A 72,089-nucleotide genomic window follows, 5' to 3' on the forward strand; every position below is an offset into this window, starting at 1 on the left:
ACACTCGGAATCACACTTGCTGTGTTTGCAGACACATGCTCACCAACTTATTGTTTGTTACCTCTTTAATGAAGCATTGAAAATGCGACGAGATGGTGATTGTTTTGGCCATCAAGCCAAACATGTAGCATGGTGGCTTTTACCTTCAAAATTATCTTGAAAAGAGGGAAAATCCATTTCCAACTACGTTGAAATTTGCCTAAGAGTAGTGAAAACTATTCTTAAAGCTATACATTCAAATCACGAAGAGTCTTATTTCATTGCTCTTCTTTTTTCTATTTCCTTGACCAATTAATGACAACTCACTCCCCCCCTCTCTCCTCTCCTCTCTCTCTCTCTCTCTCTCTCTCTCTCTCTCTCTCTCTCTCTCTCTCTCGTGTGCATGAGTAGGAAAGTATCTTTGTTGTTGGGACGTTGGGTGGATTGTAAATAGATAGAGGGGACCTCAAACAATTGCATGCATGTGTGTGTGTGTGTGCAGCCCATGGAATCTCTTTCTCCTTCTCTTGATCTCTATCTCTCTAGCCTAGGCAAGGAAGCAAAATTGAGGCTTTTGTTGATGCTCTCTCTAGCATAGGTAGGGGGTATTAAGATAATAAATTGCATGTGTGTGTGTGTGTGTGTGAAGCTCACGCAAGGGGGAGCCTTTTGCTTAGTACAACACACCACCACAACTATGTAACCTTGTTGTCGGTGCTCGAAGGGGGATGAAGAGGAGGGGGAATGTGGGACCCCATAAATTTTGATTCTTTTTTGGATACCTTTTTATATTTATGAGTTGCCTAGATTTTAGAGGCACCTTAGGTGATACTTTTGCATTTATGCAGAGGAGGAGGTTTGGAACTATAAATAACCTACATGGCCAGGTGAGAGGGAGAAAAGAGGCTAGAGAAAAACAGGATTTTTGGAATTTTGGAATTTGAAATGAAGGTTTAATTTTTTACGCTTGGGAAATTATTTTTTGTTGTATGAGGGGGCATATGGGACCCCATAAATTTTGATGCTTTTTTTGGTACCTTTTCATATTTATGAGATGCCTAAACCTTAGAGGCACTTAGGTGATACTTTTGCATTCATCATTGCAGGAGGAGGTGTGAAATTATAATAATCTATCTACTCTTTATTAACACAACTTATTCCCTCTCCACGTGGCCAAATGAAAGGGATAAAAAAGGCAAGGGAAAAAGGAGCAGGATTTTTGAAATTTTGGAATTTGAAATGAAGGTTTATTTTTTCACGTTCGGGAAAGTATTTTTTGTTGTATGGCCTCGCCTTGTAGCAGTGATCGACAGGGGATTCACCTACTTGTGATCTTTAAGGACTCGCCCCGCAGCGATCGAGAGGGAAGTCACCAACTTGTGACCTTGAAGGAATGCATTTACTTTGTGTGTTGGGGGAAAAACTTTTTCAGCGAGACGGTGAAAAGGATTGAGTAACTAAAAAATAGAGGGGCTAGTGAGCTTGATAGAGATAATCCAAATGGTCCCAACCTCCTTGAGATTGATGAAGACTTAGTACCAGTGTCTATTAGAAAGGAAATGGGTTGAAGCCCTCACTCTCCAAAGCAGATGCAAGCAGAGGCACACATGGGTGTGTATGTTGAGTTCTACTTTCTAATCCAGGCTAATTCAAAAAAAAAAAAAAGAACGGAAATGGGATAAGGCTATTTAGTATTCTCTTTTCTTTTTCACCTTAGTATGTATGTATATGGATTGGCTCAATATATATTTATGCTTTTTTACTTTATTGCTGGGGTCTGCATTTTCATTATATGCTTTAATGTGCGCTTTTCTCAATGTTCCTTGAGGTTGTCTCGGACACACTCTCTCTCTCTCTCTCTCTGTGTGTGTGTGTGTCTCCCCCTCTCCCCCCCGGTGTAGTCAGCTTTTCTAGGGCTTTCTTCTTGAATCTCTACGCTACCTTCTCCTGCCAATAGTAGAAATCACACAGATTCTCATTGCTGTAAGAGTCCTGCAACACAGCTTATCACACTAAGGCCAATTGCATCGCTCTGGTGTGTAAGCTTTCCCCTCTAGCAAAAACGCCAGTTTGGTACTGCACAGAAGCGTAAACATCTTTCTCATCACTGCCCACAAGTAGAAAAATATCTCATTGCACTGTCCGCAAGCGAAAAGATGTCTCTTTGCACTGCCCACAAGCAAAAACATCCGTTTTGAAACTGCCCAGAAGGAACAAGGAGGGGTGGGAGAAAGCCCACATAGCACAAATGCTGCACCCTCCGTAACCCCCCCTTCTCGCCCCTTCCTTTCTCTCGAAACAAAAAAATCCCTTCTGTCTGTTTGTGTGGGGGTTGTGCTTGCGTTTCACTACAACCCTAGCAGCACAGCCTGACTCCCACCTTCTAGAAGCTTCCCTGCAGCTCATGGAGCTTCTCTCTAGCAGGATCTGGTCCCAACCGAGCTAGCACAATCAGATTTGGCAGCAAATTCCATCCCTTCTCAGGTAAGTGCAAAATGATCATGCATGTAATCTTTCAGTTCTCTAAATAATTTGACTTTTAAAACTTAATGACAGCATGAATCTTATAATGATTAGGTCTTACAAGTTTGAGTCTATTGCAACAATCTTTGGTTTCAAATCTAATTACATGATTAGCTTTTTTACTTTTTTTGGGGGCATCTAAAGTGAGCAGCCCCTCCTTATTGCATTTCTTTTCATTGCTTGCCATTTCGGCCAGAGGCCATGGGCTAGGGGTATTTCTATCCCATCAAAGTCAACTAAGACAGCCCCGTCTATCCTGCATATGGTTTGGTCTCAGGCGTGAGGAATTTTGCAGCCCATCTTTCTCATAGGAAAGGAGTGTTTCCTTTCTTGCTAGGCTGCTGCACTTGCCAAGCTGTGGTGTGGGTGTGGCTAGCTAGCCACACCCGTGGGTGAGGACTAATAAGCTAGCCACACCCGTGGGTGAGAATATTAGTCCTCCTCACTGAAATGGATATGGTTTGGTTGCAGCCATGAGAACTATGTAGCCCATCCTTCCTACATGCAAGAAGTCTTTCCTTTCTTGCTAGGCCTGCCGCGCTTGACAAGTAATGGTGTGACCATGGCTAGCCACACCCATGGGGGAGAGTATGAGTCTCTCACTAGACAATGTCCTTTCCAGTGGTGGGATTTAAACTTGTGCCCTGGGGTAGCAAGCAGGAGCAGCTTGCCTCTCGACCAACCAAGGCATGAACTAATCTGGTGATTAGAAAAAATCCAAAATTTCATTAGGTGGCCTCGGATGGGGAGTTTTGGCACAGGAATCGCTGTTTCAACCCAGCAGTTTTCACTTTTGTGGTTCATTTGCATTCATTAACGACCTCCTCTTCACATCACCGTATTTTAGTAGATACAATGAGGATGCATCGGATGCTTCAAACTGAGAGATTCACATACCCACCACCTGAGTTGGGTTTTAATTCTAATACTGTGGTTCGGCCAAGGTTGCATTCACGTCCTTCTAGACGTGAGATTATGGCTTAAACCTACACTTGTTTTACTTCATCGTAAGTTTGCTTTTTATGTAATAACTATTCTATTACAGTGGTAAGGACCTAACAGGCACACTGAAAATGCATTTGGCATTTCAGTCAAGGGATGTTTGTTTAATTCATCAGTTTTATCTGCCCAAGCAGTGCTTTCATTCAAGCACTTAAATAATAATGTAACTGGTGAAAAGATACTTTCCTGTTGCACCTGATTGATGGTCTAGAGTAAGGATTATTGGGCATGTATTAGGGTAATTGTTCTTATACTTCGGTTCAAGCTGTGATTTCATCCAGTCATGTCACTAGTTTTGTGATTAAAGCTTAGTATGCACATTTGGTTGCAAGATAAGCTTAGGGATTATTGTTTTACCCACCTCTGTAGTCACTCTTCTGCCTCGTTTGCAGGTTGATTAGTTTGTTTGTTTAGGGGAGTTGGCAAAGATGGAGGGTTCAAGGGGCCTTGAGAGTGGTCCATCCAAGCGTCTTTCCCGGACGATCACAACAGGGAATTTCTCTGATGTTATGGACCCTGAAGTTGTCCCCTCTTCTCTTGCAGTAATCGCGCCCATCCTGCGTGTTGCCAATGAGATTGAAGACAAGGCTCCTCGTGTTGCATATCTTTGTAAGATTTCCTGCATGTTTCCAGAGGAAATGATTCTCACTTTCAAATGCTTTGAGAACAATGGTTGATTCTGAGTTGTTTTGCAGGCCGTTTTTATGCTTTTGATAAAGCACATAAAATAGATCCTTCCTCTGCTGGCCGAGGAGTGAGACAGTTTAAGACAGCTCTGCTTCACAAGCTAGAAAAGGTAGATTTTCCGAAGCCTTCTCTTGGGTGTGTGATGATGAGAAATTGCAGGAATGGACCTGAACAATTTTTTGTATGAGCATATTGTCTAATGAATGTGATCTATGCCTTGGTAACCTACAGGATGATCAACCTACTCTCAGTCAAAGGCGTGCCAAAAGTGATGCCAGGGAAATGCAAAATTACTATCAGGAGTTTTATGATAGATATGTGAAGTCATTGGAGAGTCCTGCTGGAGATAACATGGATCGGTAAAGCCTACAAGTATTCTTTAGAATCGATCCAATTTAATGAACTGAGTGGAACTATGTAGGTTCATATTGTTACCACCTTGCGTAACCGTCTGTGATCAACACCCATCCAGAGCACCAAACAACACACATACACATGAAGAAATGGAAGACAGTTGAATCCTCCGGACCATAGATCACGGATGACTATTGGGGATGTGTCTCATGTCACACAAGGCATCCACCAAGCGTTCTCTGTCTGCCTCTATGGCTGGACTTGATATAATCCCAACCATTGGCTTAACACTCAGTTATGTGCACACCCACTCACTTGTATAGGTCCCAGGTGCTATTATTGTCTCGGATTTTTAACTAGCTCCTCAAGGCTCATATAGAACAGCTGCTAACCCATGCTACAGCTTGCATGATTCATAGAGCAAGCACCTTACCTAAAGTGAATCTATGCCAAGAATGCAACACATGAGGAGTATCTTTTTTGACAATGGTAAGCTACATTGAATCCTCCGGACCATAGATCACGGATGACTATTGGGGATGCGTCTCATGTCACACAAGGCATCCACCAAGCGTTCTCTGTCTGCCTCTATGGCTGGACTTGATATAATCCCAACCATTGGCTTAACACTCAGTTATGTGCACACCCACTCACTTGTATAGGTCCCAGGTGCTATTATTGTCTCGGATTTTTAACTAACTCCTCATATAGAACAGCTGCTAACCCATGCTACAGCGTGCATGATTCATAGAGCAAGCACCTTACCTAAGGTGAATCTATGCCAAGAATGCAACACATGAGGAGTATCTTTTTTGACCATGGTAAGCTCACAATGCTCAGTTGTGGTGTGCAGAGCACAACTGGCAAGGACATATCAGACAGCTGCGGTTCTTTTTGATGTTTTGAAAGCAGTAAATCAGCAGCAAGATGATGCTGAGCCAGTCCCATTGGATCCTGAGGTGAGCTTGGAAGGCGACATCGTGACAAATTAACCTAATTAATATTTTTTTTTTTCATTTTGTCACTCATGTGCTAAACATTCTGCACAGGTTGTGGAAAAAGCAAAGCAGGTAGAGTCTAAAAAGGAAATCTATGTTCCATTCAACATATTGCCCCTTGACCCAGGAAGTTCAAACCAAGCAATCATGATGTTACCAGAGGTAAGCAAAACATACAGAACTGGAAGGTGCTCTCTCTGGTTTAGAAACAGTATTTTGCTTGGAATGTGTCGTGGGTACTATTAAGACCCATATGTCTTTGGGCTTGCAAGATCCTTATTAAGGTCTTAGTTTGCTTTCTCATGACAATACCAAGCATGCTTTAGGATGGATTTTCTTCGCTCTTGTTTGTTCTCTATAAACTTGTGTGCCAACTTGCCTGGCGTTAGCTTTAGCTGCTGAATGTTAGGCATTGTAGCATGCAGGGCTTCGAGTTCAGCTCTTGAACGCCAACCTTGTTGGGATGCATTTTGATTAGCATCTTTTGCATGACCAATCAATTTGGTAAACTGTAAGGCGTTTCATCATTTGCACTAATTGTAAATCTTGGTGTTAGGATGAATCACATGGTTTCTAAATCCAAAATTTCAAGCTCATACAAAGCCGATGCCAGCCCTAGTCTCCTCCTCGGAGATCATTGCTAGAGTGATTGTGTCAAAAGCCCTTTAAAAATGTGTGGATTGACAATAGAGTCTCTTAGATAAAGAGTATAGCCTCCAAATCAATTTCTTTCAAGGTAAGGATATGATAACGTGTTTAGTAGATGTGTGTAAAACCAGCTTGTCCTTTACCTCATGCCTCCGTCTCTTTGCACGAATGTGCACGCCATCATGACCAACCAACATGCCAAAATCAAATGCATGCTTTGCCTGTCTTCAACATAGCATTGCCAAATAAATGTTTGAACTGCCTTCAAAGATAATCAAATATGCAAGAACCAGACATACCTTAATAGCAACCTCTCTCCCTGAGCTGCGAAGAGTGGGCCTGTAAACTTGCCCTAAGCTTGCAACAGCCACAGTTTCTGCTGATATTTTGCTGTGAACAACTGCTCAAGCGGAGCACCTAGCTGCTCCTCTATGATCTCAAAGGCAACCTGCATGCATACACAGGTTGTATTATAGAATGCATGAAGCACTTAACAAATGGTCACTCACGACAACTCATCCAAACAAAAAGCAAGTTGAATATACATACGAACTTGGCCAAATTGATCACACCTGATTAGGGAATGCTGGCACATCATCCTGCAGAACGAAAAGCTCATTCATGTAGTCTTCACGAATGATGTCTGGCCTATTTGCGAGCACCTGCAAGAAAACAATGTTGATTTTAACCAACTTTTAATTCCCATAGTGTGATGGATTGTGATGCTCTAAAGTCTTAACTTGTCCCCCCGGCTATCCTTGCTAGCCCTAGCCTCTCCAAAGGTCCTATCAAACCATCCTCAAACCCTATGCTCGGATTAGTTTTAACCCTATTCCATATTTGCAAGGCATTTCATGAAACAAGTTTCCTAACCCTATTCCATATTTGCAAGGCATTTCATGAAACAAGTTTCCTAACCATTTTTGAAACGATTGAAAAACATTTCAAACAAGGATAGAGTACATATTGTGAAAAGACCCAATATTTGCTCCCAAGGCATGTAGCAAACCTTGTAGAATGATGGAACATACAAAAAATGCATCATCTCCTTTTTACTTCAATTTTAAAAAGGAAAATTTGGAGATTTAGGGAAAAGTGAAATTGAGGGATTTGTGGAACTTGAAGAATTAGAAAAATTGAGGGATTTGGAGAAATCAATGAGATCAGGAAATATAGAGGATTGGGGACTTTGGGGAAATTAGGGAAATTGGGGGATTTGGGATACCATTATCTAATGTCCATACTGTCACAAGTAAGGAAGGATGGGGACACCCGGAACGATAATACAGACCAACACTTCAAATACGAGACAGAGCATGATAACATAGCGGAAGAACCATATTGAGCTGGAACGGCCGGTCCCTTGTAGGAACTTCTTTATTCAAATAGAAGCTTTTACAATAAACCAAGGTGCGGGTGCATACAACACTGGATTTTCCACAAAGCATCAGCACAAATCTCTTGCCCAGATCTCAGTCTAGAGCCAAGATATAAACATAGCTGCAAAAAAGCCATCCGATAAGTTGTCTCAAAACAGTCCCATAATCAGCTCATAAGCAGCCCATAGACTGCCCATAAAACAGCCCATAAACTGTCCATGAAACAGCCCGGTGCGGAGCCCAAAACAGCCCCGAATTCCATGCCAAATCAGCCCCAAAACTGAGCCATTAATCAGCCCCCGAGGAGCCTCAAATCGCCCCCCAAAACAGTCCATAAGTCAGCCCATAAACAAATCGACCAGCCTCATCAAGCTCTGGGAGAAGGCGGCCAGCCATGTGGCTGCTCTGGAAGTGGTCAACCAGCTTTGAGACTGCACTGGAACAAATTGGCCACCTCTATAGGAGGCAAGGAACAAATCAGCCAGCCCTATAGGGGGTAAGGAGCAAGTCGGCCAGCCCTGTAGGAGGTAGGGAGCAAGTCGGCCAGCAGAGGAGAGAGAGAGCTCTAGAGAGATGCGCCTGCCTCAAAACTGTCCCGAAGTTTGCCTTTTATAAAGTGGAGTTGTTATATTTATAGCACTTTTCCCTTTTTGCCCAAAATAGCCAAGTTTGCCTAAAAATATGAACTTTTTAGCTTTTCTTGGCTTGTACTCAAAGTTTTAGCCCAAAAATATTAATTTTATGCTTTCCTTGGCTTGTATTCCAAGTTTTAGTCCGAAAATATCAACTTTATGCTTTTCTTGGGATGCCCAAGTTTCATCTAGGCGCCTCCTTTTGTCCACCTGTCCATGGCCAAAATAATAATATGTCCAGCGCGTCATTAATGATATGTGACTTATAAATATTATAAGTCACTTTGATGAATAAAGTCCCATGCTGCTCATGTTGTATGGCCATCTTTCAGGCCAAACCATGCCAGTAAAATGCTGTAGCTTTCTTATGTGGAAAATCCCGGTTCACACCTTGGTTTCGCTTAGTTTGTGAAACACTGGTCAAGACTGGTGAAGGGACCAAATGATGACACATACCATAACCATAATTGGAGATGGCCATTGCGAGCCAACTTCCAACACTCCCCCTTGGTTCCTACAACTTGGCAGTGAACTATGTGATTGTTATGCATATTCTTTCTTGAGATATGGTATCGGAATTTACCGACAACACACTTAAATTGTCCTTTTCTTGCAATTGTCTCCCATAACTGCCTTTTTTTGCATTCGCAACATCCATCAGTACGATACTCGAGTTGTTCCTTATGACACAATTTGCCACCAACAGAGAGCAATGTTGTAGCTTGTAGTGCTTGCGAATTCCCTAGATGAAGCTTACTGTCGATAGATTTATTCCATGGGTTGGTTACATGGTTGTAGACTCTTAACTTGCAACCATTTATATAGTTGAGGCTCGAGGGCATACAGTCGATCATCGAGTGACACACAAGGATTACGCTAGCCAGCAACCATCTCGTCAAAAAGTGGAGACCAATGATTGGCTGCATGAGAATAAACCTCATTCATGACTTGTCTGTGGGCTGTTGAGGAGGTCGCCGCTAAGGAGGGAGTCTTAAATGCTTTTTCTTATGGACCTTCTACAAGCTCTCCCTCGTGCTGCCTCGAAGAGAGACATTGTTTGTTGCATCTCTCTCTCTCTCTCTCTCTCAAATGTGCTGATGGCCGAGTGCTACTGGTACAAGAGGGCCATTACCACTTAACTTATTCGGCCTATTGTTTGCATGCAATCTTGTAGGGTATACTGAATCTTCCTTCACCACTTCTTTCTGACCCTATTGTGTTCGATCTTGAAGATGAAAAGTTGACTCTGGCTACGGTTTATTAGATCAAGAAAGACTGAACGAAATGTTGTCTTGATGCAATGCCTAGTTGACATGCTGAGTGTTTTTGAAACTAGAATTTGTGGTAGTTATCTTCATCATGGGCAGCTCACAAAGATTTTATCTCTATATATTGGCTTCACCATCTCTTTTTTTACAAGTAACCCTGTGATTTTTGGTGATGGGGTAAAGCATGTATGGTTACATGCTATCTAAATCAGGTACGATCAATTGTTTTGCTGATGCACGCCCTATGCGTTGGAACAACAAGTACTTATCTTTTGTAAGACGATGTTGGAACATATAAAGTGGACTTACCTTGAGCTTAATGTCAAATAGGGAAAGCATAGTTGCATGAAACGGAAATGGCAACGGTTAGCATCTGAGAAACGGCAACGACTCAAAACTAGGAAACGAAAATGGCTAGGAAATGGTGGATGTATGATACATGATATAAAAATAATGAGAAAATTAATATCTAGGAAAAAGTTTGAGGAGTACACCATCATAATTTGAAATAAACAATGAGCAAAATTTCTAGAAAATCACTAAGCAAGCACTAGATGAGACAAATCAATGGGTGATTTTTTATTGGAGATTAGAAACAAAAATGGAAACAGAAACGGCGACTCTGGGGAAGCGGCATTTTCGCGTTTCCGAGCTAGAAAATGGCTTGTTACTATGAGGGAAAGTCTAAGGACTTAGTGCATATACTTGATTAAGACTAGTTATAGAGGTCGGGCCATTTTAAATTTTGGTCGGCCTAGTGTGAAAACTAGTCACTTGTATATGACAATGTCATTTGACAAAAAGCAATAGACAATCATTCCTTTGCAATAGAATACTTGTGAGCTCTCTCTTCTCTACTCTTGTTCGCTTTTATGCTATTGAATTCATGCATGCTAGATGGATGCTTGCTTGAAATTTAGACCTACTTCAAGAAGCACTAGAGACCGTTTTACCAAAGTGAAAACTTTGATGCAAACCCGATCGCCCCAATCTCTGAATGAATAATGTCATGTGGTACTGAAGGCTTATTCCTAATCATGCATGACAACAGCATCCTTGTAGTCTCTTTAACTTCCTCCTTCCCTAGACTGGGCTCCATAAGGTTGCACCATATATAGCAACTGGTCATATAGGGCTCATGGAAATATGCCTTAAAACACTCTCTCTAGAAAGGCTAGAAAGGCATGCCCCCTTGCTAGTCAGTTAGTTGCAGTTGCAGTCATGCAAAACTTGGGACCCATAAAAGTGACTTCAAGGTATATGTGTCAAAGTCACACATCAGCAGCACGCACACCACCCAAGTCTCTGAGTAGTGTCGGTGGCTGGGCTTCCATCTCTCGGCCGTTGCTTCCCCCAAAAACTCGGTCGAAGGAGATATCTATGACAAGGTTCCACCACATCCTATATATGGCTCTTTGACTTCCCATGCTCTCGCACATGGCATAATCCACTACAATTTCTAGTCATGCAACAACATGAGACTAGCTACCTCTAACACCCTCCTTCAATTCGAGAACCTCGAACAACAGAGGCTAGGATTGCTCAGGACCACACGGGTTGAGCTTTGATATCATGTCATAGTCACGCAGCAGCAACACTACACACCACCCCAGGGCATTGAGCAAGGTCGGTGGCTAGGCTTCCATCTCCTAGCCGTTGCTCTCCCCAAAACTCGGTCAGAGGAGATATCTCTGACAAGGTGTCACCACACCCTATATATGGCTCTTTGACTTGCCATGCTCTCGCAAATGGGATAATCCACCACAACTATCAAACAGGATCGGGAGACGAAGTCAAAGGCTTCGCAGAAATACACAAAGCAAAAATAAATACGTCTCTTCTGTGACCTTGCCTCTACTATGATAGTCCATTAAGTAAAGATATGGTCCAACACGGGGAAGTTTCTCTTGAAGCCTTTCCTGTTGGAAGGTTGGCGATTTCGAGTGTGTGATCTATGGCTAGAAGGTGCCTTGGATTATCCCATAAGTGGAAGCATGGGAAGTTGAAGAGCCATATATAGGCCAGAGTGGCACCTTGTCATAGTCATCTCCTCTGGTTGGTGTTTTGGGAGGCAGCTCATCGGGAGATGGGAGCCCGGTGGAGGGATGTTGCAGCGCCCGTTGGGGGTGTTCGTGGTGCAGTGATGCGTCTCCTACGTGCGTTAGTCTTCCGCTCCGCATTCTGACATGGTATCAGAGCTCGGGCGCGTGTGGTCCTGGGCGGCTCAGGCGTGTGTGGTCTTGGGTGCCCTCTCGCGCCTCGGTGGCTTGCGAAGCTCGAATCGAGGGAGGGTGTTCGAAGGTTGGCGATTTCGAGCGTGTGATCTATGGCTAGAAGGTGCCTTGGATTATCCCATAAGTGGAAGCATGGGAAGTTGAAGAGCCATATATAGGCTAGAGTGGCACCTTGTCATAGTCATCTCCTCCGGCCGGTGTTTTGGGAGGCAGCTCACCGGGAGATGGGAGCCCGGTGGAGGGATGCTGCAGTGCCCGTTGGGGGTGTTTGTGGTGCTCGATGGTGATGCATCTCCTACGTGCGTTAGTCTTCCCTGAAATTTCCAGCTTGATGCTTCATGACCCTTCCTCTCTACCATAGAGCTCATCATGTCCTAGTTTTGCTCCATAGATTGGAGAGAGAGAGAGAGAGAGAGAGAGAGAGACAGAGAGAGAGAGAGAGAATCACCATCGCATTTTCAGGTAAAGGCGGCAGTAGCAGCTCTTCGAAACACTCGTGGGCTTGAATTTGGGCCCTCCAAACAGAAAACCCCCGAGTCTGATACCCTTGATTGGCTACAACTTATGTTTGGGTTTCAGGTGGTGCTCATGAAACTTTTGTTGAGCATTTCTTTTGATTTCAACCTTATTGCTCTAAAGGGGCTCACCTTGTGAAAAATGCCTTTTTTTGCAGAAAGATAATGTAGCAAATCAGAGAGAGCATTTGATTTTACTTCTTGCAAATGTACATATCCGACAGATACCAAAGCCAGACCCAATATTCAAGGTGACTTGCTTTGCACGACTTGGTTGAAAGTTGTTGATAAATGTAGAGATTATTTTTTCTAATGGTTGCTGACACGCACAATGTTGAGCTCTCCAGTTGAGCGATGCAGCTCTAAACAGTGTTATGCAAAGATTATTCAAGAATTACAGAAGCTGGTGCAGGTTTTTGGGTCGAAAAAGTAACTTGGAGTAAGTTTTTTTTTTTGTGTGGAGAAGAAATTTTGTGTCTTCTTTTAAACCATGCTGAAGTTTTGAAACCCAACTAGTGGTGGTGGCCTCGTGCTTTGCATGGCGTCTCTCTCTCTCTCTCCCCCTCCCCTTCTTATGCTGCGCTGCACCACTCTACAGCACAGCAGCACCCCTCTCTCTCCTTTCTCTCTTCCTCCTTTGCTCCCCCTCACCCCCCCCCAAAAAAAGACTCCTTCACCTTGGTATTGAACAGCCATACTTCTCTCTCTCTCTCTCTCTCTCTCTCTCTCTCTCTCTTTATATATATATATATATATATATATATATATATATATATCAAATAGACATGTACTTGCATGAGTGGGTCTCATAGGCTGATTTCGGCCTCAGAAGACAATAATGTAATCTCTCTCTGTCTCTCTTCCAGAGAATGACTACCCGCCCTCTCTCTCTCTCTTTCCAGATGGACACAAACACTTGAATGTGGGAGAATAGGGGACCTGCCTAGATTGTTTTATAGTAGATGATATGCATTTGCTTTAAGAAGACTTGAATTGAGTCGATGATTGTAATATGTTTTGTTTCTTTGTGAAAGTTTATATTGATTCTTCACAATGTTAAGTTTATATTGATTCTTCACAATGTTATCAAGATTTCAATTTGAGCTTTCGCCTTCAATGTAACAGGCTTCCGAGTATACAGCAAGAAATACAGCAACGGAAGATTTTATACATGGGTTTGTTTCTATTGATTTGGGGGGAGGCTGCAAATCTAAGATTTATGCCTGAGAGCCTCTGCTACATTTTCCACCATGTAAATGAATTCTGACCAACCAAAATTGAGGAGTGCTATGCATGATTTTCCATTCCGACATCATGTTCTTTTCTTTTCAACACTTTCAAAAGCTTTTGTTTTTTTTCCTTGGCTTCTTATGGAAAAAACCCTCTTCAGATGGCGGGAGAACTTCATGGTATGGTGGCGGGGAATGTGAGTTCTGTTACGGGGGAGAATGTAAAGCCAGCCTATGGAGGGGAGCCGGATTCATTTCTTACAAAAGTAGTGACGCCCATCTATAACGTTATAGCTGAGGTAAGAGCCTTTTTTGAGTTTTCATCGGTGTATTTTTTGAACTACCTTGCATGGACATGAAACGACAGACACTAAACATCTTTCCTGCCCATCGGATGAGCAGAGATTGGACAGGGGAGATCCCTGCCCATGAAGGATGGGTGGGTGAGATGTCCCCTTTTCATGGGTCTGTAAAGCTCCTAAAAGTACTATGAATATTTTCTGGTTAGAGGTATATTAATTCACTTTAGTATGGTTTTCTGATTAGGGCAATATTTAATTCAATTTATGATTAGGGGTATATTAATTCACGTTAGTGTAGTTTACCATCATCATGTTCATGTGTGGAGGATTATGTCTGTAAGGATTCTTGTTATACCACAAACCTAGGCTCGATTTGATGATTTTCAGACAATTTTTTTTTAAAATTCACTGCTCATAAGCATGTGGATTTCAGGAAGTCACTGCTAACAAGAATGGGACAGCTCGACACTCGGCATGGCGGAATTATGACGATTTAAATGAATATTTTTGGTCAGTTTAAACAAACAAACTTAAAGCTTTGTGACACTTCTTTTGTTTTGGAAAATCTTAGTTAAACGGCTCAGTCTCTTCGACAGGTCTGTTGACTGCTTCCGTCTAGGTTGGCCCATGAGGAATGATGCTGACTTTTTCAAAACACGAGAGGAGAAAATGTTTCTCAGAGCGGTCGGTACAAGATAGCGAACAGTTTTGTAAGGTTTAGGGTTTGAAGTTCTATAATTTTAGGGTTGAGCCTTAAGCAAGTAGTTTTATAGGGTGTGGTGTTAATAGGTCCATGGTCTGCAATACTGGGTTTATGAGTCTACATACATGTGCAGAGCAATCTTGTCGGGAAGCGGAAACCTTCATGGATTGGCAAGACCAATTTTGTCGAAGTGCGCTCATTTTGGCATGTATTCAGAAGCTTCGACAGGATGTGGTCGTTTTTCATTTTGGCCCTTCAGGTGAAGAACAACTTTTTCAATGCCTTTACAAATGTCATTCCTTTGCATCCACTCATGTATTCTTATGATATTGATATCGATAAGTCTCCTTCCAGGCCATGGTCATAGTTGCATGGAATGGGTCTGGTTCTTTGGGTGACATCTTCGTTGGGGCTGTTTTCAAGAAGGTTTTAAGCATATTTATCACGGCTGCAATTCTGAGGTTGATCCAAGGTACTGTAAAAGCTACCACTGAGCTTCAACCCATGTGTGCCATTGTTCTAGATCTTCCATTTACAGTGTTATTTTCTCATGTCAAGCTTGTTTCACAGCCGTTGTTTATGGTAAGGATCATGGAAACAAGGCTTGAGTCATCATGAAGGCTCAAGGGGCAAGTGGCTGTGATACCAAGGGTTACAGCCTTGATACCCAATGTTTTATGGCAAGTATCACGAAATCCTTTCCCTTAACATTTGGTGTGAAGGTGGTTACATTTGGTATCAGATCCACTTGCCCTTTGAACCTTTATTATACAAAGCTCGTGCTGCACACGAGCTTACTCCTATGATTAAATTTTGATTCATTTTCAAAGTGCTAAGGCTATGCTAGCATCTTTCCCCTTTCAAATAACTTAGAGACCTAAGTCTTTGTTTTACGTTGTGATCAGCAATTGTGGATATCGGATTGAGTTTCAAGGCATGGCGAAGCATGAAATACACTGACATGCTTCGATACATCTTGAAAGTGGTTGTTGCTGTAGCATGGGTAATTGTGCTTCCTGTGTGCTATGCCCAGACATGGGGAAGTACCAGTGGGTTGGTAAGCACCTTCAAGAACTGGTTTGGGAAGTCCAAAAGCCCATCACTCTACATAACAGCCATCTTAGTATACTTGGCACCTGATGCACTCGGGGCGGTAATGTTCTTGCTTCCTTTATTGAGACGGCACATTGAACAGGCTGATAATGCAGTCGTGAAACTGCTTCTTTGGTGGGCCCAGGTAAAAGAGTTCCATGCATTTGCGAGTTCTCATGGTGTAGCTCCTTTTCTCCATTTTGATCAGAATTTGATAATTTAGAAATTATATAAAAAAATAGGAAATATTTGTGCATGTGATATGTTTGTCATAAAATGAGGAACACAGTAAAGATATTGAATAGCCCAAAACATTACTGGTGCAGCCACCACTGTATATTGGACGTGGAATGCATGAAAGCTCACTCACCCTCTTGAAGTGAGTTTCTATCCAGTGCTAACATATTTTTTTTGGGTTTCCACGTGTGGCTGTATTGAGTATCTTGCTCACTTAGTGTTCTGTGATAGGTACACTCTCTTCTGGGTTTTGTTGCTTCTCAGCAAGCTTCTGTTCAGCTACTATATTGAGGTGAGAACAATTTTCTCTGCCATTCTTGGTCAAGACTGCATGTATCACCAAGGCCCGCTCGTGAGACAGGTTGCCTGTCCATCACTGATAAGCGGGTGGCCTGGATGGCCCTGTGGTTGTGTATCCAGCCTGAATTTTTGAAGCTTAGTACTTTTGAACAATCATGTTGCTTGTGTAATCTTGTTCCACCATCCGGATGCAACTGATACTGTGAAAAACATATGGTCTGTTTCAGGTCAGGCCGTTGGTCCAACCTACAAAACAAATAATGCAAGCCCCTACAGCAGGGCAATACCAATGGCATGAGCTGTTCCCAAAGGGTGTGTTCTCCCATGAAGTGTATTTTGCTCATGTTGCACTCCAGTATCATGGTTTGCATAAATCTTTAACGTAATGACAAGGATTGTGGTCTCCTTAACTACTAATCATCTTTAAATGTTGCAGCAAGGTACAACTTGGGTGTCGTGGTTGCACTGTGGTCCCCAATTATAATGGTAAGAGAAAAGAAGAAAATTCTGATTCCATGGCTGGTTGTGAACACAGTTATTGGTTCTCTTTTAGCTGTCAAATGTTATGCTTATCTGAAGAGACATTTGATGCAGGTCTATTTCATGGATGCCCAAATTTGGTATGCAGTCTGGTCGACTATTTTTGGTGGTATAAATGGTGCCTTTTCACGGCTTGGTGAGGTTTGTGTTATTTCAGAGCCTTCCAGAAATTTTGAATGTATTAACAAGCTCATTTGGGAGGTAATGCAGGAAGCTTGTTTTAGCTATTGGGCATTGTCGATTGCTTTTGGCATAAACCTTCAATTTGTTAGTAACTAGATACCCTTACTAGTACTTTATTGGATAAACTAGTGGTGTCCCTGGGTCTCTCTCTCTCTCTCTCTCTCTCTCTCTCTCTCTCTCTCTCTGCCAAGGGCTGAGAAGCAATGGTGAGTGAACGACCTTCATGACTGCTGTGGGGGAGGGCAAGAATAGAGGCCCACCCCTGAGGGCTGAAAAGCAAGATTGGGAGAACCTTATGGCCCTCTTATGGAGGAGGGCATAAGTGGTGGTCCTCACTTCAATGAAGGATATTTGCATGCAGAAAGGCAGGTCTCTACTAATGAAGGGCAAATTCGTGTGTAGGGGATTTAAAGCTTAAGGAGGGGGGGGGGGGGCATGTGTAGGATGCAGGAAATAGTGGGCCTCCTTGCTTGTTATATAATTGATTTCACACACCATCAGTTCTTTCAGTTATTTTTGCTTTTCAGAAGATGTATGTTATAGTTAAGTTTTTGATTGTAAGCCAACTTACGTGCGATTTGTTTTATAATGTTGAACCTTGGAAATCAACGTTCTTGTTTTTTTTTTTGGGGATGATTGTTTGTACTCATTTTGTGCAATTCCATGGCAGATTCGAACCCTAGCAATGCTCAGGTCTCGCTTCCTGTCATTACCTGGAGCTTTCAATGCAAATCTAGTGCCTTCGCCCTCGGAGGAGAAGGCCCGTCGTAAACCATTTTCTCTTCGGAAAACTTATAGACCTCTCGATGAGCTCTTCAAACCTGCTGATGAGAAGTTGGACACCCACTCTGATGGGGCTGAAAGAACCACCGATGAAAAGGTGTGAGCATTGTTTGATAAAAAGCAATGTGCTTTCATCATCACCATCAACCGTGTGCTTAAAGTATTTCATGGATTTTTTTTTCAGGACCCTTCTAAGAAGACAAATCTTCAAGCGGAAACTGCAAAATTTTCTCAGCTTTGGAATGAGGTTATTGAGAGCTTCCGGGAAGAAGACTATATAAGTGATGGTGAGAAGGAGCTTCTTCTCATACCATATTCCACAGATCCCTCGATGAAGTATATGCAATGGCCCCCATTTTTACTAGCAAACAAGGTAAATTTGCTTTACTTATACTATTCTACCTGAACTTATAGGTTTTACAGAGACCACACCCCACCCCCTGAAACTCCTCCCTCCCCCCCCCTTACTGGTCACATATGAACATGGAGATCTCAGCAGGCAGTTCCTTTCGTCCCCTGCCCATCCAATGGGTGGGGTTGCTGTCTGTAAAGACGCTTACATCCTTGGACAAAAAGTTAACCTTAGTGTGGCTTCAACAACCCTTGTAATCATAGGCTTCTTCTTTTTTGTTTTGTGGGGGGTGGGGGTTGGTTGTTTCTTTGCAGATAGCTTTGGCACTAGACACAGCTAAAGACTTCACGGAGCCTGCTGAAAATGATGATGAATTGAACAAAAGATTCGATAATGATGAGTTCATGAAATGTACCATAGTAGAATGCTATGATTTGTTTACAGTCATACTACGTGTTATTGTGAAGGGTGAACGCGAGCGTGGGTAAGTGTTCAGCAAAACCATTTTATACTATTTGTTTGGTTACATTGGCCTGGTCTTCATGTCTTATCAATAACTTTGAAAGAAGATATTTATGTGATCACTTCTAAATGTGTGGACATGTTGTGTAGAGTTGTAGAATCTCTTATCCAGGATGTACAGAACAACATTACCAGCAAGAAGCTTCTCAAAAATTTCAAAATGAGTGCACTGCCTTTGCTTTGTGAAAAAATTATCGAGCTCGTGGAGATTCTGGTAAATTGTTCTTTTCTATGTGTGTGTGTGTGTGGGGGGGGGGTGGGCGGGGGGCAGAGGGGGTATATTGTAGCTGTTACTTTTGAACCATCAGAAATAATGCTTGTTTTTTTATGCCTTGCTAGAAAGACTCTGATCCAGGCAGAAACGAGCGGGTGACATATCTCCTGCAGGATATACTTGAAGTGTACACGAGAGATGTAAAGAGAGGGGATGAACTGTGAGTGTTTGTGTCTTTTGCAGAGTAAAATTTTTGCATGTACTACATGATTTCCAAATCAGTTGTGTTGAAATGTGTAGGACTTAACTTTAGTGTGTTGGGGTCTCCAGTATTTTGCATTTTATGTCTGTGCATGCGTATGTGCATGGCCATGTGTGCGCACGGCACGTGCTTGCATTTGTTCATGTATGCCTGCCAGCATGGGTGCGTGCATGTGTGCTAATTCATGAGATGGACTGAGTATCAGTGTCAATTGCAAAGTAAAATTTTTGCATCTAGAGCATAAACTCGAAACCTTTGTTTTTTGTTTTTTGAGAGATTGTATTTCTATGATATCAGAAATATAGCAGATCGCATCTAGCTCTCGCCTTCACCTCCAACTACCTGATCAAATCTTAGAGGCTAGCCTACGATGGAGGCACAAAGAGGCTTCCTAGAGCACCCCAAACTCATCTCGCAAGTTTCCCTTGCATAGAATCTTGTACGTTGATAATTGAAACCCATCAAGGAGCGATGTGAAGGATCCTTTGCAACAGAATGGTTATTGTTTTAGATGTCCAACCATGCTAGGTATTGGCTGTTGTCAAGTATGTAACCTCTTTGCTATATCCAGTCTTGGGATCTAGCATCTTCATAGGCGAAGGTATTTCTAGAGATCCAAACCTCTTATAAGCAAGTAAACCTGATGAAGGAGAATAGACAGTTACTTTCGTCAGTTGGATCAAGACTTTTATCCAATAGCTGGTGTGACTAAGACTCCCGCATACATTTTTCTCCCATCAAGATATTGGGTCCAAAAGGTCCTTATTGTAGGACGCCCATGGAATCCTTGCGAGAAACCTTCTGTGGTGGACTTCACCTTAAGCATTTTTTACCATAAGGTCCAGAAGGTTCTTATTGTAGGATATCCCTAGAAACCTAGCCAGAAAGATTAAGTCAAGTGTGCTACCACCTGTAAGGTGGTCCCAGGTGGAGCAAACTCATGTCACGGGCATGAAATCATGAAAAATAGTTGATGTGAAAAACAAGGTAATACTCATGATCGTGAGTAACTTCAGTTTTTTACGCCCAAAAAAGTCCTTGTACTGAGCGAGAAAGGCACACCCAATAAGTCAATAGAGTCCCAGGATTTATTTCATCATCTTAATTCAAATTGAATAAATATTAATGATTTTCAATTTAATTACGACATAGACTAAAATAAATAAACAAATAAATTAATAAATTATATATATATATATATATATATATATATATATAGAGAGAGAGAGAGAGAGAGAGAGAGAGAGAGAGAGAGAGAGAGCAATTGTTGACAAGATCACCTTTTGATTAGCAAGAGGCTTACAATGGCAATAGCCAACAAATGGGGTTATTCTTTGTGCTTGGGATTGGATACAACAAGTGTGATGAGAGAGACTCTTTATATAGAAAGGTCTTATAGTTGACCGATTGCTCATGAAGTGGTCGACAACAGCCCACGACCTATAAACATGATAAAATACAAGTGTGTTTAATAAAAAAGGCCATGTTCTCACAGAGAGGTGCTAACACCTCCTCTGCAGCTCAGTGTGTGAAAAAGTTTGAAGAAGATAAGTTGATGATGTAGCATTATATGGTAGTGATGTGTGTGAACACACTTAGGACCGTCCGGGTACTTTTTTCCTCACTATGAGGTTTTTTTTCCCGTGCGTATGTACATCTTCTTATCTACTCATTTTGGGGTGTGTACTTATCTTTTGTATTTGGCACACATTTGTTCATTCTAATCTAGTGAGTTTGTGTGCTCTCAAGCTTCTCTATCTTGTGTGTGTGCATTGTTGCAATCCTAATCCTAATTCCAACAATTCGTATTAGGGCTAGCTTCCTTGACACTTGATCTAGTAGTTTGCCTTCCTCCTCACGACTCTTTTTTTTTTTTAGGTGTCTCCGATTGAGATACCCTCTTAGGAGAAGGTGTATACCGTATTGTGTTCGCGGCGCGATTCAGGCGCCTTTGGGACACCGCAAGGTTACTGCAGACGTTCTGGAGAGGTGTACTAGAGCCTTTCATAGACGTTGCATTTCAATACAAGAGATGACATGGGCATCAAACAATGCATAAGACAGAGATAAATTAATCACCATGAGAGGCCTTGAGGAGGTCACCATGAGAGGCCTTGAGGAGGTATTTTTTTTGGAATTTAGGTATACTATAGCTTTAGACTAGATTTAGTTATTAACACAAATAAAAATAGGAGAATTCTCAGGGCCATGAGTAGCTAAATCAATAGAGGCGTCAAAGGCAGGTAGCAGTCAGTCATTATTAATGGCATAAATTTTATCCAAATCCGACCAAGATCTCATATGGGAACAAAAATGGTAAGTATATCTAGGGGAATCAAGATGGTCCTTTCCCAAAGGTCTGTAATTGAAATCTCTAAGCAACTTAATGTCTATTTTCCAACTTAAAAATCCAATGTCATACACTTTACAGGTGATTCAGTCAGTGGGCAGTCATCCAAGGTTGCATTCAGTGAATACTGAGTACTTACAGTGTGTTGAAAGATTTTGCATTTGGTAGAAAGTCATAGCTGGTAGTAGTGTCTACAGATTCAGTCAGTAGGCAACCATCCAATGTTCTGGGTACTTGCAGTGTGTTGAAAGATTTTGCATTTGGTAGAAAGTCATGGTTGGCAGTAGTGATGTATTCAACATGTTGTCTGTTGAGGACAAACTTGATGGGACTAACCGTCCATTGTGGTTCTATATGATGAGGCATGTATTGGTTGCTAAAGGCTTTTGGAATGTGGTCAGTGGTAGTGAAACTCGTCCTGTTTCACAACTACTAGTGCAATCACGTACTGTAGAATCTGATATAGATGTGGATTCTCCACATGCACTACTAGTACCTTTCACTGTTGCTTAAACGAGATGGGATGGAAGAGATGCAAAGGCACACGCATTGCTTGCACTTTTTGTGAAGCGAAGCATTATTTCTCATATTCGGTCATGTAAGACTTTAAAACATGCATGGGATGCACTTGTTGCATTATACCAGGTGCGCAATGAAGTACGTGTTGCATATCTGCGCAAACAGTTGGAGTCTGAGCACATGAATGAGAGAGACTCAATGGACAGCTTCTTGACCAAGATCAAAGATTTTAAGGAGCAGCTTACTAGTGTGGATGAGATATATCCTAATAGTACATTGGCGTCCACAGTTCTCAATGCATTGCCGGATTCTTATCAGAGTTTTGCCTCTACTCTTAGAGTCATGATGAAGGGAAATCCAAATGCTCTTACATTTGATGAGCTGGTTTCAGTACTCTTGCAAGAAGAGCAGTCTAGGCAAAATAGATCTAATATGTGAGTTGGTGACCAAGCTTTTATTGCATAGCTTTTTCGCATGGCGGCTATAAGTCAAAATCAAAATTCTCAAGTAAGGATGCTGAGAAAGAAGGTGATAAGCCTAAAAAGAAGGACAAGTGTTAGGGCACTATATACATGATTGCAAGAAAAGGCTAGAGAAGGAGAAAAAGAAAGAATTGGGCATGGCTGTGGTTTATGCATTTACACGAAGTACAGAGAAGAAGAAATCTATAAGTTTTACTCAAGATAATTGGGCATGGACTGTACATTGCAGTTATGATCCTTCTATTCATGATGTATGCATGTCAGTGGTAGAATCGGATGCTTGGTACTTTGACAGTGGTGCTAGTAAGCACATTACTTCACAAAAAGGTTTGTTCTCATCTTTGGAATCTGTCCCAAGTGTAAGAACCGTCACAAGTGCAAATGGTTCTTCATATCGTGTCAAAGGAGTTGGTAGAGTTTGTTCACTAATGCAAATGGCGGTGCATTTACTCTTTCAAAAGTTTTATATGTGCCAGGCATTGAGAAGGACTTGTTGTCAGTTTCAGCCTTAGTCTTGTCAAGCTTGACGGTGAAATTTGTGGATGACAGATATACAGTTCAGGATAGAAATGATGGTTATTCTATCATTGTCTTAGGTACCTTGTTTGATGGCCTATAGAAGATGGATGTATTTGAGAAGTTGCAGCATGATGCTTGCTCAATCTCTACGACTCGTGCTATGAGTGATGTAGAATTATGACATGCACGATTTGGCTATCTGAATTATGGCAGTTTGTTATGTCTTCAAAGGCATGATATGGTGTCTGAGTTGCCAACTCTTGAGACTCCTACTAGACATGTATGTGGGGTGTATTCTTGGTAAAATGCATCGGACATGCCGCATCATTTTCAAAGGATGGATCTGTGAGAGTTGTTAAGAAATTGCAGCTTATACGTAGTGATGTATGTGGTCCTATGAGGACACCATCTATTGGGGGATATCTCTACTTCGTCACTTTTATTGATGATATCCATTAAAGCAGAGGTCAGAGGTTTTTATGTGCTTTAGGCACTTCGTATCCATGGCTGAAAATGCATGTGAATGTAAAGTTGGCACTCTTCGTTCAGATCGAGGGAGGGAGTATATGTCCAAGGAATTTCATGCATATATGGTTGAAAAAGGCATAAGACGTCAATGTACAAGGTCATACACACCTCAACAAAATGATGTGGCTGAGAGGAAGAACATGTTTCTCATGGAGATGGCACATGTATGGTGAAAGTTCAAGATTTACCTCATGGTTTTTGGTTAGAGGCAACTATGTGCGCAAACTATGTGTTGAACAAATGTCTTGACTCCTACCAAGGATTTGCAGTCTAAAACTCCTTATGAAGCTTGGCGTGGTAGGAAGGTCTTATGAAGTTGTGTAAAACTTGTTTAAGGTCCTTGTTTTGGGTACTATACTCCCCTTCCCCTCGGCGGTTATGAAACCTTTTTTATACTCTTGGGCTTGGCAATGAAACGTTTCGAAACGCGTTTCAAAAATATTTTTTATGAAACTCTTGGCTACTATGAGTGCATGTAACATTGGTATCAGAGCATCACGTTGGTGACTTGACTCGACTACCTAGAGAAGTGAGCATTTGGTGGATGGTAATACTGCGGTTCGGAAAAACACCCAGGTCTCTACCATGTCGAGAGGGACATCGCATTAAGAAGAAAGCCAATTGGAGGTGATGGAGCCACAAAGTTTCCAACGTGACCAGATGAATAGACACGGTATAGGGCAAAGAACTGTTGTTTCTTTTGTCATATTGTGGGACACAAGAGGAAAGATTGCACTAAGTTTTAGGCTGAAAAGTATGCCAAGGCATCCACTTCTACAGAAGAGACCGTAGCATTTCCATCCACACCTCCGCCATCAGTCTCTAATGTTGTTTAGCCATTACTCACTTTGAATTCAATACCAGTAGTGGAATTTGATGATAAGTAGGAGGGTGAGGTTGAGGAACATGAGAAGGCTCTCATCTATGCCCATGGCACTGCAAGGGGACATCACTTCATTGTTCTCTTTTACATGGGTAGTTTAGAGGATGCCATTTGTCTGCAATTGGCAACCAAAATAAGCTGTATCTTGGTTCCTTACCATTTAGACGTGGATGGGTTTATCCCTGGTCTACGTACACACATTTCTCATAAAGCTCAACAATTTGAGTTTTTGGTTTAGAGGGCAACATTCCAGTGGGATTTCATGGTCTCTCCTCTTTTAGGGTTGACATGATGCTCGGGATTCAGTGGTTGAGACAGTATGTCCCCATTCTTGATTGGAGTCGGGACACTTTCACTATCGTTGAAGGTTTTCTTGAGTCCATCATTTTTTGCGGGGATTGGAGCATTCTTGGAATTTCACTCATTTTCCACATTCAAGCTCAACAACCCATAAGAAAAGAAGCAGAGTGTGTGTTGCCATGTGTCTGCTCTCAGTCTAATGCAGTTCAGATAGCACTCGTAATGGAGCAACGGATGGTTAGTAGTTGTCTAATTACAATAACATTATGATGCGAGATAACCTCCCACCCAATATCCCACCTAAGAGACCTGAGGACCATTGCATAGAGTTGGTTCTTGGTATAGAGCCTTCCATTTCCCTACCTCCTTTCTAAGGCATTGGAGAGTGAGCTGGAGCATCAATTATCCTAGTTACTCTGGTCTGGATTTGTTTGACCTTTCTTCTCTCCCACCCAATCTCCCATCTAAGAGACCTGAGGACCATCGCATAGAGTTGGTTCTTGGTATAGAGCCTTCCAACAAGTTCCCCTACCGCCTTTCTAAGGCATTGGAGAGTGAGCTGGAGCATCAATTATCCTAGTTACTTTGGTCTCGATTTATCTGACCTTTCTCCTCTCCTTTTGTTGCTCCCATTTTGTTTGTCCAAAAGAAGGATAAGACCGCACGCATATCTGTGGATTATAGGGCACTAAATACGCTAACAATTATGAATAGATTTTCCATGCCTAGAATAGAGTACATCCTAGAACGACTCAATGGTGCAAATTTTTTCTCTAAGATAGATCTTAAGAGTGGCTACCATCAAGTTCGGATCTTTGAGGTTGACATTCTAAAAACCGCCTTCAGGACACCGAGCGCAGCCACTATGAATTTGTGGTGATGCCCTTTGGACTCACCAAAGCACGAGCGACGTTCAACAAGATGATGTCTCGGGTTTTTCGGGATCTCATTGGCAAATGTGTCTTCCTCTTTCTAGATGACATCCTTATCTTCTCAGGGATTGGAGAGCAACATGAGCGAGATGTGGCACAAGTTTTGCAACTCTTGCAAGACAATGAGTTGTTCATTAATGCAAAGAAGATTGAGTTTGGAGTACAGGAAATCCATTACCTTGGATACATCATTAGTTCATAAGGTATTAGCCTCGATCTTGAAAAGGTACAGGCCATTCATATTCCCATGAAATCCGCTCATTTGTGGGTCTTTGTTAGGCCTACAACACACACATGGACAAGTTTCTTGATCTTGCAACATCTCTTCTGAGTCACCAGTTTTGAAGTTGGCATTATGGGATGTTTCTTTTGAGGTAATTACTAATGCAAGTAACCTTGCCATTGGAGCTATTTTACAGCAAGATAGTAGGCTAGTGACTTATTATAGCCGCAAGTTGAATAATGTCAAAGAATTAATTGGTGTATAACAAAGAGCTTTTGGATGTGATGATAATGCTTAAACATTGGAAGCGCTTCCTTTATAGGAGGAACTTTAGAGTTGAGACAGATTACCAAGCACTTAAGTGGTTGCAAACCATGCCCAGTGTCCAATGGAGTGACTTGCATTCATTCCAGTTGGAGTTAATTGTTTCAGGGGAATTCAGACATTGGGAGTCCATTGTGTTGGAAATTGAAGTCAAAGACTTGGATAGCATGAAGGCATAGTATCCGGATTTAGAAGAATTCGAGACTCAATATTAGTTGGTCCTCAATTCAGAACCTCTACAGTAGACGAGAAGGTTGGTTGTTTTTCAAGAATCATCTTTTTGTGCTAAAGGAAAAGCGTCAAGTCCTTCTCCACGATGCCCATGATTCGCTTGTCCGAGGCCATAGGGGTATCGAGAGTATCTTGGAGAAGTTAGAAGGGTCATTCTATTGGCCTAAAATGCGATGGGATGTCTACTAACAGGTCCAATCATGTCAGATATATCAAAAGGTGAAAGTTCCTCATACATAATAGGTAGGGTTACTTCAGTCTTTGTCTATTACTAAGGGTCCTTTTCACGACATGAGTATGGACTTCGTAGCTCTCTTCCCACCTCAGTTGGATCTAGAAACACACAAAGTATGACAGTTGTGGATAGATTCAGTAAGCTTTGCATTCTCACTCCTTGCAATAAGACAACCATGGTCGAAGACATAGGTTAGTTCACTTGTTCATTCGGTTTTGGTATCCCATTGATGTTTTGCCACTAACAATCACATTAGACAAAGATTCTAAATTCACGTCCCATTTTTGGTAAGCATTGTCTGACAATTTTGGGACTAAGTTACATTTGTCGAGTGCATTCTATCCACAAACAGATGGCCAAACAGAAATCTATAATCAATTGGCCTTTCACTTTGTGTGGTGGTTGAGTGCGGCCTTTATACACCATCAATAGGTACACAAGAAGAAGACACAGTGGGATCAGAACTGGGGGATACTAGAATCCGAGCTTTAAGGACACCAATCAGACCTGCAACTGTCCCTAGTCCTCAAGCTGACTCAAAGGACACCTCAAAACTGATCTTTCACCTAGAGGCCTCTCCTGACCACAGTTGACATCCAACTGACCAAAAGCTCTCCCAGTTGACACAGAACTGCCTCCTAATGGCTTCACTTGTCCCCAGACAGAAAATTGTCCTTTAGGACCCTTCTGTTGTCCTCTAGTGTTAGCTTACTTGAAAGCCACAACATCAAGACCTCCTTGGATCCTATGCCCACTCTCTTTTGATCCAGCAGATTGAGATTCCCGACAGACTTAGAATCCTCCACTGAAATTGAAACCTCTCCAAATGTCCTAAGACATTCGCAGGCCCTCAAGCACCTCCAAACTTGAAGGGATCTCACATTGGAGACACCTTGTTGACATTGCAGACACCGAGCTGTCTTTGAAATGTCTATCCTCTCAAGGACGACCAAACTGACTCAACTGATGGAGATCATTTCTCCTCTGTGTCAGCTGGCACTTGTAAACCCTCAGAACACTCAAACCAAACCAAGATCCAACCTTATAACCACACAGTTGACAACAGATAGCGCATGGCTACCATAGAAATACTCTGAGCCCACAACCCTTCTTACTCTTGATTGTCGACAGTCCCAAGACTGCCAGACTGGACTCACAAGCACTTCACACCAACTCAAACAAACCATAGCGAGGTCCCCACACCATCAACTGACAGATCCGAAGCTCAGCTGACACAGAATAGACTCTGTACGCTATCTCATTTGATTCTGACATAGAATCAATTACACAATCATCAGATTGGCACACACAGATGCTTTATCTCCTCAAACTCAATGAAAATAATTCTCACTCCACAACAAAAACATCAAAGCAAAGGACTATGCATCCAAACTCACTATTTGCTTCAGATATACAAGAACACTGTAATTTCTCAACAACCTCGAGTCTTGGGCACCAAGAAAAGAAGGATAACACAAAAGAACTCAAGGATCCCCTCAGGAGGGTCACAACAACACAGTTCTAGACTCTAAATTTGCTGTTGTGCACTTCAGGCCCTCCTCACACAAACAACGCTCTGTCGACAAGAAGCAGCTATTGTCGAAGAAGAATAGATCTGGACCAAGTCTCTAACGATGGTGCTGCACAGAAGCTCTAGGAAACACGCATCCAAGCAGACTCTGGTCTTCAGCCCTTTCCCTGCTCTGACCCAAATAGTTCTCCCACACTGCACCTAACTCTTCTTTGTAAACTTGGAAATATATGCAGGAACTCTATCTTGCAACAAACAGATTTGCAAGAGCCCAGTCAACCGCAGATGGCTTCTTTTCTCTTTCTTGTGGTAACACGAACCATTTTCGTTGGGATAGTCCGTTCAAATGATCTCAATTTTCCTTCTTGAACCCTGTTGCCGCTTCAATTCCCTCTAGAACCTATGTTGCCTGTTGCCTTCGTTCGTCCACACTCTTTCTATTTTCATTTGCGCACATGCTCTGATCCATTTGGATGCGATGGGGCTTTTGGCGTCTTGAGATCCATTTCACACCCTATTATATACATAGCATCTATCCATACATCATGTTTAGGAGGGGCTATGGATTCATCTCATAACGTTCTCAAGTCCTACTGCCATGGCCAACAGTCGAAATGGGAACAATATTTTCCATTGGTTCACGCAATCCTAAATGACACTCACGCATCGAGTATAGGCTGGACGTCGTATGAGACGACATTTGGTCTTCAGTTCTAATCTCTTTTTACTAGACATGCATTACCATTTCCAAAGGCCAATAAGACAACCGAGACATTCTCGGAACTCATTGAGTCTGTTAAGGTGCGCCTAACCCAACCCCTTCCTTTCTCTTTCTTCCCCTCCCTCTTATTGAGACCATTGTTTAGCCTATCTTTAGCCCAATGAATGTGTTCTTTGGTTGATGCATCTTTGTTACTCTTCTCTCTTGCCATTAGTGGCTACCACCAATACATCCCATCCTTCATTACACTTCTCTCGGATGTGTTACTTCATGATGGACTCAAACTGCAAAGAGGACTTCTTACATATAACTTTTTTACCCCTTGGTAGGATGCAAGGTGCTCTCACAAACAATAACTCGTCAAACATAAAAAAACCACTTGTTTTTAATTTTGTAAACTTGAGGGCCTTAAAGATTATGCATTCTATGTGTGCATGCATGTTTGTGTATTATTGCATCAGATGAGCTTGAGACAATTTTCACCTAGAAACCGCAAGAGAGGTTGAATCATTGCAAAGCCTCACTCTAGAGTCTAAGATCAATGAAAGACTCTCATCAGAAGTCCATGAAACTAAACAAGTCCTAATGAAGAACTCATCTCACACTAATCACACAAAGGATTTAAACTCATTGAGAACAAGGCTGAGGGAGTGTCTGTGGCTTGTACACAAGTGGAGTTTTCAAAGCTATCACATAATTATCTGTTAATCAAGAGAGGTTACATGCTTAGATAGGTTTAGAGAAGCTTCTTCATGTGACACCTACATGCCACCTAGATCACATGTGACACCTTAAGTCTACCAAAAGGTAGATCTACAACTCCTAGTAACTCTCACTTCACAAAGAATTGTAACCTTAGAAGAATTGTAACTCTCATGTGACACCTACATGTCACCTAGAAAAACATATGGACGAAGATCATCCATAAATTTTAACAGATTTGTGAGTATTAATACCTTTTGCAGATTTTTTCTTGTATTGCAAGATCTCTTTTTGATTGTGTAGGACTTAAGTTTTGTGTGTAGCATTTAAGTAATTTCTATTTGCATGTCGTTTTAAAAAAATGCTGGAATTTGTTACTGTTTTGGTGTTTAGAGCGATTCTAGACCCGAGCCAAGGGGCCCATCTCAGGAGATTCGAAGGACGAGTGGACAATCTTTCAATCGAAAACACCCAGCTGTTTGAAAAGAAATCAATTGAGTATCCTCCACCTGAGTCATTGATTGAAAAGGTAAACTTGTAGTTAAACTCCCAAGCAACATTTCTAACAAATGTCACGCTCTAAATGCAGTCACCTGATACCTTTCTATACTACCAAGTGTATAGCATGTTAATTTGCTTTGCAGATCAAGAGGCTTCACCTGCTGCTGACCATAACAGAGTCTGCCATGGACATTCCCACCAACCTTGAAGCAAGGCGCCGCATTGCATTTTTCACAAACTCACTTTTCATGGACATGCCTCCCCCTCCTAAGATTCGCAACATGCTTTCCTTCAGGTTTCTTTTTGAGTTAATGAGTGCACATCAAGTGGCACTACATTTGGCCTTATCTCTTGTTTTTTGGTCTTCTTTCAGCGTCCTTACACCTTACTATGGTGAAGAGATACTGTACACACGGAAAGGGTTGGAAGAAGAAAACGAGGATGGTGTCTCGATTCTTTACTATCTCCAGAAGATTTATCCAGGTGCGTTTATTCCGATACTCTACGTACAGCACTTAATGGTCGGTTCTGTACCTGTACAGCACCTTACCTGCTGTTCCGTACAGCACGTACAGTACCTAATACTATGTTCCATATGTGCTATTCTGTATGCGTATTTTAGAAGTCCCAACTCCGAATCATTTGTTTCATGGATTCATTTGATTGCACATTGGGCATATGATATGAACATGTAACAATGCACCAAAGTTTTGTATATCGTGCAATAACCTGAATGTGTTCATGTATGTATGTGCTTGTGGATTTGTATTCATTTAAGTATGTATGTTTGTATAATGTGATGGGATTTCCGAAACCAGAGGAGGAAGAGTCTATTGCCGTCTATTCCGTTCAGTCTGGATGGCAGATGGAGATGGGATGTACAGGTGATCACACCTGGCTATGTGATCTGTCCAGTGAGAGTAGTGGGTCGCTCTGGGAAGCGTTGTTATACTGACCCTTCCCTGATGATGGTTACTCATGCTTCGTTTTGCGTATGGCTAGATGGTGGATGCCCTATCACATATTTACATTGGGCCTGTGGTGAGTGGGAATGATGCAACTATAACCCCATGAGGAGCATACCTTTCTGCAGCTACACTGTGTGTAATGCCGCTCATGCTTAGACAGACCTAGAGAGTTCCCACTCTTGGGCCTCATTGGGAGGTGTAAGACATTACACCCCCCATTCAAAGAAGATTTTGGTTGAGACTCTGGCACTTGTACAAGATGTGTGATGTATCTTATTTCTGGCTGTTTCTACACGGTGGGTTGCCCACCAACTAGTTGAGATCTATTTTTGGCATGGTCCCCTCTTACATTACGTGCCCAGCTTCCGAGACATTGTATCATTGTTTATCGGAGTGCAAAGAAGCATAGAGGATAGGGGTATCTATAATCCAGTTCATGGGCAGATTGTGGAGTGATCCTATCTTTATTACATGGGGTGCTATTGCATGGTTGACTCAGTCTGTCCCACAACTTCTTTTTGAAGGCAGGGGAGCAAAGCCTGTTGTACTCATTTGTAGGACATAGCTCAGAGATGTCTGCTTCAAGGTCACCGCGAAACGTTTCACTATTGAAACGAAACGATGCTGAAACGATTTATTTTGGAACAAAACGTTTCAACACCAGGTAGGTGGACAATGAAATGTTGGACCGAAACGATCATATACATAAAATGTGAAGGTGCTGGCCAATAGTTATAAGGTGATATTAGCATATTTATCATCAATAAACGAAGAAGACATACAAAAAGAGAAGAGAAAAGAACAAATAGGATGAAAGAAGGAAAGAGAGAATTATAAAAGCTAAAAAGCGCACAAAATCACAACCTTTTTCCCCACATGAAATGATATGGTTTCAATCTGCACATGAAACGTTTCACCACCGAAACATGAAACGAGTTTCAAAGACATCGAAACGAGTTTCATGGTGACCATGGTCTAATCCATGAGTCATGATACACAACCTTCATTGAGTATTGACACAACCTGTAACATGCGGAAGCTTGATGGGTAGAATCAGTAACTTCAATGGACAGAATTTAACAGTCTTTTGCGACGAAGATAACGCCCAAGATAGAGAGATAAGTGCATAAATATATATACATATATAGAGAGGGATTCGGACATAGTATTGGGTCCCGAATACCCTCTGTAGAGCTGCCACCACAAATGCTGTATTTGCTTCATTAGAATGATGCAAAATCTGTAAAAATCTTTTGGTTCTTGAACTTGCATGGCTGGACAGGATGCACAGGCTGAAACCGGCCTCTGATAGAAAACCAGAGTGCGGTAAGAGCTAACACCCGTCCACTTGTAGTCTAGATGATAAACAAAACACAGATTGGAGCTAGAGTGCCCAAATCTGAAAACACAACGACACCTGTTGGCCCCAAAGCTTGGCGCCCCTTGCGGTATTTCTTTATTCCATTAAAATAATATGTATGGCTGAGTACAATACAAAAACCAGCCAAGAGTTTACACCTGTAGTCCAATCTGACTGCCCACAAATCCTTCTCAGCACAGAGGATCAATGCACACAGATCTGTGTCCTCAAGCAACACACTGTGCCTCCCTCTGATCAGCCAAGTTCACAAAGCAGGCCAGCCATGGGCATACATCTGGCATAACTCATAAGCATGATACATCTTCTCAGCTCAACATACATATGCTGTTCAATCCCTGTCTTAATCTCTTGTCAATCTGCCAAACTCCTCCTCTCACAAGGAGCCAGATAACACATACCTGTAGCAGACATCAAGCAATAGAAAGAGAGATAGATGAACAGAGTCAAGGCTTACCAAGTTCAGCTCGTGAAACAACTCTGGAGGAAGCAACAGCACTAATCTGTGCCTGCAGGCACTTGAACCCACAATCCTGCTTCACACGTGTGCTTGCACTTGCCTGTATCTTCCTCCTGATGCTCACTCCTATGCTGTCCTTGAAAGTACAGATCTGAAAATCAGCACTGTACTTGATTGTACCGCCTCGGGATGCGTGCCAGGCGTTGTACTTGCATAAAACAGCCTGCTGTCCACTTCTGTACCAGCCTGAATCAGCCTGCACAGGTCTGTCCAGCACCCAGAGAAGCACCGCCTGCACCTGTACCTGCTGTACTTGACTGCCCGTACACTGTACGGCAGTCGTACAGTAGGGTTTGGGCTGGAAAACAGGCTGTACAGCCTGTTTAGAGCTTCTGCGCAGAGTTCCCAGCAACAGCTCTGTGCGCCGCCAGCAACAGATGAGAGAGAGGGAGAGAAAGCTTGCGTAGTCCTGGCCGTACAGTGCTGTACGGCTGGTTTCCTCAGAAAAACAGCAGCACAACTTCTCTTCAGCAGTCGCCTCCCCTTCCTGTGCTTTTCCACGCTAGTTCCTCATGCGCATGAGGGAAAGCTCCCCTTTTACTACACGATTCCCAAAAAGGGAAGAGAGAGAGTGAAGAAAGAGAAAACCTCCTTCCCAAGTTAATCCCTAGGGCCCCAACTTAATAAGTTCCCTAGGGCCACTAAGGCCTAGGGGCAACTTTAATAAACATTAAAAGTTAATGTTTTAATGTTCCCCCTTCACACCTAGGGTTGTCCACACATCTTTAAACACTGTCCGGGCACCCCCCATGTGAATCATAAAATATTCTGACTTTGCAACAACCATGCCCACACTTGTCCTGCTCCATTTTCACAGGGCCATGACATACCCCCCTCTTGAAAGATGGCAAGCGTCCTCGATTGCATTCTGGTGATGCATCAAAATATCCAAAATGAAATATACAATATGGCAAGATCAGCGTCCCAATCTCTCTGAGCCATACACAAGTATCCATATTCACTGCAAAGCAATGGCATAGTAATAGTCCAAGTTGTATACCACTATGAACCATACATATCCACAAAAATCTCCATGTGACTAGTACACATATATCATAGAAGTCCCATAAACAGATGTACTGTCAGCCTCAGTACCTTCGGATGAGATAAAATCTGCACCAAGCAACCTCTAGATGTCATCTGAGCCTGTCTGTATCAAGGGAGTGGAGGTGCTACCCCCCTCTTGAGCATCAGGTAATGCTCCAGACCCATGCTCTGCTGAACCTGAATGAGCCACAATAAGAGTCGGCTCTAACTCAAAGGCATCGAGATAAAGTTGCAAAACCTGAGGTGAATCTGTTAAGTCACCTTCCTCCATCCACTTCGCATCCATCGGTGAGTAGTTCTTGAACTTCACAAGATAGCGACGGTAAACTTTACCTCGTACCTTCCTTTCTTTATGTGCCAGTATCTGCTCTGGAATCAGAACCTCATCAAGTTCCTCAACTTCCGGCTGAGCCTCATCTGATACATCCTCAGGCACATCCCCACGGAAAGGTCTAAGAAGACTCACGTGAAAAGCATTGTGAATCCTCCAGTGATCTGGTAACTTCAATCGATAGGTTACCTCACCAATCTTTTCCAAAACCTGAAAAGGCCCATAATATCGCATACTCAACTTAGGGAATAAGCGCTCTTTACCCTTCATCTTCTTGAGTCTAGCCTTTTCAAAACGCAAAAGAACCCAATCACCCAATGCAAACTGTAAATCACGTCTGTGACGGTCTGCGGCTTTCTTTTGCTTCTGCTGAGTTTTTTGGAGGGCCAACTTAACTCTCCGATAAGCTTCATCCAAGCTCTCCACATACTGATCAGCCTCAAAGATTTTATCCTTTGTATGCAAAATGGGCGGTACCTTCTTCCCTCCTTCTACAATCTCAAAAGGCGCCTTGCCTGTCGAGCTATGTACAGTGTTGTTATATGCAAACTCCACCAAAGGAAGATACTTTTCCCATTGTTGCTTGTGCTCTGACACATAACACTTGAGAAGATCCAACACTGTAGAGTTAGCCTCTTCTGACTGACCATCTGTCTGTGGATGAAATGACGATGAAAACTTGAGAGTTGTACCCATGTTGTCAAACAACCCTCTCCAAAACAAACTCGTCATCCGTGGATCACGGTCACTAATGATAGACGTAGGCAAGCCATGATACTTGAAGATGTTCGCCATGAACAACTTCACCATATGATCCACTTTAATTGTCTTCCGCACGGGAATGAAATGAGCCTGCTTACTGAACCTGCATATGATAGTCCAGATGCCATCATTTCCCGTTTGTGTCCGTGGAAGATCAAATACAAAATCCATGGCAATGCTCTCCCAAGGTCTATCCGGAATAGGTAAAGGCTGTAATAATCCTGGTGTCTTCTGACGGTCAAACTTTACCTTCTGACATACGATGCATTGCCTCACAAAGGCATCAACATCTCTTCTCAAGGTTGGCCAATAAAAGAAAGTCTCCACTGCTTTGACCGTGGCGTCAATACCTCTATGACCTGCATACGGTGGAGCATGACTTTCAATCATAACCTTGAGTCGCAATGGCCTGGTAACACACAGTCTGCCATGCATCAATAAAAACCCATCTCTGAGAGTGTAATGCTCATGCCGCTGACCCTCAGACATCTGATCATACAACCTTTCAAAATCCTCATCATGGGCATACTGCTCTTTCATTTCATCAAGCTCATGATGATAAGCAAGTGAAACTGCAGAGACGTGTGGCTTGCGTGACAAAGCATCTGCCACTACATTCTTTTTGCCTTCCACATGCACAATCTGGAAGTGAAACATTGACAAAAAGTTTGCCCAACGCATATGCTTCTCTGAAAGCTTAGTCTGCGTGAGGAAATAACGCAAGGTCTGATGATCTGTCTGCACAGTGAAATCAGCCCCAAGCAAGTAGTGTTTCCATGTAGAAAGAGCATGAATTACAGCCAACATCTCTTTCTCATACACCTGTAAATGCTTCTCGGCATCTTGCAAAACTCTACTCTCATAGGCTATCACATGTCCCTCTTGCATGAGAACTGCACCAATGCTACTTCCACATGCATCACACTGGACAACAAAAGCCTTTCGGAGGTCCGGTAACACCAATACTGGGTCCGAAGTAAGCTTTTCTTTGAGCTTTTTGAATGCTGTAATTTCCCGATCAGCCCATCTAAACGGAGTTGCTTTCTTCGTCAAAGCATGAAGAGGTGAAGCAATTTCAGCAAAGTGCCGTATGTAACGCCTGTAATAGGAACACAATCCTAGAAAGCTGCGTACATCATGCACGGTCCTCAAAGCTGGCCAATTAAGGATTGCTTCCACCTTGGCTGGATCCATACGGACTCCATGACCAGACACAATATGCCCCAAGAAATGTATGTCCTGCAAGAAAAACTCACTCTTCTTGCCATTAACCACCAACCTATGGTTTCTGAGTTCTGCAAACACAATGGCCAAATGCCTTCTATGCTCTTCCTCAGTTTGTGAATGCACAATCATATCATCAAAGAATGTGCCCACAAACTCTCTATGAGGTCTGAAAATCCTGTCCATCATTCTGTTAAATGTGGCAGGCGCATTCGTCAAACCAAAGGGCATAACCAAGAACTCATACAACCCAAATGTGGTTCGGAATGCTGTCTTATGCACATCCTCGGGTCTAATGCGTATCTGATGATACCCGCTTTTCAAGTCAATACGACTAAAAACTGTGGAGCCCTGTAAGCGGTCCAAGATGTCATCGATCCTCGGTATGGGAAATCGATTCTTGATGGTATTCTTATTCAGCGCCCTGTAATCTATACACATGCGCCAAGAACCATCCTTCTTCTGCACTAAGAGCACAGGTGAGCAAAAGGGTGATGAGCTAGGCTGTATCAACCCCTTGTTCAATAGCTCCTGCACCTGACTCATAATCTCTTCCTGTTGGGCTGCACTAACACGATACGGCGGTCTATTCGGTGGAGTACTACCAGGAATCAGATCTATGGCATGATCTTCTGGCCTCTCAGGAGGTAATTCCCCTGGCAATGACTCGGAAAAACAATCTTGAAACCCACTTAAGAAATCAGCCCTGTCCTTATCTAACATTGACAAATTAGACTTAGACTCATCATCCTGTGCATCCTTTACATAAATCAAGTACGCGGAAAGATGCTTTTTCATTACTGATGAAATCGCCGAAGCGGATACAATAGGAACAGATTCCCCTTTGAGTTTTACATCCAATACATGCTCTTTTCCTCTATGAGTCAGAGTAATTTTCCTATTGTAAGTATCCACCACCGCATGTACCCTGTGGCACCATGGCATCCCCAACAAAACATCACAGCCATCCAAAGGCATGATGAAAAACTCCTCGCTGTCCACATAACCCTGCAAATGAAGCCGAAGCTTCCCAATGATAGGAGTAACGGGTTCTGCATACCCTGGACAAGCCATATTTGCCTCATGTAACGGCCCCATCTCCTCTGCGCGAATCCCCAATCGGCTAGCCAAATCTGGTGAAATGAAGTTGGCTCTAGCACCTGTGTCAAAGAAGATCAAAGCATTCTGATCTCTCACTTTGCCCCATGCCCTGCACAACTCTGTAGCTTCACCACCTAGCTGCTCACCCACAAGATCAGGAACTAAGCCTGCAGAAGGCTTTGGTTTCTTTGGCTTGGGCTCTCCTTTATTGTCAAGATCCTTCTTGGACGTTCTTTTGGGACAATTGAATGACATATGCCCCTCTTCAGTACAGTAGAAACACTTTTGAGCATCTCTCAAAGCCTGTCTTTCCTCAGAAGTCCTTTTGGGCATTGGCAACTTCTTATACTTTGTCTCTGTAGACCCTTTAGTATCACGAGAAGCATGCCCAAATTTTTCAGCTTTCTTGCCCAATTTCTTACTGCCTTTAAATCCAGATGAACCACCTGTGAGTAACGCATTAGCTGTCATAGCATTTTCAATCATCTGTGACATGTTCGTTACTCTGGTCTTTATACAGTAATCTCGTACCTCCTTGGGCAGCCCACAACAATATTTCTCAACCTGCTCAGATAATGGCACGGCACGATAAGAAGTCACTGGGAGTAGAGCTTCCCAAAACTTCTTGTTATAATCCTCCAAACTATCACACTTTGAAGCATCCAGCTTGTGCCATGCGGTCATAACATCCACCTCAAATGTAGATGTGAGCCAAACGGAAGAGAAAACCTGTTTGAATTGGACCCATGTAGTGGGTGCTATGCCCTGCAAAAGAAGAGTAGACCACCACTGCAAAGCATTGCCCTTGAGAAAAGTGGCAGCTTTCCTCACCTTAGAGGACTCTGTGTAATTCCCACCAGAAAAAGCAGCATCAAACTGCTGTAAAAAGGTAAGTGCCTTCAATTTATCCTTGGCCCCACTGAAAGTGTCAAACTTCACTGCAGCTCCCCCTTCCTTGTAATCCTTCGCCTTTCCCATAGGCGTTAGATTATCATATGGAAGTGGTTTTGTAAAATTGCTGCCCCCAACATTCATACCCATCATTGGGTCAACATTTCCCATTCCAACACCAGGCATACCATACATCCCAGCCATGTTTCCATACATTCCACTATGCATACCTGGCTGCATGCCACCAAACATATTGCCTTGCATCCCAGGTTGCATGCTTCCAAACACATTTCCTTGCATACCGGACTGCATACCACCATACATATTCCCTTGCATGCCAGGCTGAAAATTGGCTCCAAAAGGCCCATACATACCCATGCCTCCCTGAGGATAACCCCCAGTCATGGATTGAAACACCGAGCCACCACCAAAATAACCTGGATGCATGTTCTGCTGAGGAATAGGTGGCTGTCCATAGAAGGAACTCTGTGGGTTAGCACCAAAAGCATGCTGCATGTTCGGAAACTGTGCAGGAGATGGATCCTGTGGAGTGGTACCACTATGACCATGAGAAAGATTCTTCGAACGAACCTTCTTCTTCTTTTTCTGGGGCTCTGTGCGGGGCTCTGTGCGAGATCGCATAAATTCAGCAAATCGCTCGCTCTGTGTGAGCTGCATAAAAGTATCCATAACACCAGCCAAGCGATCTTTGAACCGAGCATCATCATCCTCTTTACCATGCACATCTTCTGGCTGTGTTACATCCTCATAAGGCTCAACATCTGCAGCCTGTTCTCCTGCAAAGATATCCTCAGATACATCTCTTTCAGGAGAAGTCTCTTGCTCTTCTTCTTCATGATAGAAGTACTCTTCCTCTGTATCAGACATGATTGCTGAATTTTCAGCGATGGCTTTCTCCAAAACAACCACGAGCTCACCCCCTTCAGAAAGTTGATGATTGGTCCCGGCAACGGAACCTTGAAATCGGCCTCTGATAGAAAACCAGAGTGCGGTAAGAGCTAACACCCGTCCACTTGTAGTCTAGATGATAAACAAAACACAGATTGGAGCTAGAGTGCCCAAATCTGAAAACACAACGACACCTGTTGGCCCCGAAGCTTGGCGCCCCTTGCGGTATTTCTTTATTCCATTAAAATAATATGTATGGCTGAGTACAATACAAAAACCAGCCAAGAGTTTACACCTGTAGTCCAATCTGACTGCCCACAAATCCTTCTCAGCACAGAGGATCAATGCACACAGATCTGTGTCCTCAAGCAACACACTGTGCCTCCCTCTGATCAGCCAAGTTCACAAAGCAGGCCAGCCATGGGCATACATCTGGCATAACTCATAAGCATGATACATCTTCTCAGCTCAACATACATATGCTGTTCAATCCCTGTCTTAATCTCTTGTCAATCTGCCAAACTCCTCCTCTCACAAGGAGCCAGATAACACATACCTGTAGCAGACATCAAGCAATAGAAAGAGAGATAGATGAACAGAGTCAAGGCTTACCAAGTTCAGCTCGTGAAACAACTCTGGAGGAAGCAACAGCACTAATCTGTGCCTGCAGGCACTTGAACCCACAATCCTGCTTCACACGTGTGCTTGCACTTGCCTGTATCTTCCTCCTGATGCTCACTCCTATGCTGTCCTTGAAAGTACAGATCTGAAAATCAGCACTGTACTTGATTGTACCGCCTCGGGATGCGTGCCAGGCGTTGTACTTGCATAAAACAGCCTGCTGTCCACTTCTGTACCAGCCTGAATCAGCCTGCACAGGTCTGTCCAGCACCCAGAGAAGCACCGCCTGCACCTGTACCTGCTGTACCTGACTGCCCGTACACTGTACGGCAGTCGTACAGTAGGGTTTGGGCTGGAAAACAGGCTGTACAGCCTGTTTAGAGCTTCTGCGCAGAGTTCCCAGCAACAGCTCTGTGCGCCGCCAGCAACAGATGAGAGAGGGGGAGAGAAAGCTTGCGTAGTCCTGGCCGTACAGTGCTGTACGGCTGGTTTCCTCAGAAAAACAGCAGCACAACTTCTCTTCAGCAGTCGCCTCCCCTTCCTGTGCTTTTCCACGCTAGTTCCTCATGCGCATGAGGGAAAGCTCCCCTTTTACTACACGATTCCCAAAAAGGGAAGAGAGAGAGTGAAGAAAGAGAAAACCTCCTTCCCAAGTTAATCCCTAGGGCCCCAACTTAATAAGTTCCCTAGGGCCACTAAGGCCTAGGGGCAACTTTAATAAACATTAAAAGTTAATGTTTTAATGTTCCCCCTTCACACCTAGGGTTGTCCACACATCTTTAAACACTGTCCGGGCACCCCCCATGTGAATCATAAAATATTCTGACTTTGCAACCACCATGCCCACACTTGTCCTGCTCCATTTTCACAGGGCCATGACACAGGCCTGGACAATAATAGGATCGGCGGCTAGCAAGTGGTGTGAAAAGCGCCTATAAAAAGGGCATTTACAGGCCATGGGAAAAAGATAAACAGGCTGATTGCCTATATGAGCAAACCGACCAGTAGCTGAGGTGCTATGAAATTCATTTGTGGATCTTTGCATTGACAAAGGGCAGAAGTCTTCCAAAGGCCAGGACAACCAAGGGAAAAACTCTCAGCCAAGGTGACTGCTATTCAGGTCGCAATGAGGCTCGTGTAGCTTTTCTTGGAGGCAAGCTTGAGACTGACCGCATGCTTGAAGGTGACTCTATTGATCAGTACCTTACGCATGTGAAAGACCTACGAGAGAGCAGCTCATTAACATTGATGAGGTCTTGACAGATGGCTATCTTGTTTACACCGTTTTGCCTAATTTGCCCGACTCTTAGCAGACATTTGGCACCACTCTACGGTTGTTGCCTGGCAATGCACCTAATGCGGTCACTTTTGACAACCTTGTGACTCTCTTGCTCAGTGAAGAGCAACCCCGTTCCAATAGGAACAACATGATGTCTTCTGAGTCAACAATGGTTGCTACCTTTCGTGTGAATCGATCTGGGCCTAAACCTAGCCCATCGGATCCTCCCAAGACAGGGGAGAAGCCTGAAAAGAAAAAGTGCTGTAATTACTGCAGGAAAACATGGCACACCATATAGGAATGCAGGAAGCGTATTGAGAAAAAAAGAAGAAGCTGGCATCTTCTTCCACAGGTGGAGATCAGGCAAATTTGGCTACACATGTATCAGCCTTGTCCATTACATCTTCATCACCTGTAGAGATGTCTTCTGATGCCGTTGCTTTTGATGACTATACTCTATAGTCTGTACTTCTTGGCATGCATTGTCTGGCAGATGCATTTCAGGGGGGGATTTTACTTGCCCACATGCAGTTGGTGATGCCTCATGGTCACTTATGCTTGTTGACCCTCATGCTTGTCTATGCTAGACACTTTCTCTTATGTGTTGTCTACTGGAGATGCCTTTTATGCTGTTTTCCCTTGCAGCAGGATTGTTTCTACACTGTTGACATTGTCACTTTCTCACATGTGGTGTTTACTCGGAGTGCCTTCTACACACTTGGCTAGTGTTGGCTTGTCCTCATGGTTTTGACATGTCACATGTATATTATTCATTGTGGGATTATGCATCTTTACACTTGCCATACATGCCACTGATCATGGCATCGTTGAGAGTTTACCCATCCTCTCATAGCATTGGCTGATTCTCGTCCCGTGCTCCTACTTTTTCTTCCGATTTTCAGATTTTCCCATTGCTGAATTTTTACTTTTATCAGCCCTACCATCATGGATTTTTCCTCATCAGATCCTCCATTGATGAGTTTCTCTCTTGCAGCTTACATTGCATGTCCACAGGCATGACTTCTGGATCCTGTTGCCTTTACACATGCGTATATCTACTACCTCTTCTTATGCTTATCATTGGTGCAGTTACAGAGCTATGCTTTGCTCCCTTGTTGTCATTGATGTGGATTGCATGCAGTTTAGCTTGGCATTTGGATGCTTGCCTTCAGGGGGGTATTATGCGAATCCTCTTGATTTGAAGCAGTTGATGTCCACATGATCTTTGACATGCATTTCAGGTGATGCGTTTATGTACTACTGTGCTCTAGCATTAGCACTATGACATTGGGGATTCTCCTTTTCCCCGTCATATAGTGCTTGCTTTTTCCATTGGCACTGCAGTTCGTCTTTGCCATCGTGATCTCTCTTGATCACTCTTACTGTGGAGCCTAGTGCAGGGCAGCATTCACAGCTTTATAACCTTGCTACCCGTTCACACCGTTCACTTGAGGGGGGTTTGTTGGTCATGTCCACTCTCGGCTAGTTCAGGTGCGAACCTAGCTTACTCACGGGCGTTTTTCCCCTGTGAGTGGACACAGGTTTTTTCCCTGTGTGAACACACTTTTGTGTGTTGGGCACTTAACCCTAGGTTTTTTAGTACTCACTTGTACTTTCATTTATCATTCATTGAGCATCTTTTCTAGCACTCATGTTTCTTTGTGCTTGAGGTTGTGTGTGTGTGTGTGTGTGTAGGCTAGCTGCCCTCCTACCCAACATACATGTGTGTATGCAATGTATGTATGTGATTAAGATAGCATACTTAATGTATGTATGCAAGATGTGCACAAGACCCAACGGGTCTATGAGAAAAAAGGTGTACAATGTGTCCATGGAATCTTAATGTACGTATTGCCAATCAACGCTTTCAAAATGTGATACTCAGAGAATTAGCATTCTTTAGAATTATGAGTTATGTTGATGATGTTTTTTTTTTCCGGAGTCGTTGAGAAAGAGTTTTGGTGTTCTTGTTCAGATGAATGGAAAAATTTCTTGGAGCGGGAAAATTGCTCCGATATAGTGCTCTGGGATACTGAGAAATCTACTGATGCAGTCCGGCAATGGGCCTCGTATCGAGCACAGTCGCTTACCAGAACAGGTACATTTCTAGCCACTTTGAACACATAGCATCTGGCTTTTGAAACATAAAATTTTGTGCTCTGTAGTATCTTCACATCATCTTGGTAATGGAAGATTGTATAATAACACAATTTCTGCACAGTGAGGGGCATGATGTACTATCGAAGAGCTCTTAAGCTTCAGGCATTTTTTGATATGGCGCAACCATCTGGTGAGCTGTCAACTTGCCACATATTCATGCATACTGATGTGTTGGTATTTGTAGCTGGTATTTTGCAAGCCAGACGCATGTGACCCATGTACTTGTGTAAACAGAGATCATGCAAGGCTACAAAGCAGCACTCAAGGCTGCCTCCATGGAAAAAAGTCAGCGATCGCTTTCTTCAAACATTGAAGCGGTTGCTGACATGAAGTTTACCTATGTGGCTACTTGTCAAAATTATGGCAATCATAAACGCATAAAAGATCCTCGTGCAATGGATATCTTGAATCTGATGAAAGAGTGAGTTGAGGCTGAATTTCCTTTCTTCAATCCAAATTTTGTCTATCTGCATGCATATCTTACAGGAAAGGGGATCCTAGGCAATTCCAGATATTTTTATTTTTGAAATTTTCGTCTTGAAGAGTTCAGAGATGCATTTGGAAAATTTACAGGAATCCGTCTTTGAGAGTGGCATATATTGACGAGATTGAGGATGGCAAGAAGAAAGAGTACTATTCTGTACTTGTCAAAGTCCTTGTTAGCAATGAAGATGAGAAAAACCTGACTGATCAGGTGCACACTTTTGATCTATATTGTCAATGAGCTTTATGTTCAACCTTTTTGTTGCCCGCAAAGGCTCTAGCCTCACCACTAGTGGTTCCTTGTGTGTTTTTCAAGTGATTAAATGGCTCATATATTTGATTCATGTGCGCCTCCATATGTGCTTCGGCTCTCATGCACAGTGTGTGTAATCAGGACATCTACAAAATCAAGCTCCCTGGAAATCCCATCCTGGGTGAAGGTAAACCAGAGAACCAAAATCATGCCATTATTTTCACGCGAGGTGAGGCATTGCAAGCTATCGACATGAACCAGGTACATGCTTTGCGACAACAATGTCCCGGTTCAAGGGTGCCTTGTCAATGGGAGCAGAAAGTGTTACCAACTGCACCATCAGATTCTCATGTGTATTATACTTCACAGGATAACTATCTAGAGGAAGCTCTTAAGATGAGGAACCTTCTCCAGGAGTTCCATGAGGATGGAGTCGGAACTCCTTCAATATTGGGAATGCGTGAACACATCTTCACTGGAAGGTGTATACTTTGTATGTGCTGGTCTTTTTGGGTCTCTTGTGACTCTTTTGGGGTTGAAAACTAATGCTTTTCACTGCTTGCAGTGTCTCCTCTCTAGCAGGCTTCATGTCAAACCAGGAGTCTAGCTTTGTTACAATAGGGCAACGAGTTCTAGCAAATCCACTGAAGTATTATGTTATGCTTGTAGAATTTTGATCATTTCAAGTTGTGTAGGAAGAGCTGATGTGTTGTTGGTTATGCTGAAATGTTGTCATTTTGCCATGTTATGCTGTGTTGAACAGGGTCCGCTTCCATTATGGGCATCCTGATGTGTTTGAGCGGCTTTTCCACATCACGAGAGGTGGCATCAGCAAGGCTTCTCGAGTTGTGAATCTTAGTGAGGACATTTTTGCAGGTGATGATTGAAATTCTCTTTTCTATACAGAACTTTTGGATAACCTTTGCACTGAAGGCTGGTGGCATCAACTGTTTCTCCAGGATTCAATACAACTCTGCGCCGAGGTAATGTCACCCATCATGAGTACATACAGGTGGGCAAGGGAAGAGACGTGGGACTGAATCAAATCTCCCTTTTCGAAGCCAAAATTGCTATGGGAAATGGTGAACAAACCATGAGCCGTGATGTGTACCGACTTGGCCATCGAATGGATTTCTTTAGGATGCTGTCAGTTTACTTCACCACTGTGGGGTTCTACTTCAGCACTCTGGTGAGTGTGCTGGTGTCGTCTCTTCGTGATTTCTCTTCTAATGGGGATCTCTGCCCAAGCTTGTCATAACTACTTTCTTGTTGTTGCAGATTGTAGTGCTTACTGTCTACGTCTTCCTTTACGGCCGGATATATCTTGCCCTCAGTGGGCTTGAAGCCAGTTTGATCCACTTTGCAGGCCTTCAAAACAATAGACCTTTGCAGGCTGCCTTGGCCTCTCAATCGTTTGTTCAGATTGGATTGCTCATGGCCCTTCCCATGGTGATGGAAATTGGTCTGGAGCGAGGGTTTCGGATGGCCTTGAGCGAGTTTATTGTCATGCAGCTCCAACTTGCATCCGTGTTTTTCACTTTCTCAATGGGCACCAAGGTCCATTTCTATGGACGGACACTTCTTCATGGTGGTGCCAAGTATAGATCCACTGGGCGTGGATTTGTTGTTTTCCATGCAAAATTTGCAGAGAATTATCGGCTTTACTCTCGTAGCCACTTCACCAAGGGGCTAGAGCTCCTGATACTTCTGATAGTGTATAATGTATATGGAGCTACTGTGAGCAAGACTGTTCCATATCTTCTTATTACGTTCTCTCTATGGTTTCTAGTAGGGACATGGCTTTTTGCACCATTCTTGTTCAACCCGTCAGGCTTTGAGTGGCAGAAAATTGTTGATGATTGGGATGATTGGAACAAGTGGGTCAGCAATCGTGGAGGAATTGGGGTGCCACCAGAGAAGAGCTGGGAATCATGGTGGGAAGAAGAACAGGCTCATCTTAACACTTCCGGACTAAGGGGCCAGCTTATTGAAATTATTCTGTCAGCAAGGTTTCTCTTATATCAATATGGGCTTGTGTACCATCTGAACATCACTCAGCATAACAAGAGCATTCTGGTGAGTCTGTCTGTAGCAAAATGCCAGTATTGCGCACTTTTGGCTGGCTAGTTTATCTTGTCTGCTAGCAGTAACAATACCAGTAGCTCCACCAACTCTCCTGAAAGGTGCTTTCCTGTAATTGCTCTATGGTAGCAGTAATGTGTGATCTTACCAAGTGAGTTCTCTATTACGCAGGTGTATGCATTGTCATGGCTGGTTATTGTGTTCGTGTTGGCTATGCTGAAAGTAAGTAGGGTAAAACTTTTGGTAGATTATTATGTTTCTGTTAGCTATGGGCTTCTTAGTTTGTACTATTCAAACGCGTATGGCGCTGCGTGAATGTAATTATAATGGGAATGATTTGGGTCATTTTCAGGTCGTTTCTGAGGGCAGGCAGCGGTTTAGTGCAGAGTATCAGCTTTTATTTAGGCTTCTGAAAGGAGGGCTCTTCATTGCAGCAATAACAATATTGACAGTTCTATTTGTTGTGGGAAATCTTAAAGTAGGGGATTTGTTTGTCAGTGCACTGGCATTCCTCCCATCAGGGTGGGCGTTGGTGCAGGTAAACTACTCCCACTTCTGCAATTATCTAAAACATACATTTATTGATAGTGCCATTACACAAAAAGCACAACTCAGAGCAACACATTGGCAGTTGTAGGGCTTAGAAAACTGACTAAAGCTAAGGTTGGCTTCTTGCTGTGTCTGCAGATTGCTCAGGCCTGTAGATCTGCTGTAAAAAAGGCCAGTATGTGGGATTCTGTGAAGGCGCTAGCTCGAGCCTACGAATACCTTATGGGCCTTTTGCTGTTCACCCCTGTGGCCACGTTGGCCTGGTTCCCCTTCATCTCTGATTTCCAAACCCGCCTTCTCTTTAACCAAGCCTTCAGCAGAGGATTGCAGATCTCGCGTATATTGGCAGGCAGAAGAGAGAAAAAAATGAACTAAGGTTTTTTTTTGAGCAGTTTGTCTTGAATGAAAAGCCTGCCATACTTCCACATCTTTTTGTCCCCACTATCGATAGCCAGTTACCCAAAAGCTGTGCTTTTTTTATGTGTGCCGGCTTTACACCCTCCAATTTTGTGCTGTGTAGGGGATATAAAGCCCATTTTGGAAGGCCATTCAAGTGGAAAGGTCCTGGGGCTGTGTGCCTTACAATGATATATCAATCATTATCCTTGTGTACATTACATGAAATGAGCTCTTTGAGCAGGCCTGATTTGATCAAGTGTTATGTGGTGATGGCACAGATGTTTGTCTTCTTACTGAATTTAACTTTCACACCATGTATAGGCCTAGCTAGATTTAGAAGCAGAGCAATGGGGTGTTGCTTTGATAGTATGTAAAAGCCTAGCACATTACATGTGTTTGAAGACAGAATTCTGCCTTCACTACCAATTGTGTTGTCTTTTCCACTCCCCCTCTTTTTTTGATTATTGTATGCATGTGACAGATGATTAAACAGCCTAAATTTGTGTGAAGATAACAAAGCATATAGACCACTGCCCTCTTTTTTTTTTTGATTATTGTATGCATGTGATAGATGATCAAATGGATGATCGTGTTTCTCTCCTCTCCTTGTGCCTTGGTTGTCCATGGTTAATATGTAAGATACGTACGTATATATGAATATGCATATTATTTTTACATGTACACACATTAATTGTGTGTGTGCATTTTTGTCATCCACCATTCATGAGGTCTGCATATAAAAACAAAACTTGTAGATTACAAAATCTAAGATTATGCACCATTTAACTTATTTTCCGGAGTGCACATTTCTATTCACGTCTACAGGCTAAAGCCCAAAGCTATTGAATGGCACATATGTTAACATATTTTATTGGATATCCGTTCAAGAACATTGGTTTTCCAATTATTACAATTGAATATTCATTCAAGAAGCTTGGTTATCCAACTAGTACTATTGTTTCAATTATCCGAAGGTGTCCTATGCGTGCTAAGTTCTTGTCTTGCTCTTAAACATCCATATTAAGCGAGGAGTATTCTTCAAACTTATATGGTTGGTCTGAATAATGCATCATTTTATAGTTAATTGATTTTTTTTCTTTATAAAGAAGGACAATAAGTTTCTGAAAAGGTAGATGTGAAAAGACACTGATATATATACGAGAGTAGTATCAAACTCTTCAATAACCATGGAGTTTAATTCAAAATCTAGGTCAAACCATGAAGAGTTGGAGAACACAAATGTTGGCCATTGTGCATGTTAACATGGTTTCACCCGCTTGACCTATCGTAAGCCATCTTACATGCATTTAGTAGAAAAACCCAATTCTTGTGAGACAACGTTGGACTTTATAAAGCAGCATGATCTTGAGCTTACTAGTAGAAAGGGAAGTTATAAACTTCATGAGTGTACTCGCTTATGGCTAGAATTAGTGGTCTAGGTTACGGCAAGCATTTGTATGTCATTTTGGGCACGTAGCCAAGTGTGAATACTAGCATTTGTATATTTGTCATTTTTGACATTGAGGGAGCAATGGACATTCATTCCCTTGCGATAGAATACTTGTGAACTCTCTCTCTTTTCTATGCTTGGTTGCTTGTTATATTGGATTCTTACATATGCTAGATGGTTTGATTGCTTGAATAGGTTTGATTGTAGAATTTTCTTTCATGAGTTGTTTCTTCATCTACCTTTTGTGAGAGAACCACCGCTAAGGCCATTCTCTTCCTCCCTCCATCTAGGTAAAGAGAGATATTCCTTTATCTCTTGTAGCCATGGAGCATTGGAGTGTGACAATGGAGTGAGAATGTAACAGGGAGAGACTGGTCTATACACATTAACAAGCTACAATTGTGGCTCGTATGCAAGACTCGACGACACTTGATATTATTTGACAAGGTTAATGCAAGCGCTTGACTTGAATATAATTGATGCCATCGATGATGGTGACTAGCCTAGGACTTAGCTTCATTCTTTTGTCCATATTTTTTGATGTTTATTAACAGGTCACATTCCAAAAAACATACAGTTTTGAAGCTAGATGTTTGGGTATTTTCATTTTGCTTTTGAAGCTTGTTTATATTTTAGTTTCATACTTCAAAGCGTAAAACCTCAATTTCTTTGGTGATTTGCATGACTTTGAATCCTACAAGGTTTTAATTTTGTTGTATTGAATCAAGAAATAGTTTGTAATTGTGATTAGAAGTGGAATCCACTTTGAGCTCCATGTGGTGTGGTTTAGAGTGAAATTAGCATTGGAGCATCTAAAATCAATAGAAAACATTCATGCACGAACATAAATACCATGATTAAGATGAGGAATCTTAATTACCTCTCATCAAGTCTCAAAAATCTTAAAAACTCTAATATTATTCTTTGGTGATTTGCACGTCTTTGAATCTCACAAGGCTTTAATTTTGTTGTATTGAATCAAGAAATGGCTTGTAATTGTGATTAGGAGTGAAATCCACTATGAAGACATATGCTTTGAGTTCCTTGAAAGTGTAAAACCCTAATTTCTTTGGTGATTTTCCCGACTTTGAATCCCACAAGGCTTTAATTTTGTTGTATTGAATCAAGAAACAGCTTGTAATTGTGATAAGGAGTGGAATCCACTCTGAAGACATACGCTTTGAGCTCCATTTGGTATAATTTAGAGTGTGAAATTGGCATTGGAGCATCCACAATCAATAGGAAACATTCATGCACTAGCATAAATACCATTGATTAAGATAAGAAACCTTAATCACCTCATCAAGGCCCAAAAATCTTAAAAATTCGAAAAACTAGATCAAACCATCTCTGCGATTGGGAGACATGAGCTCATAGTTTTGCAAAAAAGAGATATGAGTCTAGCAAACATGAGCCATAATGAGCTTGGTGGAGATGTAAGCCAAGATTTTGGAGACGAGCTGTGAGATTGGAGGTGTGTCTAGAAAGGTGAGTCCAAAGACATGACTCTAGAGGTAGTTAAACCTAATATTATACCAACAAATTAAAACTACCTTGAAGACTTATAAGGACATACCTACTTATGTCTTACAAAGATTTTTTGATCATACAATATGTACGAGGAACAATTTCTAAGGAGATTTTTTTTCTTTACAATGATTAGAGTATTAAGTATAATTATTACCCACCAACCTTGTCATAAGCTCGGAGCCCCATGCATTACTTCGAACCCGTGCCCAAGTAGGTCCGTTTCATAAAAATAAAAAATGTGAGTCTTTCATAATAAGATCCGTGAGCCCATAAGAAGGCATGAGCCCATAAGAAGGCATGAGCCCCCCTCTCCTTGTATGAGATAACCTTCTCCTCAGAGTGGCCAGCCGGAGGAGAAGCATCTCTTCCCCATTGATCATTTTTTTCTCGTCCTTATATGAGGTGAGTTTGTATCTAGCCCTTCGTGGTTGTACTTAGCCTTTGCAGCGGCTGTTTTTTTCTTCAACTAATTGAAGGATCTTTTTCCGAGAAAAAAGAAGAAGGCATGAGCTCATATGGTGTAAGGTAAATCCAATAAAATTAAAAAACTATGAGTCTATTTCAAAATAAAATGTGAGTCCATAATGTGTGAGGTGTGAGCCCATAATGTATGAGGTGTGGTGGTGTTTGTCTACTTGCAAGGTTTCATATCTCCATAATGGTTTGAAGGGGTAGTCGATGTGGCAAGGGTGGTTCAGATCTCCATAATGGTTTGAGGAGGTTGATGCAAGGAGGCAAGAGGAGTGTTGTGGAATGATGACTTACAGTTGGAAGACAAGGCTTGGGGTGAGCGATGACGTAAAGTTGGAAGACGAGTTTCGGGTTGTCCTTGTCTACACCAAGGGCATGATAACAATCTTATGAAGGAAGATCTTTCATTGTACTTACAAGGATCACCTAAAACTTCCAAGACACAGGTTTATTTCTAACTCAAAATTTAACTTCAAAAAACAACCACCAAAATTCATGGATTGGAATTGTTTATCGTAGAGCACTGATGCTAACTACGAATGGTGTGAGTTGTGGGTAGCCTAATGAGGTCCACATCTGACAAAACATTATGGCTAGCTCCAATGTCAACCAAGGTTGGCCATGGAGGTGGTCTTTCTGGGGAGCTCCAGCTCAAGACAAGAAGGTTCCACTTATGGTTCTATTTCAAATGCATCGATTTTGGCACCATCCAATTGTGCAAACCTTGTCCTAAGCTTCTGTGGAAGAGTGTCTATGGTTGCCAAAACGTGAATCGAATCCTCTAAGTCATCAGGCTCCAGGAGAGACTCATATACATGGTCCTCATCTTCACCCATCCAACATCTTGTTATGGTTTTTTTTAGATATCCGTTGGCATGATGTGGGGGAAATTTTTGGCGAGCGCTTTTTTCTCTCTCTATGCTCACTCCCTCATTCTCGTACTCTCTCCCTAGGACCCTCTTTCATTCTCTCTCTCTCACTCATTTTTACATTCATGCTCTCCCTGTCTCTTTAAACCCCGTTGTCTTATTTTTTATCACTTTACACCCCTATGCTAACTCCTTCTTGATGCAAACCAAAATTAATATACAAAGTACAAGATACACCTCTCTCTCTCTCTCTCTCTCTCTCTCTCTCTCTCTCTCTCTCTCCTCCATGCAACTCAAAATTAATATACAAGGTACAAGATACACCCCTCCCCTCTGTCTCTCCCTCTCTCCATGCATGAATCAATTACAATAGATTATATAATGCAAATTACAATTGATGATTCAAAATATCAATTTACAATAGACAATGTCATGCAAACTAGAATTGATGATTCAAAATATCAATATAAATCCTCCATTACTAGAGTCTCATTCATACAATGTCAGAAGAATATGCAATAAGAATCGTCGTTCAAAAGTAGATGCCATGAGAATATAATTCAAAATAACAAAATAAAACCTCCATTCTTAGAGTCATTCATAAATAATAAAAGAAGATGTCATGCGAATTGTAATGTGGTCCTTAAGAACGTGGAGGAACATGGTAAGGAAAAGGTGCATTAGATATGGCAGTGGATAAAATGGAGGTGGCATAGATGGAGAGGGATGTGCATATGGCCTAAGACCTTGATTCCATGTAAGAAAGGTTGCAAAGTTGCCATCATAGGTTCCACTTGTGCTCTTTTGCAATGCCTCTGTCTCCTTGCCAACAATGAATGTATTGTCACCGAGGTCTTCAAGCCCTCCCAACTCAATTTCATGGCATATCAAATCATCCTCAATGCTTATACAATGTCGGAGCATCTGCTTGCATGCCTTTTCCGCCATGCTACCTGTCCCTGCAAAGCAATCAAGAACTAGGTCCCCCCCTCCATGGTGAAAGTTTCAAGCAACCACTTGCAAAGTGAAAAAAAGTAGATACATTCACTACCATCTTGAACATGATTTCACAAATTCAAATTATAAAAAATGTCATTCTTGTTTCATACCTTGCAGTAACCACATTGGTCTTTCAGCTGGACCTTGTAGAGGCTTACGGTCCCTACCAAATATCAGATTAGGTTCTTTCATGTTGCAATATTCACACTCTGAAAGCAATGGAATGTGGCCCAAAATCTTTCCCATCCACTGCATCATTTCCATTCTCTCGAATATATTGTGGGCTATATCTACTTGGCGGATTGCGTACAAACACTCCAATAAGTATAATGGGCACCTACCCCACAATTACAAGTTAGACATTTTTGTTCAAACCATTGAAAAAACTATTATATACTTATATGTAAACATAGTTTTTGTAGGTCACCTTCTCAGTTCCATCATCATCAATCTGATTGGTAAGCTCCTTGCATCTCTAGATATAGTGTTCGTCAGAGAGAGAGATTATGAGATTTCGCACCTCGACAATGGTAGGAAGATGATTAGGATTACTTGACAAATGTCCCGTTATCTTTTAAAAACTCATTGGCTAACACACATGTTGCAACCACAAGGTCCTTCATCCAAGCATTCCATCTAGGCACAACGGGATAATCCGGATCCACAATCAATGATGTAGGGAAATCCGCCCACACTAAAGAGCATCCCTGAACTGCCCGATCGAATGAACAATACTCCCATACTTGTTGAGACCCCCAATAAACCTTACCATATGTGTGGCCCTCCTACAAACAATCATGAAATGTCAAGGTCAATTGTTATGGGTTTTAGAAGACACAAAGCAATGATCTATTTGTTTGAACAATTGATACACTCATAAATGAACTAGATCCTCCTAGAATTGTGTCGTTGGACACATATACTATGCTTTCTTCTATCACCATATGTCGTGGATAAATATCTTGAGATGCTATTTTAAATCAAAATAGAATATTAAAAACCATGAAACTTGCAATAGAATATTTTAAATCTTGAGATGCTATTTTAAATCAAAATCATGAAACTTGCAATGATCAAAATATTCTTAGAAAGAGAATAACTTACTAGGTGGAGGACAAACACAACTAGCTGTATCCCTATTATTGGAGTAGTGCGATGCTTGAGATCTCGATTGTCTTTTTCTCGAATGCTTGGATGTGGAGTGCACCTCATCTCCCTTCTCTAATGGGCCAAATTCTGATGGAGACTCCTCTCTCTGTTCTTCATTACTTGACTCCCCTTGTTGGCCTTTCCCCTTCTTCTTTTGAGTTTTTACCTTTTTTGTTGGATCCTTTTGTAGCTTTTCTGGTGCTCTTTACCTTTTCCTTGCGACACATATGATTTTGCTTTATCTTTGGAGCTTTTACTTCCATGAAGCCCTACGCCAATACTTGTCATTATTACATGATGTCAATATGCATTGTTGTAAAGAAATTAATACTACTTGACTTGTCCACAAATCTTTCTCTTCGGGTGGATATGTGTTGTTTTCATTTTCTAGCCACCATGGGCACAATTCCTTTTCCTCTGTCCCTATGAGATCTTCAATCCAAATCTCAAGATAAATGCCTGTCTCTTTCACCTGACTCGTGACCCATTCTTTGGCCGGATGGTGGAGGAAAGGGACATCAACTTGCTCTTTAAATCTTAGCCACCACCTATTCAAACATATGTCAACATAAATATAATGTATACATATTCAGAGCAGTAATGTATGTTCGTTTCATATTGTGACATGAAAAAATAATATTTTTTATTTTCAACTTTGTATATGGTTTTGTGGCTTTGCAATGGTAATAAGGTGGAAGCTTGTCCAAGAAGATTACGGCAGGCTCATAATAAAATAACATCATGGCGGCGGCTTGGCGGCTACCCCGACAGCGTCTCCCATCAATATTCCATCAATATTTTACATTTTCTAAAGTTTGTGTAATGTGTGAATGTGCCCATTGTAAATACCAAGTATGTTCTATAAATGCTTTGGTATGGTTGTATAGGTGAGTGATGTGGAAAATAAAAGTGGGCCTAAATGTATGCATGGCTCACCTTTGTAATATTTAAATGCTATTTTCCACAAGCTAGCATGTGGAGAAGTGTGTGTAGGTGCATAATTAGGGAAGATTCTTCTAGAAATCCTACATGGATGAGGAGCCTTTTGACATTTGTAAGTGAAAATGCCACATAGGTGCCAACTTGGCTACAACCTTGTCTCATGCAAGTATCTTTAGTCAAAGATCTCCAAATTAAAAATTAGAAGAAAGACTTTGCCTAAAGAGACATTTCATGTGACCTCCTCACATGTGTCATGGGAGGTGGAAGGATTCTACAATTGTAACTTGTAACAAGGTGAGAGGGGTCACTTTTCCATCTATAAAAGGAGCACTTCTCTCCCTTTCAAATCAATGAGTGAAGCCTCTAAAATTGAGCTTTTGAGCATTCTTGTGTCACTATCACCCTCCCAATTCTCTTAATCCTCTTCCCAAGATACTCTCTTTGCACATGTAGGCTTACTTTTTAGCATTAGCTCCCAATGCCTTACCCTAAGATTGGAACTCTTGTGATGATCCAATCTAAGGGAATAAGGAGTTATTATCTCGGTGGGTCTATGACTTCTCAAGGTAGCCCTTGCCTTATTGCCGCCCTCCTTTGGGGAGGTACCAATGGTTTTAGCGGTAATGAGCATGTGGAAAGACTTTGGGAACCATGGGTAGATTTGCATCGTCCCACTGCGTGTCCCACTGCGTGATGTTAACCCTTACTCTCTAGTTTGTATCATGAACGAGATGAAAGACAAGGACTTTGCTAAGTTGGAGTCTCAAATGCAAAGAGGAATGCCGTTTTGGTGGTTCTAATCCCTACTTTCTATTGGTAATTACTCTTTTCTTGGGTGATCTTTTCTAAAATTGTTTATGTGGTTAGAAATATCCTTGAATACTCTTTCCATATGTGTAATCAATTTTTCCATCTCATGTTAAAATGATGATCAAAATCTCTTCCAAAATTGCTAGCTTAAAGTCGTTTTTCTTGGAAAGTTTTCTATGCCGTTAGTAAAATGCCCATAACTTTTCGCTTGGTTATCCGTTTTCGAAAGTTTTTATATAGACACGAAGCTCTCTTTGAGCTCTACGTATCTATGTAGTCTAATTTGAGTGCAGCCATAAGGATTGCAAACAGCAATTCTTTGTGTTTTGCTATTTGTTCTGTATTTTTTATCATCCCTCTCCTTAATCATGTTTAATTTCTCTTACTCATCTTGCCCATGTGTTTAAATCATTTGTAACCTATTTCTACTACCATTTGTTGAATCGCCCGATATGTCCAAATGAGCTTCTCCTCCATCCTCTCATCTTCCTTTGCTTCTTTTCCCTCTTGACTCCTTGTTCTACGACCCCTTTTGGCTATTAGTGGCATCAAAGTCTCATTATCTCCCTTTGAAGATGTGTCCTCTAGTAATGCCACCCTCTTGTCCTCCTTCTGTTTTAACTTTGGACACTCAAGCGCAGCAGATATGACCCTTCTCTTGGCACTCATAACAAGTGATACTACTTTTATTCCTTGTTGGCCTATCTTCCACTCTAGGGGGTCTAAACGGGCGAGCATTTACTAAGTGAAGCTTAAGATCAGCAAACTCAGCCATAAGTTCTGTAATATTGTGATCTAATGTAGTGGATGAAGGTACCTTTGATGTTGACGAAGTAGTTGAAGGGACATCCACTTGAGAATTTGGAATTGCCATAGTTATGGAAGCCTGAAGTGTTGACTCAATTTGAAGGGCAACTGCCTTCTTCATAGCAATCCAAAGGGCTTCTTAAAAACTTTTGGGGTCTTTGCTTTAAGACCTTTCCTCGCAAAAGAAGGAGCCAAGGCCATGACAAACCGGCTCATTTTTAGGTGCTCCATTACCCAGGAGCTCTTAGAATCCACCATGGAAGAAGAAGGAGAAGAAGCAACTCCAACATGTAAGGAGGTGTGTAGGTATTTGTTGAACAAGGCTTCATACCTCTCATGGAGAAAGCAAGAACCGACTCCCCTTCTTTTTGAGAAAGCTGATCCAATTGTAGAAGCAAAGCATTTGGTGACTCCACTAACCCAAACCTCTCCTTCATTGCCTTGGTTAGCTCTTCCCAATCCTTTTGAGAATTTTCTGGCAAGCCTTCATATCATGCCAAAGTTGCACCTTCCAAGAAATCAGGAAGTATCTCTGCTCTCGCTGCTCCAATGACCAACTTGCTATCCTACATGCTCGACTAAACTCTCACAGGTAGGCCCTTGGATCTTCTCCTTCACTTCTATGAAATATTGGAATGTTAAGTATCTATTAGGAAAGAAATGCACAAGCCTTGGCACTTTGTTACAAGCACAATACTAACTTGTGACTATGAATCCCTTCACAAATTCTTTCCCCACCATGTGATCTTTGACAATATCATTGAGCCTAAATGACCCACAAGTATGAGGAATCCATTGGGTGTGAATGCAATTCAAGTGAATCCTTCTTACAACGGGTAATGTACATAGCAACTTGAGAGCATGATACTCCTCCTTATTTTCATTACAAAAGAAGGAAAAAACATCAACATGTACATTCTCAAAGGTATCATCAACATTGACCCACCAACTTAACTTGTCTGCACACCCATGAAGCTATGTCACCAAACCCCATGCTATCATGGTATACCTTGTCGGCGTCGACGACTCATGAGGGTATTCATCAATAAGGAAAACATGAAAGCAATGATTATGATTACTAATCGAATTGCTTGATGATCTCCTTCACTTTCTTCCAATTCTTGAAGCCGGGTGGCAATCTCCTCCAATGGTGTCCTCACCATTATGAAGTCTTTATTGACCCATTCACAAAGACTGTTAGGTAAGGCGGGTTTAAAAAAAACCAAAGCCAAACCTGCCCGTCAACTCCACCAAAAGATGTGACGACACAAAATTAGGGGTTTATATTGGTCACTTCTTAAGATCATGTGTTAAAGAAGGAAGAAGAGATTTTAGTGTTAAATTAGGAAAAGAGACAATCTCACTTCCTATCTCCCTAAAGTAAAACAAAGATATAGACATCGAAAGTGAGGTTGTAATCCATAGATGGAAATAAAAATGGCTCAGGGGAAGCATTAATTTGGGCTAACCGACCAGTCCCAAAAGCAAGGGCAAGTCTCTACTGGAAGAAAATCTTTCAGCTTCATGGCAAGAAGCTGCCAATGAGACGATGATCTGAGCTGTACGATGAAGGCTAGGAAGCCATTAGATTCATGATGAGTAGGAGCGATAGCTCTTCTTGTGGGTGTACACTCCAACTTGGCTCTAATATACCATTTGAAGGTATAAGGCCTAGGTTAGGGTTTTGGACAAAGCATGGCTATGGTGGGTGAAACTCCATGGTGGTGAGACAAAGAAAGAGAGAAAAAGGTGAACTATAGAGAGAAAAAGAGAGTTGACAATGGAAAGAGAGAGAAACAAGTAATTTCACGGCTCAATGATTATTGATTAGATTGATATGAAAGATCATTAAGTATAATGCACTTTTTATAGAGAGAAAAAGAGAGTTGACAATGGAAAGAGAGAGAAACAAGTAATTTCACGGCTCAATGATTATTGATTAGATTGATATGAAAGATCATTAAGTATAATGCACTTTTTATAGGTTTACAACCTTATCTTTTGACCTAAACAAATCATACTAACAAACACACACATGACACATGTCACACTTATCTTATCCAGATATAAGGGGGTGTTCACCCACACATACACATGAATAAGGTTATACACAAACATAAGATGACTCATACACACATGCACGCGAGGCTCTGATGCCCAACAAATTTTTTGATGCACATTTACTTTCTCCATTTGGCATAGAGAATCCCATCATTGATGAGCTTTAGCCTTATATTGTGAAGGAAGAAAAAAAAACTTCAAAAGTTTTTGAAATTCTTTCCATGCACTAGGTTCTTTCCATGCACTAGGTCAATGCTTGCCCTGCTTAATCACAGTCTGCCATATAAAGCAACACTTTTAATCAAATGGTTGCAAGCACACTTAATCTTGTCTTTTTTTCAATATATATTTTGCCTAAAAAATAATCATCTAATTGATTGAGCTATGTAATAAGCCCATGAGCATCTTTCTTCCCGTCATAATTCTAAAAAGTGAATGCCTTTTGGCTAATTCGCGAAAAGTTATGGGCATTTTACGAACGGCATAGAAAGCTGTCCAAGAAAAATGACTTTAAGCTAGCAATTTTGGGAGAGATTTTGATCATCATTTTAACATGAGATGGAAAAATTCATTACACATATGGAAAGAGTATTGAAAGAGATTTCTAACCATATAAACAATTTTAAAAAAGTTCACCTAAGAAAAGAGTAATTACCAATAGAAAGTAGGGATTAGAACCACCAAAACTACATTCCTCTTTGCATTTGAGACTCCAACTTAGCGAAGTCCTTGCCTTTCATCTCGTTCATAATGATACAAACTAGAGAGTAAGCGTTAACATTGCGTAGTGGACAATGCAAATCTACCCATGGTTCCCAAAGTGTTTCCACATGCTCCATTACCTCTATACCTCCCCAAAGGAGGGCGGCAATAAGGCAAGGGCTACCTTGAGAAGTCATAGGCCCACCGAGATAATAACTCCTTATCTCCCTTAGTTTGGATCATCAAGAGTTCCAATCTTAGGGTAAGGCATTGGGAGCTAATGCTAAGTAAGCCTACATATGCAAAGAGAGTATCTTGGGAAGAGGATTAAGAGAATTGGGAGGGTGATAGTGACACAAGAATGCTCAAAAGCTCAATTGTAGAGGCTTCACTCATTGATTTGAAAGGGAGAGGAGGGCTCCTTTTAAAGATGGAAAAGCGACCCCTCTCACCTTGTTTACAAGTTACAATTGTAGAATTCTTCCACCTCCCATGACACATGTGAGGAGGTCACATGAAATGTCTCTTTAGGCAAAGTCTTTCTTCTAATTTTTAATTTGGAGATCTTTGACTAAAGATACTTCATGAGACAAGGTTGTAGCCAAGTTGGCACCTATGTGGCATTTTCACTTTACAAATGTCAAAAGGCTCCTCATCCATGTAGGATTTCTAGAAGAATCTTCCCTAATTATGCACCTACACACACTTCTCCACACATGCCTTCCACATGTTAGCTTGTGGCAAATAGTATTTAAATATTACAAAGGTGAGCCATGCATACATTTAGGCCCACTTTTATTTTCCACATCACTCACCTATACAACCATACCAAAGCATTTATAGAACATACTTGGTATTTACAATGGGCACATCCACACATTACACAAACTTTAGGAAATGCAAAATATTGATGAGACGCCATCGGGGTAGCTGCCAAGCTACCGCCATGATGTCATTTTATTACGGGCCCGCTGTAATCTTCTTGGACAGGCTTCCAACTTATTATTGCAAAGCCACAAAACCATATACAAAGTTTAAAATGAAAAATATTATTTTTTCATGTCACAATACCTATATAAAACTCGTCGTGCGGTTGACATCATGTGTGGCATAGCATGTGCTGAATAAGAAGGTTTTATAATAGAAAGCCATGATCCAAATGCATGTGCAAAATGCTTCTTTTTGCACTCCTTGAGGTAAGTCAAGAATGGTTCAACTCCAAGATCCACTGCATCCTCGTGAGCCTTTTGAACCTTTGCAGACTCACACTTAATAGCAAGCAATGTCTCCAATGTTGTTTGTTTCAAACAATACCAATAAACATGTTTACACAAGAAAGACCAGAATGTACGGTCACTATGACCATAACCTGCATCTATCATTGCTTGTTTTCCTCCCGCAACAATTACTTGTACAATCTTTGCCTTCCTAATGTAATTAAAATAAGGGTTATGTGCAAGAGAGATATATGCATGTTCTTTCAACCTTATGTATTGGACATTTGTCCATGGTCAATTGTTGGCCTTTCACGTTCCAATCTTGGTATTTGAAAATTACATCGAAGAATCCCTTTCCATTGGCAAGATTGGAAATGGCCACCAAGAGATACTCCCTTTTGGTGAAGACCTTTTCTACATCCTTCAAATGTGTTTGGTATGCCTTCTCCTCTTCTTCTGTGTGATCTCGCCTCCACTAGGCAATTGATGTGTCCTTGCGTTTAATGTTGTTTTGAACTCCTATTTCACTGAAGCATGAAAGCTTCATATATTAAGATGTGAAGTTTCAAAAGTAAAGCAATTGCTACAAATAAGAAACAAAAAATAGCATACCTGGAATACAAATTGGCACAACAAGGTCATGGGCACCTTGTACCATCTTGACCTTGGCTTGTGCTTATCACGTGTCGTAATGAGTTCAGCCGATTTTCGCTCCTCGTTTGTGAGCTTATCAAGTAAGGTGGTTGGGTTGGCAAGCCTAAATCTTTGCATTAAAAATATATCATGGGCCAATGTTTGAGGCACATGCACGCGTGTCATTCTGCTTAAAGTAACTCATACAATGTGAAAGAATAGCTACACTATAAAATACATGCAATAATTTTAGGTCAATTCATGAAGTCACCTATTTAGGTTTGCCAGGTATATTAATAGCTCATCCTCCTCTTCCTTGTTGGTAAAGGAGATGACATGACAACGAATTAACGGATATCTTTCGGGGATTTTATCCCACTCTACAATCAAAGGCAAGATCAAACCAAGATAGGTAATGGAAAGAAGAGAGTAAAGCATTGAGATGGAGAAAATATCGCATTAGTCCATGCAACCACCTTGTGGTTTCCATCCCATACAATAAGTTTCTTGTTATGAAGGTGTTTCCACCTCTATGAATCCATCGTGTTCAAATAATAGAAACACAACACAATCCTCATGTGTAAAAACCACAAAATAAAATAGGATCAATAAAATAAAAAATAAGGAGATATGCATATCGCCACATTGAAACGATGGGACTGATTTGTCCAAATTCCATTAGCCCATTTTGCTTCTCGAGGGTAAAACTCTCTGACACAATAAATTCACCCTATGTAGGCACATACCCATGTTGATCAAAACTCTCCTCAAAGTCTCTTAGATGATCATCCGTGGTCCTTATGGCTGGGTTCACCAAAAGCCTACACTATGGTACCCCTGGAGGCTTTTCTTCCTTGTCCTCCACAAAATGCTTGGACAACCAATCTTGAAAGTTCTGTAGTCACCAACCGGCCAAACTCATCTGGCAAAGAAGGCACATCTTGTGTTGGTGGGTCTTCATGAACTAGCCTTTTCCTAGAGCTTTGGGGGGTCATTGAGCCACCAACATGACTATCCACTGCAAGTGTGACTACTGTTTCTTCACTCACACGAGGCACTTCGGTGCTTTTGGATCCTTTTGGCTGAGAGACATCCACCACATCATGTTGTGTATGAGTCTTCATAGAACGTGTTTTAGGAGTTATCTTCTACCCTCACACACAACAACACTTGTTAGGCTCTTAAAAGACAAAACACCATGATAATCACAAAAATAAATACGAAGGAAGGGGGGGGAGAGAGAGAGAGAGAGAGAGAGAGAGAGAGAGAGAGAGAGAGAGAGAGAGAGAGAGAGAGAGAGAGAGAGAGAGAGAGAGGGAGAATCCTGGCAAGGGGGGGGGTTGGAATGGAGGCTACAATGGAATGAAGGAGGTTTGCTCTATATTTATAAAGAATAATTAAGATTAATAAAAATAAGTAATGATTAAAAACCTAATCTAAAATTAATTAGGATTAATAAAAATTAATAATGATTAAAACCCTAAGAAGAATTGATAAAAATTAATAATGATTATAGGCAAAACCTGCAAAAAAAATAGCAAATCTAAACCACGTACAGTATTAAATATTATTTCTATTTACTATAAATTCATAGAGAGCATGAAAATGACAATTTTGAAAACAAATCAATTTAAATGTTCAAAATGGACATGTTTACTTCAAAATTTTAAATTTTCAAGAGTTGGGGCACTTACTTGAAATAAAGTTGAAAGATTAATGTATGGCTTGGTTGGGGATAACTGGAAGAAGGCTTCAGATAATTAGACTTATGTTGATGTGCCACTTCCAAAGATGATGAAGAAGTGTCTCCAGTGTCAACATACACTTGCGCTGAGGTTGATGGGGCCACTTGTGTGGGGTGGTGGTGGGCATACTCTTCAAATCCTCCTGCCGGGCACTTCCTTCTGGGTGGGGTGGTGCTGGAGCTGGACTTCCAAAGAGGAGTCCGAGGTATTAGCCATTTTAAAGAAAGGGTATGAGAATAGGAAAGCTCAAGAGAAAAAAATGCAAGAGTTTAGCTCTACAAGGAGAGCTCAAAATGAGGATGAGTTGATGAAGCTTGAAAGCCTTGACGAGAGAAGGATGAGTTGATGAAGGCTTGCTTGTTAATCTCCACTTTTACTCAGAGAATCACAACCGCTTCTACATCTTCAAGAAGAGCATCATCTACATCCACCACCACCACAACCACGCCCCCCACTCCCACAAGCTTGGCTTGATATGGTGGTCTTTAATGGTGAAGTCCACTGCTACGAAGGAGAACTAATCATAGACCTGGAAAGCGCGTGCCACGAAGGACAACTAATCACCTTATTAATATGAGATTGCCAAATTGCATGGGCCCCTGAGATTGGAAACTCGCGAAGTTTGCATGCGCCACCATATTGCATGTTACATGCGTCACCAAGATTAGAAATACCTGGAGTTTGCATGTGCTACCAAGATTAGAAAAACTCGAGCATAAATGCCATGTGTACATGCCACGTCAAATTGTCGACCGTCGGCAATCTGACGTGACATGTACACATGGCAAAAACACCAACAACGAGAATGTAATTAAGGCTCTTTTGTTAGTTTTGTGCTTTTACAGATGTATCAAGCTCCAAATGTAATAACAATATTCACAAATTCACGATCATAAGCATCATTGAATATGAGTTTATTGATGTTACTAGATGGGGTTGCCAAGTTATTTAATAAAGGCCAATTGTTCAAACACCTTCACTCTCCCATCATGGGGGTTGATACATCCCAAAAGGATGTTGATCTCACTGGCTCTTAGAGAGATATAATGCTAAATAAAAGATCGGATAACGTCTATCCTCTTTTTCGCCTCTATTGGTGGCAAGAAGGTTTTGTATAATGGCAAATGGTTGGGGTTAAACCAGAGGATGTTCTCTTTTCCCTTTGCAAGATTTCTCATCAAAAATTTGAAAGACCTACTCCATTTGGTGAAGTGATAGGATATGACATACACCATATGGTGGTCCCATTTATTCAATCCTCCTTTGGAAGAACTAGGAAATGTAAAGAACATTATAAGACTGAATAACAAGGGTATTTGCAAACTTTGGAATTTATGGGATCACCCTCTTTTAGGCTAGATAGGAGGATCAGTTGGCTATGATGTTTGAAAGATCTAAATTTGATATGCTAAGCTTGAGGGTCTTTCTAAGAAAACTCCTCAATATCTATGCTAAGTTTGAGGGCCTCTCTAAGGAAACTGCTCAATATCTATGCAATTTCTCCACCTCAATTAATGAATTAAGGGTTGAACTTGGGATGCCCCCACCCTCCCTGATGACTCCTATTTCACAATTGAGGTGTATGTAACCATCTTATAGCTCAAAGGGTTGATTTCTCTTATCTAAACAAGATTTTGGAGGGTAAATTGGAACGCTAAGTATTGGTCTATTAGATTCTCATATATATGGAAATTTGGTCTCCCTGGTCATGCTAGCATTCTTCTTTTGAAGGGTATAGAAGGTGAATTCTTACCTTTAAGTTCTACACTATCTCATCGGCAAATACTATAGGCATTGGATAGATAAGGAGGATTTTTATGGTATGGTCTATGAAGCTATCCTACTATAATGAGTTTACGCTCTATTTATCGATCTCATTCACAGTTTGGAAAGAGGGTTGGTCCTTTTGATGAAGATAATTCTCTGGCCTTTTTAATTAAAGTTCACTTGCCTTTGGGAGATTCAAACTTAAAGGAATGAGCTATTGTTCAATGATTCTTCCTCCCAAGGAGACTGACTTCATATGGTAATATTTTAGGTCAAATCTAATATAGCTAATATTTTAGGTCAAATCTAATATAGCTAATATTTTAGGTTTACTTACCTTTGGGAGATTCTTTCTCCCAAAGGACTGCTGACCTTGCATATGGTAATACTTTAGGTCAAACAATATTTTAGGTTCACGTACCTTTGTGTTGCCATATACATAGGCAGTGATGTGTGTGAGCACACTTAGGACCGTCGGGGCACTTTTTTTCTCTTTAGGAGGTTTTTTCCCCCGGCTTGTATATACGCCCATCATTCTAGGGCTAACTTATCTTTTGTACATTGACACAATCTAATACTTTGTGTTGTGTGCATTCTTGCTTCTTCTTCTCCAAGCTTTGTGTGCTTTCCTGCAACCCTAATTCCAATAATTGGTATCAGAGCAGGCATCGGCTCTCAGGGCTATGCTGCCAGTACTCTCTGACTCACGTTCTCCGATTGAGGTGAGCTTTCACGAGCGCTTGTAGGTCCCTATACTCTGCAAACAAGCCCATAGGGCTTGGCGTTCTCAGAAATCGCATCTGAGGTCGTTTCGGGCTCTGTTTTTGCATTTCAAGTTCTGCACAGGTGTTTTCGTCATTTTCTGCAGAAATTTTGACAGTGCAGTTTTCTGCAAAACAGGCATACGTACTCTATTGTGGACCGTGCTACATAGCACGAGTTGTTTTCTGTTCAGTCTTTGCTTCATTACAGGTAGCTTTTGCATCAGTTTCAGTCAGTGGCCATGGCTGATAATAGCAATGATGTATTTCGCATGTTATCTGCTGATGACAAATTGGATGGAGACAGCAACTACCCACTTTGGGCATACATGATGCAGCATGTTTTGGTTGCAAAAGGAGTGTGGAACATTGTGCAGGGTATGGATGTACGTCCAGGTTCTGTGGATGTAGGATCTGTTGAGGATGTTGTAGGTTCTAGCAGCTCTACTGTTGCTGCTATTTTACCCACTGCTGAACAAGCTCGTTGGGATGGTAAAGATGCGCAGGCTCATGCCTTGATTGCACTTTCTGTCAAACGTAACATCACCCCACATATTCGTTCAGCTAAAACAGCAAAACAAGCTTGGGATATTCTAGCTGGTTTGTATGCAGGTCGTAATGAGGCAAAAATCGCTTACCTGCGTAAAGAGCTAGAATTGAAGATTATGCAGGAAGATGATGACATGAATGTTTTTCTTGCTGAGATTAAAGATCTCAAAGAATAGTTGATTTCTGCAGGTGAGATTATTCCTGATCATTCTCTTGTGCAGACTGTTCTTGATGCTTTACCTGAGACATATCAGACTTTTGCTTCCACGTGGAGACTTCTTACTGAGGACAGACCTGATGCTGTCAAGTATGATACTTTAGTCAACAAGCTCTTGCAAGAAGCGCAGTCCAGGCAAAACAGGGCCAGGCAGCGTCGTGCAGTTGATCAATCATTTATGGCTGCCCAGCAGCAAAGAAGAAGTGGTAAGGCAGTCTCTTCCACTGTTTCTTCTCCTATTAGTAGGTCTGCAACTTCTTCTCCTTCACAGGTAGCAACAATAAGTCTGAGAAGGCTCTTGATAAAGGCAAGAAAAAGACCAGGTGCAACTATTGTAAGGCAAATGATCATGTCATTAAGAATTGCCCTAAGAGCTAAAGGCTAAAGAGGCAAAGAAGAAAGAGTCAAATGCAGCCACAATAGCAGATGCTTCTATAAATGCAGATTCTGCAAATGTTGTGCAGGATACAGAATGGGCGTTTAGCATGTATTGCCAGTATGACCCATCTGTACATGATGCATGTTTGGCAGTTTCTGTTGACTCTCATGTTTGGTATTTTGACAGTGGTGCTACAAAGCACATTACCTCGCATTGTGATTTGGTCACTTGTCTTGAGGCTGTCTCTAATGGGAATACTGTCACATGTGCCAATAATGCTTCTTACCCAGTGAAGGGCGTTGGTAAAATTATGCTTACGGCTGCAAATGGCAACGCTTTCACACTTTCAGATGCTTTGTATGTGCCAGGGATAAAGAAGAATTTATTGTTTGTCTCTGCGCTTGCTAGACTTGGACTTGTAGTCAAATTTGTGGATGACAGATGTACTGTTCATGATTTGACTTCTGGTGATACGATTATTGCATCTGGCACCTTGTTTCGTGGGCTGTATAGGCTCAATTCTTATGACAAGTGTGTGAAAGATTCAGCAAATGCAGTTTCTGATGAAAAGGCAGTTTCAGATGCAAAACTATGGCATGCTCGTTTTGGTCATCTGAACTTTGCTAGTTTGCTGCGTTTGCAGAAATTTGATCTGGTTGCTTCATTGCCCCCTCTTGAGGCACCATTAAAACATGTTTGTGAAGGCTGTATTTTGGGCAAAATGTAGCGTTCTGCGTTTCCCAATGGATGGTTTTGTGCGGGCCACTCGCAAATTGCAACTTGTACATAGTGATGTATGTGGGTCTATGCAAACTCCGTCATTTGGTAAACACTTGTACTTCGTGACTTTCATTGATGATTACTCAAGGCATGCATGGGTATATTCACTAAAGGCAAAGTCCGAAGTGTTTTTGTGCTTCAAACAGTTTTTGCTTATGGTTGAAAATGTATCTAATTGTAATGTGGGCACCCTCCGTTCTGATCGAGGAGGGGAGTACATGTCTAAAGAGTTTGATGCATTTCTGGCTAGTCGTGGGATAAAACACCAATGTACAGTGCCGTATACCCCTTAGTAAAATGGTGTTACTGAGAGAAAAAACAGATCACTTATGGAGATGGCACGATGTATGGTCAAGAGCCAAGCTTTGCCACATGCGTTTTGGCTTGAAGCTGTCATGTGTGCTGCATATGTACTCAACTAAGGCCTTGCAGTCTATTACTCTATATGAAGCTTGGCATGGCAGGAAACCTTCTATTGGTCACTTGCGTGTCTTTGGTTGCTTGGCCTATGCTTTACTGCCTGTGCAACAACGCAGAAAATTGGATGATAAGGCTGTCAAATGCATTTTTGTTGGCTACAGTGCTGAGAGCAAGGGTTACAGATTGTATCATCCGCAGTCAAAGCGTATCTTGATTAGTCGAGATGTTGTTTTTGTGGAAGATGCTGTGCAACCTTTGTTATCATGTACCAAAGAGACAGGTGTGAGCTCACGAGATGTATTTGATACGTTGTTGCCTCTATTTACAGGTGGGAATTCAAATGTAAGTCCTAATGAGGCAAATATGCAGCCTTTGTTATCATGTACCAAAGAGACAGGTGTGAGCTCACGGGATGTATTTGATACGTTGTTGCCTCTATTTACAGGTGGGAATTCAAATGTAAGTCCTAATGAGGCAAATATTCAGCCTATGCAGATTTCAAACGACATCATAGATCAGCCTATTTCTGATGCAGATTTACAGGATGTAATTTCTGAGGATAGGGCTGAAAATGAGCAGGCTAGAGGTATGCCTAAATGGCTGGTGCAAACCTTGCGTGATAGTAAAATTGATGCACCTATATCTAGTCGTACTCGTTCAGGTTTTTAGCATGCCTCTTATGCATCAGATTGTTATGCTTTGGCTGTGTCTAGTATGTGTGATGAAGAGGAAGAACCTCTTTCATTTGATGAGACACAAAAATCAGAAAATTGGTTGGCTGCAATGCAAAGTGAATATGATGCTATAATGAAGAATGGTACATGGTCTTTGTGTGATTTGTCTATTGGTAAAAAGGCCATTGGATGTAAGTGGGTTTTTAAGTTGAAACGAAAGCCAGATGGCAGTGTTGATTGCTATAAGGGTAGACTTGTTGCAAAGGGTTATGCTCAAGAAAAGGGCATTGATTTTGATGAGGCCTTTGCTCCTACTTGTCGTATGACTACCATTCGTAGCATTTGTGCATTGGCAGCTCTTATAATGGTTGGAATGTACATCAGTTGGATATAAAGACTGCGTTCTTGAATGGAGATTTGCATGAGGAGGTGTATGTATCGCAGCCTCGTGGTTTTGTTCAAAGAGGGCAGGAAAACAAAGTGTGCAGGTTGAAAAAGGCTTTATATGGTTTAAAGCAAGCTCCACGAGCTTGGTATGAAAAGATACATGCATATTTGACTGCACATGGTTTTCAGAATAGTCCAATAGAAAGCACTTTGTATGTTAAATGTGTGGATGATGTACATCTAATCATTGCTCTCTATGTCGATGACATGCTGCTCACAGGACGACCAAATGAGAGTCATATTGTTGATTTTAAGGCTAATTTGAATGCCTCTGTATGTTAAACGTGTGGATGATGTACATCTAATCATTGCTCTCTATGTCGATGACATGCTGCTCACAGGACCAAATGAGAGTCATATTGTTGATTTTAAGGCTGATTTGAATGCCTCTTTTGAGATGTCAGATTTGGGACATTTGCATCATTATTTGGGGATACAATTTAAGCAGTGTGATGGAGGTATTGTTTTGTGTCAGACAAAGTATATTGAGACATTGTTGCAGAGATTTTGCAAGCCTATTGCAGAGATTTGGCCTTGAAGACTGCAAGCCTATTGCTACTCCAATGGTGGAGACAGGTTTGAAGTTGAGTCTTCATGATGCTGGAGAGATCACTTTGATGTCACTCTATCAGACAGCTGTTGGTTGCCTCATTTATGTATGCATTACGAGGCCGGACATTCAGTTTGTAGTCTCATAGGTGAGCAGGTTTATGCATAGCCCAGGGTCTCAGCATTGGAAGGCAGTTAAACGCATCTTTCGCTACTTGAGTGGCACCATACATCTTGGGTTGTTTTATCCCAAGGGAGGATTGTTGCCGTCAGATTTACATGCCTTTTCGGACTCAGATTGGGCTGGTTGCTATGACACAAGAGTGTCCACAAGTGGTTTTTGTTTCATGCTCAGTAGCTCATGCATATCTTGGTTGAGCAAGAAGCAACCTACTGTGGCCACTTCTAGTTGTGAAGCTGAGTACAGGGCAGCTTTCACAGCTACGGTTGAGTGTGTGTGGCTCAGACGGCTTATGGCTGATTTGGGTGTTGGACAGGAGTCTGCCACACCTCTATCTACACTGACAGTCAGAGCACATTGGCAGTTGTGAGAAACCCAGTTTTTCATGCTCGGTGCATTATCACTATGTCAGGGAGATACTCTCAGCAGGAGAGATTAGCTTGGCCTATGTGCCAACACAGGACAACCTCGCTGATCTTTTCACAAAGGCGCTTCCTCATGAGAAGTTCGAAGCTTTCCACAAAGCTTTGGGCTTGCTCCCCTTTGTGGATTGATCTACTTCGGGCATGGCACTCCCCTATACATGAGTGCTAGCTCTCGTTCACACCATCACTCCCAGGGGCGATTTGTTGCCATATACATAGGCAGTGATGTGTGTGAACACACTTAGGACCGCCGGGACACTTTTTTCCTCTTTAGGAGGTTTTTTTTTCCCCGGCTTGTATATACGCCCATCATTCTACGGCTAACTTATCTTTTGTACATTGACACAATCTAATACTTTGTGTTGTGTGCATTCTTGCTTCTTCTTCTCCAAGCTTTGTGTGCTTTCCTGCAACCCTAATTCCAACACTTTGGAAGATTCTTCCTGAGCTCCCATATGATAATATTTTAGGTTCACTTTCCTTTGGAAGATTCTTCCTCCCAAGGACTGACCTCCCTCCCATATGTTAATTTTGTACGTCAAATCTAATATAGATAATTTTATGCAGGTTAAACAAATGGGTCTCAGAGCCTATGTTTCTCTACTTAAGGTACATATTCCTCCTACATGAGAAAGCTAAGTGGAGCTATATCTAAAATAAGGAGCTATTGTTTTCATTTTTTAACAAAATAAAATTATATAAAATATTTTTTGTATATAAAAATAAAGAACAAGATAAGAACAATTGGTTACAGAGAGTCTTAAATTGAGTGATATTTTTCTAATCAAGGTTATTTTTGGTTGATTATAATCTATAAATAGTTCAATTTTGTATCCATGGACACATCCACTAATTATTTATGCATATTCTTCTTACTTTTTGTGCCACCTAATAACTAATTTATTAATTATATATTTAAGCACATTTTAGTACCTAATCATAACCCTAACCCTAACCCTAAACTTAAACCTAACCCTAATTTTTTAATTTAAATATTTAAGTTTCTTGGATTATCTCTCCCTTGCCCTCCCATCCTCTCTCTCTCTCTCTCTCTCTCTCTCTCTCTCTCTCTCTCTCTCTCTCTCTCTCTTCATGGAGGCCAAGCTACTATTCCCCCAGCTTACTCATGCTAACATATGTGTTCCATTGTGCAATGGAAAAGGTATAGCAAGGACTTTTTTATTAAAAAATCTTATCCCAAGGAGTTCAAGTCCTTAGATGCCATCATTCATAGAGAAGATGAGGAAAAGCATGTGAGCCTTATTCCACATCAAGATATGGAAGGTAATGACCTCTATATCCTTGAGGGGTCACTTTCTCTCTTGTATGAGGTGACATTCACTTCAGAATGTCATAAACCCATGTGTATTCAGGTGTTTGTGGATCTTGAAAGTCTCTCACAGCTTGTTGATGCAGTTCCCTTGTTTTACGGACAGAGGTTCCTTAGATAGGATCACTTTCTTGTTACAATAGTAAGAGCACCGTGGATTTCTTGCTTACAATGAAGAAGGACAACACTTTGACAGCTTGTGTGCAGCACGAATTTAACAAGTTGTACAAGTTGAAGAGCTTCCAAGGTTTTATGATGGAGATGTGATATTTGAGTTTCTAAACATAAAGGGATCTGGTTCAATAATGGCAGGGATGGACCACAAGTTAGATGGTCATATTCGGACAAAGCCAGCCACTTCAAATGTTTCCTTTCAAGGAGTGTGCAGGATTAGCCATTGTATCGGCATAATGGAGTGCCCAAATACAACTTGTCCTTGGTATTTAAACACTGCATTAGCAATGATAGTTGTTTCAAAGGATGCATGAAGAGGACTTGCATAGGGGGCCTCCCAGCCATACATAATGGGAAGATCATTTGCCACTACTGCAAGAAGCCAGCTACATGTAAGGGATCATGTGGTTGTTATGTGTATTATGTCATGCCTAGTGATGAGACCCTGACTCGGTTAATGATACATGTGGGCAATCATTCACACACTTTGCAGGTAGGAACATTGAAGAAATTATTAGACAATACAAGAGAAATGGTGGAAAATGTGGTTAGTGTTGATAGCAATGCCGGTCCAAGAAGGGTGCAAATGTGTGTAGCCAAAGAATTGGTTCTGACATCATTTTTTGGTAAGGGAAGGGGGCCATGCAAAGAAGCTTGGAGAAAAGGAGTTCAGCGATGTGTTGGAGGAGCTTGGACCTCTAGTTGAAAATAATAAGTATACATTGAGAATTACTTGAAGAGGTGGTTTTAGCTTATTTAATTAATTGTATATTGCAAGTTTCGCAGGTCAATATTGGAAGCACGTAAGGGTCCTCCAATAGGGTCTTTTGGCTATGATGATTTATTGCGGTTAAAGAGGGATTGCACCTATGATTTCTTTCATGGAAGTAGATTTCCAGGCAAGGGAGTGAATCTGATCGATGTTTTATCTTCAAGCTGTCAACAAAGGGACTTGCATTAGGTGTTGATCTTGTAAATAGAATGAGGCATTCTAGCAATGGTGATCTAAGGAAAGCTTGGATACAATTTAACCACACACATCACATTTTAGATTGGGTGACAATGGCATGCCATGTGTATGACCCGAGGTAGCAAGGAATTCATTTATGAAAACACTATAATAGCATTAAATCTACAGCATGTCATCACTTTTTTTTGTTGTTTTTGTGTGGTAG

At 41.7% G+C, this 72,089-nt stretch overlaps 1 protein-coding gene across 2 annotated transcripts; it reads left to right on the top strand.

The window, feature by feature from the left end:
- The first annotated feature begins 1,730 nt into the window (after positions 1–1,730).
- On the top strand, positions 1,731–47,132 carry LOC147640289 (callose synthase 3-like). Of its 2 annotated transcripts, XM_086778868.1 has the most exons (42): positions 1,731–2,463; positions 3,897–4,113; positions 4,200–4,300; positions 4,423–4,550; positions 5,399–5,504; positions 5,595–5,705; positions 12,167–12,283; positions 12,378–12,470; positions 12,567–12,658; positions 13,345–13,471; positions 13,610–13,747; positions 14,184–14,260; positions 14,347–14,434; positions 14,587–14,712; positions 14,808–14,925; positions 15,359–15,690; positions 15,872–15,924; positions 16,014–16,074; positions 16,310–16,394; positions 16,519–16,568; positions 16,677–16,763; positions 17,476–17,685; positions 17,773–17,961; positions 18,255–18,424; positions 18,553–18,676; positions 18,802–18,896; positions 29,812–29,947; positions 30,063–30,214; positions 30,293–30,402; positions 42,926–43,048; positions 43,172–43,240; positions 43,345–43,531; positions 43,684–43,804; positions 43,988–44,107; positions 44,216–44,328; positions 44,412–44,495; positions 44,610–44,722; positions 44,806–45,035; positions 45,125–45,922; positions 46,100–46,150; positions 46,281–46,466; positions 46,616–47,132. In XM_086778868.1, exons 2-42 carry the CDS (start codon positions 3,933–3,935, stop codon positions 46,850–46,852), a joined length of 5,889 nt encoding a protein of 1,962 aa, XP_086634994.1. In that variant the 5' UTR covers positions 1,731–2,463; positions 3,897–3,932; the 3' UTR covers positions 46,853–47,132. The 2 variants fall into 2 exon arrangements, with proteins under 2 accessions (XP_086634994.1, XP_086634992.1); XM_086778866.1 differs by having other exon boundaries at positions 30,063–30,402.
- Positions 47,133–72,089: the final 24,957 nt, after the last annotated feature.

This window comes from Cibotium barometz, chromosome 3, assembly GCF_041138505.1.
Source record: "Cibotium barometz isolate CiBa-2024 chromosome 3, ASM4113850v1, whole genome shotgun sequence".
Taxonomy (NCBI): Eukaryota; Viridiplantae; Streptophyta; class Polypodiopsida; order Cyatheales; family Cibotiaceae; genus Cibotium; species Cibotium barometz.

Coding starts and splice junctions, on each gene's coding strand:
- LOC147640289 (XM_086778866.1), top strand. CDS start 3,933: ATGGAGGGTTCAAGGGGCCTTGAGAGTGGTCCATCCAAGCGTCTTTCC. Junction 29,948..30,062: donor CTGAGTCATTGATTGAAAAG/GTAAACTTGTAG, acceptor TTTGCTTTGCAG/ATCAAGAGGCTTCACCTGCT. Junction 43,049..43,171: donor ACAGTCGCTTACCAGAACAG/GTACATTTCTAG, acceptor ATTTCTGCACAG/TGAGGGGCATGATGTACTAT.